Raw genomic sequence first — 71654 nt, 5'->3', positions numbered from 1 at the left:
TGGTCAGATTTGCCATTCATAAGTAAGCTATATTTTGGGCTTGTCATTTGTTGCTTCATGTTTTATAGTGCCTTTGTTTCCTTTTCTGTCATTCATTGGGGCAGGGTCTCAGTCACAAGTTGACCTTGGAACCATCTACAGACCAGAAATCTCAGCCTCCCAGTTGATAGGATTAAGGGTGTGGGGCAACACATATCCTTTGGGATTTTGACTTTGTTAGAGGATCTTTTGTCATAATGCCTACTCTTGCACAAATACTCTGTGCTGGTTTTCACTGAATGTATATATTGTACAGATAAATTTTAGAATTTGCCTATAATTTGTTCCACCCATTTTGCTAGAATACTCTCATAATAGACAAACCCAACACCTAGGGTCACTTTTGTGGTTACTATGGGAGTCTTTTAAGAGCCACACTTAGCACATTAAGTTCCTACCCTGAAGATATATATATAAAATGTCAAAATGATTGATACATCTAATAATACTTCAGATGATTAAAAAACCTAAGCATTAAATTAATCCAACATGCAAAAATCTCTACATTATAATACAAGAAACACAAAAAATCAAGACAATATAAATTCACCGAAAATTAAAAATCCATCAGAAATGACCTCCAGTAAGATTGATTTAGAGGAAACTCCTGAGAAAGATTTCAAAAGAGTGATTATAAATATGCTCAAACAAATCAAGGAAGAAATCAAAGGAATCAAAGAAGACACAGAAAACAATTTTATGAAATAAGGACATCAATGCAAGACACAAGAATTCAGAGTATAGTAGAAGGAGAAGAATTTTACCCCAATGGCATAGTAGACACTTTGAACAAAATCACAGAAGAAAACTTCCCTCATATTGGGAAAAAGATGCCAATGAAGATACAGGAAGTCTTTAGAACACCTAACAGATAAAACTTGGAAAGAACCTCTCCTCACCATATTATAATTAAACTACTAAGCACACAAACCAAAGAAATATATTGAAAGCAGTTAGAGAAAAATCAAGTCAAATACAAAGGCAAGTCCATCAGGATAACAGCAGATTATTCAACACAAACTTTAAAAACCAGAAAGGGTTGGGTGTGGTGTGCATGCCTTTAATCCTAGCACTTGGGAAGCTGAGGTAGAAGGATCACTGTGAGTTTGAGGCCACCTTGATACTACATAGTGAATTCCAGGTGAGCCTTGACTAGAGTAAAACCTACTTTGCAGGAGGGGGGAACAAGATGGGCCTGGAAAGATGTATTCCACGTTTGGAAAGATAACAATTGTCAGCAAAGGTTATTTTATCCTGCAAAGCTATCCATTCAAATAGTTGGAGAAATAAAGACATCCACAAGAAAAGCAGGCTAAAGGAATATTTGAAGACAAAACCAGCTCTACAGAAAATACTTGACAGGATCCTCCATGCTGAAGAGGAGGAAAAAAGCACACATATAGGGTACCTGGAAAAAACAAACCACTCTCAAATACTAGATAATACAAGAGAGCAAAGGTAAAACCAGATGAACAACATAACAAGAAAAATAGCAAAAATAAACACACACCTTTCATTAATAACTCTTAATACCCACGGCCTCAATGCCCCAACCAAAAGACACAGGTTTACAGACTGTATTAAAAAGTGGTTTCCTTCTATTTGGTGACTCCAAGAAACTCACCTTTCTACAAAATATGGTCACTATCTTAAGGTAAAAGGTTGGAAAATGGTGTTTCAAGCAAATGGGCCTAGAAAACAATCAGGAGTCACTATCCTAATATCTGACAGAGTAGACTTCAGACCAGCATTAGTTAGGAACGATAAGGAAGGTCACTTTATTTTGACTAAAGGAACACTCCAACAGGAGGATATGACAGTCCTAAATATACATGTGCCTAACATGGGGCTCCAAATTTCATCAAACGCTATTAGAACTAAGGTCACAGATAACACCAAACACAGTTGTAGTAGGTGACTTCAACACCCCACTGTCATTAATGGACAGGTCTTCCCAGCAAAAAATAAACATATATGCATCTGGATTAAATGAGGTCATAGAACAAATGGGCCAAACAGATATGTACATGACATTTCACCCAAATGGTGCAGAATATACATTCTTTTCAGCAGCACATGGAACATTCTCTTAAGTTGTATTTCTATAAGTATACTCCTTTTGTTGTGATAATATTTGAAGGTTTTCATGGTTTAAAAGATAATTTTATTTATTTATTTATTTTGAGAGAGAAAGATAGAAAGAGAGATAATGGGCATGCCAGGGTTTCTAGCCACTGCAAACATACTCCAGTCATGTGTTGCCTTTTGCATCTGATGTCTTATGTGGGTACTGGAGAATTGAACCTGGGTCTTTAGGCTTTACAAGCATGTACCTTAACCACTAAGCCATCTCTCCAGCCCAAAGACAGCATGAATAAGGCAGCTGTATCACCAAAAGGCTGACCACAATATAAGTTACCACTCATGGAGGGTACATCACTGGAGTTCAATGCATGACTCGCAGGCAGAGAAGGTCAGAAGGTCTCCCCTCAAGCAGATGTTTGTCCTTTATATAAGGTTAGGGAGGTATATTATTCAGGGTTCTCTAGAGTAACAGAACTGCTGGACTGAATTATATTCAAAAGGGAACTTATTGGATTAGTTTATGGTAATCCAACAGCAATTGCAGGCCTGACAATCAAGGAATCTGGTAGCTGCTCAGTCCACATAGCCAGATGCTTCAGCAGTCCCAATCAAGCACTGAAGGCCTGTAGGAGCTGCTGGTCTTCAATCTATGCAGGTCTTCACTTGACACTGGTCTTCATTCTGCACTGGCCTTCAGTCCCCACTGGAAAATAGCAAGCAGCTCTGGCAGCCAAGTGAAAGGAAGGGGGTTCTTTTCACCCAGAGCTTCCTTATATCAAGTTCCCATCTGAGAGGGGCTGCCCACTCTGGGGGAAGGGCTCACTTTGGGGGAAGGACTTCTTCCTTCAGTTAGTCCATCCTGAAAGTTGTTAGACATAGGCAGGGCCCTGGTTTAAAGCAAACCTAAGCTGTCTGACATGACTGCCCCAGGCTATGGAGAGGTCTCAGCAGCTTGAACTGTCAGTCATATCTTGAGGACCAGACCAACAGGAGAGCTCCTCCCCTCATTTTTAGGTGTTGCAATGAGTCAGGATTCTCTCCCCATTCTTGGGGGTTGCAGAGAGCCTGGACCCCAGACAAAATCTTGAACCCCAAGATCAGCAGGAAGTAAGACCATTCCTTCTCCAAGCATGGGATACCTGGACATTCAGATAGGACTTACGTTTTTACCATAGCCCTGTGATCTCTGCCCAGTTGCCAAGGAAACTCTTTATATGGTATCAGCCAGAAAGTTTTGCCCAGCTCATCCCCCTATACTAACTATATACCATTGCCTATGTGCTGGAATGTATGTCCCCATATACTAATTAGGCATCAGCAAGCAACCTTGTGCATCCAATCCCCTTAGGACCCTCAATTGCTTATAAACCCATTTCCCTATTGATTAAAGGGAGCTGTTCACAGAAACTGTCTCCTGAAAGTCTTTTCTTTTGTGCACTCAGCACCACAATTGCCTGGAAAACAGCAGCTGGGCCCTGGAAGACCCAGAGACCCACAGGAAGTAACCTCAAAGACCAACCCAAAAGGGATCTCTGTGGATTACTAAACAGATCAAGTTGACAACACCTTAACCACCACAAGTCCATCCCTTATCAACTTGACACAAAACCATATCTCCTTACATCATACTTAATTTCCAAATGAAAACAGTAACAAGCTCATAATTCTACCTAACATGGTATGTGGGTTCCTGGGTTCTTGGACTCACTGTGGTCACCCAAGGAGTCCAGGCAACCATGGAGACCAAGGTTTTGCATGCATGACGAAAGAAAAAAAAAATCGCTCTTGGGAGATAGTTTCAGTGAACAACTTGGTTTATTGCCAGAGAAATAAGTTTATAAGAAATTGAGGGTGGGAAGAGGGTCCTAAGGGGATTGGATGTACAAGATTGCTTTATGATGCCTAATTAGCGTATGGAGACACCTTAAAGGATCTGCTGCATTCCAGACATACTCTTCCTTACCTCCATTGTAGAGGAGCATTCTGATTTCCTCCTGGCAGTCTGTATCAATCACCCCTGCTAACACTGGAAGTCCTTTCTTAGACTGTTGACTGGAGGTTATCAGGAATACAAAGTAGCCAGGGGGCAGTCTTAGCATCCAGTTCAATGGAATGTTCTTTGTGCCTCCTGGCAAAAGCACTGACACCAAGACCTCTAGGCCAGCAGAGCTTAAGGTCGCAGAACAGGAAGCAAAAATTTGGCTAAATGGTCATTTGGGGTGATGGTAGGTGGGACCATTCCCATTTCTACTCCTTGATTCCTGGGCCTTTGGATCCAGGCTATAGGAGAAACAGCACCATATATGCTGATTCAGGGCATATACAGCCTGTTGGAGGATACTCCTCCAGCCCTCCAAGCTATTGGCACCTAGTTGTCACCATAACTGTATCTTTAAAAGGCCGTTCCAACATTACATCAAGCCAGCTGCTTCTGGGTGGTGGGACACATGTTAAGACAAGTGAATTCCATGATCATGAGCCCACTGCCGTACTTCCTCGGTTGTGAAGTGAGTTCCTTGGTCAGAAGCAATGCTGTGTGGAATACCATGATGGTGGATAAGGCATTCTGTAAGCCCACAGATGGTAGTTTTGGCAGAAGCACTATGTGCAGGAAAATCAAATGCATACCCAGAATAAGTGTCTATTCCAGCAAGGACAAAATGTTGGCTTTTCCATGATGGAAGTGGTCCAGTATAGTCAACCTGCCACCAAGTTGCTGGCTGGTCACTCTGAGGAATGCTACTATATCAGGAGCTCAGAGTTGGTCTCTGCTGCTGGCAAATTTGGCATTCAGCAGCAGCTGAAGCCAGGTCAGCCTTAGTTGAAGTCCATGTTGTTGGCACCATGCATTACCTTCATCCTTGCCACCATGGTCACTCTGTTCATGGGCACATTGGGCAATGAAAGGGATGGCTGAGGAAAGAGGTTGACCACTATCCACAAAACAGGTCAGCTTATCTACTTGATTATTAAAGTCATCCTCTGATAAGGTCACCTTCTGATGAGCATTAACATGGGACACTGGTATCTTTATATCCTTTGCCCATTCAGAGAGTTTTATCCACATACACCTTCTCCAAATGTCCTCCTCACCAATTTTGCAACTGTTATCCTTCTAAACCTGGACTATCCAGCCAACCATTGGCCACAGACCCATGAATCAGTGTATAACTGCACATCTGGCCATTTATCCTTCCAAGCAAAGTGCACAACCATGTGCACTTCCCAAAGTTCTGTCCATTGTGAAGACTTCCCTTCACACATTCCTTCAGAGTTGTCCCAGAAAGGGCTGTAATGCTGCAGCTGTCCACTTCTGGGAATCTCCCACATAACATGCTAAACCATCTGTAAACCATGCTCTAGTCCTCTCCTTCTCAGTCAAGTGATCATAGGGAACACATCATGATTCCATAGGTGCATGCCTGAAGACAGAAGGCATTGTAACAGTAGTAGAAACCATACACATCTGGGAAAATCCCTCGTGTAACTTACTTGTGCCTTCAGGGCCTGCTCAAGCCCGATCATGGATACACCACTTCCACTAGATGATGGACTGCTGCTGTGCACAACCAACTTGATGGCCTCCTGGGTCAGATAAGACCCAGCTCATAATGGGCAGCTCAGGTCTCATAGTAACTTGATGGCCCATTGTCAAATGTTCAGTTTCCACTAAGACCCAGTAGCAGGCCAAGAGCTGTCTCTCAAAGGGAGAATAATTTTGAAGAACCTTCTCTTGTTCTGTACCCCACTGAAAACTAGTAGCTTTCCAAGCCACTCGGTATATAGGATGGAATAAGACACCAAAATGAAGAATGTGCTGCCTCCAAAATCCAAATAGGCCCACTAGACATTGTGCTTCTTTCTTAGTGGTAGAAGGGGCCAGATGCAACAATTTATCCCTTACCTTAGAAGGAATATCTCTGCATGCTCCACACTACAGCAGTCCTAGAAATTTCACTGAGGTGGAAGGTCCTTGAATTTGGATGGATTTATTTCCCATTCCTGATGTGCATATGCTGTACCAGCAACTTCAGAGTGGTTTCCACCTCCTGCTCATTTGATTCAATAAGCAAAATGTCATTGATATAATGGACTATGTGATACTTTATGGAAGAGACAGCTATCCCGATCCCTGCGAACTAAGCTATGACACAGGGCTAGAGAGTTAATATAACCTCTAGGTAAAACAGTACAGGTGTTCTTCTGATCTTGCCAGCTGAAAACAAATTGCTTCTGGTGATTCTTATGGACAGGAATGGAGAAGACAGCATTCACAAGATCAATAGCTGCATACCAGGTACCAGGAGATGTATTAATCTGCCCAAGTAAAGAAACCACATCTGATACAGAAGCTGCAGTTGGAGTCACTACTTGATTAAGTTTCCAGTAATCCACTGTCATTCTCCAGGATCCATCTGTCTTCTGAACAGGTCAAATAGGAGAGCTAAAGGGAGACATGGTGGGACCTGCATCCTTCAAGTCCTTTATAGTGGCATTAATTTCTGCAGTCATTCCAGGGATGTGGTAGTGTTTTGGATTTATTGTTTTCCCATTTTGGGGAGCTTCATTGGCTTTCATTTGGCCTTTCCAACCATAATAGCCCTCACGCCACAAGTCATGGAACCAATGTGGGGGTTCTGCCAACTCCTAAGTATATCTATCCCAATTATGCATTCGGGGACTAGGGAAATAACCACAGGGTGAGTTTGGTGACCCACTGTCAGTCTAACATTTATCAAAACTCCATTGATCACCTGACCTCCTTAGACACCTACTTTAACTGGAGGGCCACAGTGCTGTTTGGGGTCTCCTATAATAAATAGCAATTCAGAGCCAGTGTTTAGTAGGCCCAGAAATGTCTGATTATTTCCTTTTCCCCAGTGTACAGTTGCCCTAGCAAAAGGCTGCAGGTCCCTTTGAGGAAGGATAGGAGTAAGCTTAATATTGAAACTTTTGGGGATTGTAGGATGGTCTTTCCTTGAGGGGACCTTGCCAGCCCTTCAAAGGGCTCAGGATCTGTAAACTGTCTCAAATGTGGAAAATGATTTAGAAGACTTGATTCTCTGTTGCTATAATTCAAACTGGCCCTTAGTTTCTTTGCTCTGGAACTTTCCTGCTTATACAGATCAAGCAGGAACTTAGTAGGTTTCTTATGTATTTTACTTTTGGGAACACCATGATTAATCAGCCAGTGCCAGAAGACCATATGAGTCATGCCTTTATGTGCATTGTTTTGCCTACACTGTCTATTATGATAAACATGCTCACCCACCTTTGGCAATTGAGCACTGCCACTTGGCTCTTGTTACCCTGAGATCCAGTTAGACCAATTGCATCTATCAACTGTTAGCCCAGAATATGTGGGAATAGCAACTACTGACCACAAATTATGGCATAATTGAAGCAAGCTTTTAATTGTGCACAATAGATCCAGTCTGGCGGCTTCCTCCCTAAGGCAGAAGTGTAGAGAGAAGCAAGTGTGGTGACAGTGGCAGACCAGCCATCAGAGTTAAACTACTTCCCAGAATGTTATGAATACACAATCTTGGGGACAATTTGTGGCTCCAGCTCAGACATAGAAACTTAGAGAAACAGAAACTTAACTTAGTCATTATATCAAAATGGCTCTTACTGTTAAAATGGAGTCAGGTTAGCTCCTTATTCCCCCCTTCTCTTACATATGCCTGTCAAATCTTTGATAGGGTATTTCTATTTCCATTGGCTGTATTGGTTGATAATGTTTACAAAGAGCAAGTATTTTAGTAATTTCCATCTGTCCAGATACAAAATTAGTAATGTCCTGGAGAATGCCTGACCCAATTATTAGGGCAAGTAAGAAAAGTAATAAAAAAAAGTAATAAAGGGCCCACTGCAGCTGAGATAAGAGTGAACCAGGGGGACCAACTGAACAAAGATTGATACTAGTTACCTCTTTGGGATTCCTTCAGCTACTAACAGAGATAAGTTCAGCTTCTTAGCAGTTAACACTTTTTTAAAACTTTTATTTATATTTATTTATTTGAGAGAGAGAGAGAGAGAAAGAAGCAGAGAGAGGGAGAGAGAAAGAGAGAGAGAGAGAATGGGTGCTCCAAGGCCTCCTGCCACTGCAAATGAACTCCAGACAAATGCACCCCTTGCGCATTTGGTTTATGTGGGTCCTGGGGAATTGAACAAAGGTCATGTGGCTTTGCAGGCAAACACCTTAGCTGCTAAGTCATCTCTCCAGCCCAGCAGTTAACTCTTATAATGACTTTACATTTCTCTTATCTTCCCAGTCACAATCCCTTGTATTCTAACATATAATTTTTTCAACCAGGCACAGTGTACATCATGTCCATTTTTTTAAATTTCATGTTGAATTCCTCTAGCTTCTGCCATGGATCAACTAGTCAGCTTCCAGAGTGACTAGAGTAGGGCTGTAGTCTCCTTGTCAGGGGCAGGTGTCCTCCAGAGCTTGACTTGGAGGGGACCCTCTGGGTTCCTGGTAATCTGTTAGTTGCTACAATCAGCTGAGGACATCACCCTCTTGACTCTGGTGTGACAAATCTGTACCTGTTGGCTGATGGGTATGGGCCCAATTTCCTGAGGGAATGTGGCCCCATGTGTTACAAATTTTAAGGGAGAACCATCGATGGTAGGCAAATCTGGTAACTCTATAAATCTGAGCAGAGACACCTTAAAACAACCAGCACCACCCACATTAGCAAGTACAAATAGCTAGAATTCTAAATTGCTTTTACGTGTTAGGATGGGGGTCTGAGATCTGTTCTTAGTGATATACCTCCTTTAATAAGACATATCAAGGATAGATTAAACTAATACAAATCAATAACTATCAGGTGAACATAACAAGTGAGGACAATTTTTGGAATTTTTATTTAAAGGCAACAGTGGCTGACTAATCAGGGACAGGCAGAGGCATAAGGCACGAGTTAGTGTTAGAGTTTAGTATGGTAAGCCAGCATCATACAGGGAGACTATTAGTCTGATTCTTTGTTTATTTCACAATACTTTGTACTTAGACTTTCTTACTGGGTGATTAAGACTAGGTAGACTGCCAAAGTCAACTGTGTATTTTGGAGGTCAATAATGGCACTCTAGGAGAGACTTAGAGACCTGTGAGGATTTCCATGACTCTCAGCATTGTCATCTGCTAGGATAAGTCAAGACCATGCTGACCAAGCTGGGAAGCTGGGAGGACTGATGTTCCTCTGATGTGATGTTCCTGTTGCAGATACACCAACTTTTAGTTCATCTCTGGGTCTCCATACCCTCTCTGATCAAGAAGACAGGTGATTTACCAGAGGCTAGAAGTTAGCAAGTTTCCCATCATCTCCTGTGGCCTTCTGACCTAGGAGCAGGAACCAAAATATTGGTTATCCTTTTAACCCTGATGTTTCCAATTGATTTTGGCTTCTATGTATGGTTATTATTCACTCAGGGAAACTATACATATCTGATTAGCAAAACAGATTTAGTTAAAAAGGTGCAGAACGTATCTGGTTAGCAAAGCAGATCATGACAGAGAATGACACAATAGTTTAAAATCATTTTGATTATTAGTTAAGTTTAATTGTCAGGTGACAGTGCAAGCTACATCTGGAAGATAGAAAATATATACATTTTATCTTTTAAGTACCTGTCAGGTATAAGTACAAGCAGAACATTTTAGTATCCCTGAAAGTAATATTTTATCAATTATTTTTATCAATGACTTTCAGCCAATTGATTTAACCTAGATATTATATGTCTGGAAAAGATAAGACAGTATAAAACTTGCCATCTGTGTTTAAAAACAACTTTTACTAAACTGTATACCTATGCAGGTACCAGTTACTTCCCAAACTGGAACAGAACAGCAGTTTAAGATTATTTTTCTGGGCTGCATAAATGGCTTAGTAGTTAAGGAGTTTGCCTGCAAAGCCAAAGGATCCCGGCACGACTCTCCAGGACCCACATAAGCCAGATACACAAGGGGGTGCATGCATCTAGAGTCCATTTGCAGTGGCTGGAGGCCTTACCATGCCCATTTTCTCCCTCCCTCCCTCCCTCTCTCCCTCCCTCTCTCTCTCTCTCTCTCTCTCTCTCTCTCTCTCTCCCTTTCTCTCAAGTAAATAAATAAAATATATATTAAAAAAGATTATTTTTCTAGGACAGGAAACATGTCTTCAGTATCAATATATCTGTAAGTGAATGAACTTGTTTAAATAAAACCTTGACTGAGATTGATTACACATAGCAGAAGAATAAAGTCAAGCCTGGTCATTGTTGAGTTAACCTAGCCTGATTTTAACATATATTAGAGACAATATGATAGACACAAAGTAATTTCTTAAATAAGTACCTTTTACCATTGAACAATTTTATGGCTTAATTAAAGAATTATTTATGACTGCTGTGTAAAGCTTAGACAAACTAGCCAGGCATGGTGGTGCACACCTTTAATCCTAGCACTTGGGAAGCAGAGGCAGGAGGATTGCTGTAAGTTTAGGGCCATCCTGAGAATACAAAGTGAATTCCAGGTTAGCCTGGGCAAGAGTGAGACCCTACCTTGAAAAAACAAACAACAAAAAGAAAAAGCTTAGACAAACTATATTAACATTGTATACAGCAGTTTTCTCTAGGATATGGGGAGATTTCTGTTTCCTAAAAACAAAATCACAATGACTACGCTACTTTTTTATAAGACTTAAATAATAACCTCAGTCATAACCATTCAACAAAACCAGCATGAACAAGACAGGAACCATCTTAAAATTGCAGAGTTTTAGCTAGGTGTAGTGGTGCATGACTTTAATCAGAGCATTTGGAAGGGAGAGGTAGGATCACTCTTAGCTTGAAGCCAGCCTACTACTACAGAGTGAGTTCCTGGTCATCCTGAGCTATAGTGAGACCCCCACCTCAAAAAAGTAAATAAACAGCTGAGTGTAGTGGCGCACACCTTTAATCCCAGCACTCAGGAGGCAGAGGTAGGAGGATCACCATGAATTCGAGGCCACGCTGAGACTACATAATGAATTCCAGGTCAGTCTGGGCTACAGTGAGACCCTACCTCAAAAAAACAAAACAAACAAAAAGTAAATAAATAAAAATTACCCTAGCCTTTAATTTTTTTTTAAGATAAAAAACACATTAAGAAAAATTTTAGTTAATTGTCAAGGTTTTTATTTTTTTCAATGACCTGGTTGGCCAAAAATAACATTAAGCAAATGAAATGTTATAAAAGTTTTTATTTTCTTTTATATTCTATTACTACTCATTGGTTCAGCTGAATAGTTTTGCTTATCAATAGCCAAACTTCATGGATTTTGCATAAGCCAGATTACAATATTCTGATATCTGGAGAAGTCTACAAAAAGTAGAATTCACATATTTAAGGCACATGAGGTTACAGAAAGTAAACTTATGAACAAAATATCTGCTAACAGAATTCCAAATAAACAAGAAATGTATCTTATGTAGTAGTATTTTTGGCTTAAATATGAAGACATGAAAAACTTTACAATTTTTTTTTTTAAATTTTTATTTATTAGTTTTCTTTTCAGCAAATACAGGCAGTTTGGTACCATTGTTTAGGCTCATCTATGATCTACCCCCTCCCATTGGACCTTCCTTGTTGATGTAAATGGGTCGTGCATTGTGGAGTTAGTCCCCAGTTATTGGTATGATAAATGTCTCTGCAAATCATGACCCAACATGTGACTCTGACATTCTTTCCGCCCCCTCTTCTGCAAAATTTCCCTGAGCCATGTTGGGTTCATTTTTGGTCTGCTTCAGTGCTGAGGTGTTGGGGGCCTCTGAGGCTCTGGCTCTGTGATTTGGTAGGAGTTGATTTTTCTCTGTGTCGTTCTCCTTCCCCTTTGTGCTGATATCCTGTTCACAGGAAAACATCACCCTTGCTTGTTTCACCAATTGTCCTTAGTTTCAGTTGGGCCCCTTTTGAGGTATGTTGGGGCAGCTCTCTCCATAGGATCTGCATCTATCTTTTTCTCCCTGGTATCTGGAGTGCAGCTAGGCGGTCGCCATCTTGGCCGGAAGTCCCCTCAAACTTTACAAGTTTTAAAATTCATCAGAAAGAGGACATCCTTCTCTCTAGATGATACATAGATAGATAGATAGATAGATAGATAGATAGATAGATAGATAGATAGATAGATAGATAGATATTAGGAGGAGATTTAGCACTTTTAAAAGCTAAATAAGGTGGGCTGGAGAGATGGCTTAGCGGTTAAGCGCTTACCTGTGAAGCCTAAGGACCCCGGTTCGAGGCTCGGTTCCCCAGGTCCCATGTTAGCCAGATGCACAAGGGGGCGTACGCATCTGGAGTTCATTTACAGAGGCTGGAGGCCCTGGCACGCGCATTCTCTCTCTCTTCCTCTATCTGTCTTTCTCTCTGTGTCTGTCGCTCTCAAATAAATAAATAAAAAATTTTAAAAAAAAGCTAAATAAGGTGTCCACACAATGTCTAAGTCAGTTTCTGAAGTTAATTCAGATATATTTAACATACACACCATAGAGGAACTGATCTAAACTGCTATGATCTAATTAAAAAAAGAGACCAGTCTCATGAAAAAGAGGGAATGGGCATGCCAGGGCCATTTGTCATTGCAATCTCCAAATGTATGCTCCACTATGTGTATCTGGCTTTGCAAACAAGCACCTTTAACTGCTGAGTCAGACAGAAGTATTTTTTTTTAAATATTTTATTTTTATTTACTTACTTGAGAGAGAGAAATGGGTGCACCAGAGCCTCCAACCACTGCAAATGAACTCCAGAAACATGTGCCACCTTGTGCATCTGGCTAATGCGGATTCTGCGGAATTGAACCTGCGTCCTTGGGCTTCCCAGGCAAAAGCCTTGACCATTAATCCAGCCCTGTAGTTTCTTCCTCTTTTTTTTTTTTTAATTTTTAAAAATTATTTATTTATTTATTTATTTGAGAGTGACAGACAGAGAGAGAAAGACAGATAGAGGGAGAGAGAGAGAATGGGCGCGCCAGGGCCTCCAGCCTCTGCAAACGAACTCCACACGCGTGCGCCCCCTTGTGCATCTGGCTAACGTGGGACCTGGGGAACCGAGCCTCGAACCGGGGTCCTTAGGCTTCACAGGCAAGCGCTTAACCACTAAGCCATCTCTCCAGCCCTTTTTTTTTTTTTAATTAAAAATTTTTTATTAACATTTTCCATGATTATAAAATATATCCCATGGTAATTCCCTCCCTCCCCACCCCCACACTTTCCCATTTGAAATTCCATTCTCCATCATATTACCTCCCCATTACAATCATTGTAATTACATATATACAATATCAACCTATTAAGTATCCTCCTCCCTTCCTTTCTCTACCCTTTATGTCTCCTTTTTACCTTACTGGCCTCTGCTACTAAGTATTTTCATTCTCACGCAGAAGCCCAATCATCTGTAGCTAGTATCCACATATGAGAGAGAACATGTGGCGCTTGGCTTTCTGGGCCTGGGTTACCTCACTTAGTATTATACTTTCCAGGTCCATCCATTTTTCTGCAAATTTCATAACTTCATTTTTCTTTACCGCTGAGTAGAACTCCATTGTATAAATATGCCACATCTTCATTATCCATTCATCTGTTGAGGGACATCTAGGCTGGTTCCATTTCCCAGCTATTATAAATTGAGCAGCAATAAACATGGCTGAGCATGTACTTCTAAGGAAATGAGATGAGTCCTTTGGATATATGCCTAGGAGCGCTATAGCTGGGTCATATGGTAGATCAATCTTTAGCTGTTTTAGGAACCTCCACACTGTTTTCCACAATGGCTGGACCAGATTGCATTCCCACCAGCAGTGTAGAAGGGTTCCTTTTTTTCCACATCCCCGCCAACATTTATGATCATTTGTTTTCATGATGGTGGCCAATCTGACAGGAGTGAGATGGAATCTCAGTGTACTTTTATTATGCATTTCCCTGATGACTAGTGACGTAGAACATTTTTTTAGATGCTTATATGCCATTCATATTTCTTCCTTTGAGAACTCTCTATTTAGCTCCATAGCCCATTTTTTGATTGGCTTGTTTGATTCCTTATTAGTTAACTTTTTGAGTTCTTTGTATATCCTAGATATTAATCCTCTATCAGATATATAGCTGGCGAAGATTTTTTCCCATTCTGTAGGTTGCCTCTTTGCTTTTTTCACTGTGTCCTTTGCAGTGCAAAATCTTTGTAATTTCATGAGGTCCCAGTGATTAATCTGTGGTTTTATTGCCTGAGCAATTGGAGTTGTATTCAGAAAGTCTTTGCCAAGACCAATATGTTGAAGGGTTTCCCCTACTTTTTCCTCTAGCAGTTTCAGAGTTTCAGGTCTGATGTTAAGGTCTTTAATCCATTTGGACTTAATTCTTGTGCATGGCGAGAGAGAAGAATCTATTTTCATCCTCCTGCAGATATATATCCAGTTTTCAAAACACCATTTGCTGAAGAGGCTGTCTCTTCTCCAATGAGTATTTTTGGCACAGAAAGAAGTATTTTTAATCTTCTCCAAATTAATTTTATAGAACTACAGTAAATTTAAATATACACAAAACTTTATGACACAATCTATAAGTATTTAAATCTTAATAAACTCTATAATTTTGCCTGCAGCACTTTGGTGAAGTTACTCCATAATGACATAAGTTAAATCTAAAGTATTAAGACTGTGATTGTTGGGAGAATTGAGGAATAGTTCCCCAGTGTATGATAGATAAATGCTGTTTGTTGTCTCCAAATGTGGTCTGTTTGCCTTATAAAATAGGAAAAGGGTAAATACTACCTCTGCAAGATTTCTTGTGGCAAAGTCTTAGAGATATAATAACCTTGGAAGAAAATTAAATATTAATGAGCCAATTTTAACCTTAAGATTTAGTTAAAAGGTGGACAAGTAGAGGAACCTAGCTAATTTAGTTGGGTACTCTAAAGTCAGTCTTTCACAACCATTATCATGACCAGATTAACATCAGTGAGTTGAAGTTTTATGTTTACAACCCATAGCCACTTGCCAAGATGTAGGACCATCCTTTGTTAATCTGATGTAAGTTCCAAGTTAATAGTCATTTTATATCTTGATAAATCTGTAAGTTTTCAAGTACTTTAAGATTTAATCAACTTTGTCTTTAATCTTCTGTTTAAGTTTAGTTATATCTTCATTTACATACTTTTACTCTACAATCTATGTAACCACTCTGTAACAATCTGTTTCATCAAACATTTAATATCTAACATGTAAAGTTTTCTCTCCAGTTTATTTCTTTAGTCAGTTTATCTTATAATTACCAACAAAAGCTTTTATTATCCTTATCATAAAACTGTTTATATGACCATTTAAGTTTTTTTTTTCCCATCAAAGGGCTGTTTGAATTAGCTCTTTATGGAAGTGTAGAACAAATTTGATTTATATTATTTACCCAGAATATCCTGAAACATATTTTTTTAAAAAATATGAAAGCAGATTTGAACATTAGTAGAAATTTTCTGACAAACTCATTATTGAGTACTTCTAAATTAAACTTAAATCTTGAGGCTGTTGTTTGTTACTGGTCCCATAGAAACATAGAGAGATAAAGTAAACTTAAAAACAGTTGCAAATTTCTTATAAGAAGTCCCCATCTGGGAGCCGGGCGTGGTGGCGCACACCTTTATTCCCAGCACTTCGGAGGCAGAGGTAGGAGGATCTCTGTGAGTTCAAGGCCATCCTGAGACTGCATAGTGAATTCCAGGTCAGCCAGGGCTAGAGTGAGACCCTACCTCGAAAAACCAAAAAAAAAAAAAAAAAAAAAATTCCCCATTTGGGGCTGGAGAGATGGCTTAAAGGTTAAGGTGTTTGCCTGCCAAGCCAAAGGATCCCAGTTTGATTCTCCAGGACCTACATAAGCCAGATGCACAAGGGGGTGCATGCATCTGTAGCTCATTTGCAGTGGCTGGAGGCCCTGGCATGTCCATTCTTTCCCTCTCTCAAATAAATAAATTAAATAACAGCCAAAAAAAAAGAAAAGCCAAAAAAAAAAAAAATTAAGAAAAAAAAAACAAAAAACAAAAACGAAGTCCCCATCTGTTTGTAGCAATTTGGGACTCACCCATCATCATACTGGGGCCAGGATCCTAAGATTCCCTGTCACCCCCCCACCACCACCACCACCACCATCTCTGCAAGGCAGGGAAGCTTAGAGCCATCAGAGATTCTCCTTGGAACAGCATAAACTCCAGAGAGGTCTGTGTCTTCTTGTCTTTCTGTCCAACATTGAAGCTTGTGGGTTAAGCTCCTCCTCTTATTCCCAGGGCCACCTGGCCATCTGTAGTTAAGCCCTTCAGGGGAAAGCATTAGGAGACACATTGCAGGTGCCTGTTCATGTGTAGTCCCCTAATTTAACTTTGTTATGGAGAACTGCCCCAGCCACAGCATGTGAGGGCAAGATAGTTTTCCCCAGGTTCTAGCATCTGCCTGAGATTGACCCAGAACTTACTTATTTTAATCTACCTTTTGCCCCTGAGGAACACAGCAGGACAGCATCATTTCCTCTCCTCCCTCCACCTCCCCCTTTTATTTCCTTTTCTTAAAATTCCAGGGATAATTTTGGACTACCCTCAGAGCTACAAGGCAGTTTTCTGATCCTGTCATGTTATAACATTTTAAGAGTTGGAGAATCTTGATTTTATTTTTCCTGCCTATGATTTTAATTATTTTCAGTGTTCCTTCTGGGGAACACTCAACAGTAAAAGTTGGCAATGCAGTCTAGGACAGTGAGCTTGGTGCAGAACATTCCCCACAATGAATTTACCATTATCATTTTGCAGCCTTAGGGCTGTGAGCCACACATACATTTGTATATATACAAATTAATTCCAAGTGCACTTTTTGTATAGACCCCAGACACATCCCTCCAAACACATTCCTTCATTCATTCAGAAGTTATGTATCCCCATTTTAAATTCTTATTCTATTTATAACTCTGGAGACCAAACCCTAACCTCAAAATTACTTCAAGTATAATTTCAGATATTATATTCAATTTTCCAAATCAAAAGATGATTAGTCTCAACTTCAATTTTTAATTGCAAAATTTTAATTTACCTGGGGTGTTCAGGGTGTCCAGGTCACCTAAGGACAACTTGTGACTTGAGATGCAGTTCCTAGAAGGATCCAAAAATGTTAAGCACAAAAGAACAAAACAAACATTAAACAGAAGAACAAGACACAAAAGAACAAATGAAAGACAGAAAAAAGGACAAATAACAATCAACAATCAAATGATATTTGGGCCCCCAAACCAAAACCAAGTAGACAGTCTTGCTATTGCCTAGAACCAGGACCAAGTGGACAATGGGGGTTCCGCAGTTGTCCTGAATAAGGTGGGCAGTGCAATGACTTGGAATTGCCCTGGACAGGAGTGTGAATGTGCCCTGTCATACATCCCTCTGTCCCCAGAAGGGATCCCACCAGAACCAGAACCAGATGTCATAGAAGGAAATGCCTTACTATAATTTACTCTTGGGGACCTCCCCAGACAGGTGCTTACTGGTTTTACTTTTGTGCAGCCATTCATTTCAGCTGTTTGTGGAGCAGAAAGCATGCCTTGGGGTCTTGGAACATCTTCAAGGTGCGCACCCCCTGGGAGCAACACTTCAGTCCTGGGGGCTCAGAGAGAAGGATATTGCTTTTGAATTTGGGTTGGGGTCTCCATCTCACTGGGGCTTCCACTATGTTAGCCCAGAATTCATGAGAATAAAGACCACTGACCACAAATTATGGCCAAATTGAAGGAAGCTTTTAATTGTGCACAATAGAGCCATTCTGGTGGCTGCCTCCCTATGGCAGGGATGTAGATAGCAGTCCAGAGTCAGCTTCTCAGGCTCTTTTTATAGGATGAAACCATAGAAATCACAGGGGAGGGGGCTTTCAGAGGCAAGCAAGTATGGTGACAGAGGCAGACCAGTTGTTTGAATAAACAATCCTTGGAACAGTAACCAGGGAACAATCTGTGACCCCAGCTCAGACATACAGCTCAGACCCTTATAGAAACAGAAACTTAATCTAGTCATTATATCAAAATGGCTCTTCCTGTTAAAATGGAGTCAGGTTGGCTTTTCAACCTAATGCAGCAACTGTGGCATCTTCTTTACATAAAAGACCAATGATTGGGCACTTTAAGTATGCTGATGCTCCTCTCACAAATCTGTTTCTTATAGTCTTAGTGAAGGGCACATCTTCTGGATGCTTCCATTGTGGAGGCAAAGATGAGTTTACATTGCAAATCCACTCCAGCATTCTAAACTCTGTGAAACTTTTAATCCCTTCATCATCATTATGGCTAAGGATATCAGGCAGCTTGAGCTCATTCACAGTAAGCCATCTTTGGATCCACACTTCAGCCAACCAATCAAATAAACTCTTGGCACCTCTTCCACCTGCACGAACTGTAGTGCTAAATCTAAAATCTCTGCTTAATGGGCCAATTTCAGTAAATTCAGCCTGATTTAATCTTATGTTCCTTCCTCCATCATCCAACACCCTTAAAATTCATTCCTGCACATATTCCCTAGGCTTCTACCTGTACAAGTTAGAAAACTCCTGAAGTTCTCTATGGGTATACCTCACCTCTTGTGACACACTTTCTATCACACCTTTAGTGCCCCGGCCAGCGGGGCTTCAACGGGAGCATGGACCCTAGAGAACCTGAAATGGAAGGGACAAGAGACACAAGGAACCGACATCAAGACAGGAGTCTGATCAAGCTGCAATTTTTATTTTTCTCAGGGCGCCTTTTATACAGCAGAACAGGGGAGTCTGTCAGTAGCTTAGGTATTGCTACAATTCTGTTTTGACAGGATAAGGTCATAGGCCCAAGGCCACAAGATTAACGACTTTAACAAACAGCTGCAGGCTTTGTGACTTTCCAGAACAGACAACTTATCACAAAATGGAGTCATTACTCAAGATAGAGGCACTTTTGGTTGCCTAGTGCCCAGAAGCCTGACCATAACCTGGCCTTTTGCAAAAGATAAGATTCTGTAAGCAGTCTGCTGACCAAGCAGGCCCAGGCAAAATGGAGAGGCTTTTGCTCTATGGCTCCTGACACTTTAGGGGCCTACCAAGCCTTACATCTGATTATAGGCCTAGATGCAAAGATGGTGGGTGCTGAAGAGCATCAGCACCTCCTGCTGATTCCTCAGACAAAGAAGGATTAATTCCCTCAGGCAAGGGTGGGGATGGAACAATTCAGGGTGTGGGGGTGGAGATACAGTTGCTGCTAAGAAAGGGGACATCAGGGCTGGAGAGATGGCTTAGTGGTTAAGTGCTTGCCTGTGAAGCCTGAGGACCCCGGTTCGAAGCTCGACTCCCCAGGACCCTTGTTAGCCATATGCACAAGGGGGTGCACATGTCTGGCGTTTGTTTGCAGTGGCTGGAAGCTCTGGTGCACCCATTCTCTCTATATATCTGCCCCCCCCTCTCTCTCTGTCACTTTCAAATAAATAAATAAAAACTAAAAAAAGAAAGGGGACATCACATTCTCATGCAAAACAACTTCTTCAGAATCTGAGAGTTCAATGTCCCCAAATTCTTCAGGGTTCCCACACATCAGCATCCCAAGTCATAGGGTCCCACTCTTTTCCAATCAGTGCCCTCACTTTAACTTCTGATTGCTGGTAAGGGTAGGATTTGAGCATACATTGCAAGTTAGCTAATCTTACAATGATCACTTGGGTTTGGTTTTCTGCAATTTGAGCCCTGTTCTGGCTAGAGAGGAGACTGTCTTCCAGGTTACCCTTAGGAACCTTCAGATCAAGCTGGGTGTTGTGGCACACACCTTTAATCCCAGCACTTGGGAGGCAGAGGTAGGAGGGTTGCCATGAGTTCAAGGCCACACTGAGAATACATAGTGAATTCCAGGTCAGCATTGGCTAGTGTGAGACCCTACCTCAAAAAAAGAAAGACAGAAAGAAAGCAACCTTCAGATCATGTATGTGGCTGATAAGCTTGGAATTTTCCTTTCTGAGCTTCTGTTGTTCCCTCAATAGTTTGTCCGAAGATGCTAGAAGCAATCAACCAACATCATCATTTGTCTTACTTTTCCACAAATATTCAAATATTTGAAATACAGAGTCATTAAACTTCTTGCTGTTTACAAGGCATGACTCAGAATCACCAAATGCATCTATCTCACAGAGTTCTTTAAACAATTCACACCATGGATTATTAGAGTCCTTCTTATTTTCAGTAAAAGTATTTTCTTTATTACCTTTAGTAGCACTGAAGTTGGAGAGCCAGCCTCAGATAGCAACAAGCCCACTAGAGAAATCCATCCTTACAAGTCTGTTTCTCTAGTACCACTCTTGGTACCACAATCTGTATTAGTCAGGGTTCTCTAGAGGAACAGAAACACTAGAATGAATTATATTTAAAAAGGGTATTTATTGGATTAGCTTACAATAGTCCAATAGCAGTTTGGGCCCAAGAATTTCATTTTTCCTGTGCCACATCTCTTTGCTCACACCAGTCCATTTCTACACAATGCAACCCTGCACAAACTCTCAGGACATGGGCATAGCAGCAAGCCTCTCACATAAACTGCTTCTAGCCCAGTCCAGGCAAAGCTTTCTTACTCTCATAAACCAAACCTCAGTCCTTACTTATCACATTGAAACTTTCTGTCTGAGCTTCCCAATTAACTAGGATAATAGGCCTAGCTCATTTTGTTTACCTCCCCCCCCCCCAAAGATCTTTAAAGTGATTCTTAACCAGTTTTAAAGGAGATTTTTCAACAGAATGATTTGGACCCATATCTTTAAAGATGAGGACCAGACAAATAAACACAACACCAAACACAAACATGCTAGCAATAATGGCTCTCCTGATGTTGCCATGTAGCTGCCAAACCAAAACTGAACCAGAAACAGACCTCCATTTGAAATCTCCAAATAGAGCCAGAGAGGCTCAAGGGGAATTAATGCTGCGTCTAGCTTCCCTCTTTGACTCAGAAAAGCATGCAAAACCAGAAAACTAGAAAAAAAGAAGAGTGGAAAAATCACCTCCAGAGTTTTCTTACCCAATAAAGGAGGGGGCTGGCAGTCCTTGGCAAAAGTTCCCCATCAACAGCTTGTTACCAACTCCAAAACCAGGAATATGCATCTGGTGGATGGATAAATTGGTCTCAGACCGAGCTTAGGGGTCTTTCCCCAGTTCAGTCACCCCAGAGTCAGGGAGGGAGGTCTTGAAATGTGGACCCAGGGCAAGCCCCCAAGATGTTATAGGGTCTGGTGTTGCACAAGTAAGACCATTGACTCATGGAATGTGAGGCAAAGAAAAAGAAGAATGTCTGGTATACCAGATCTGCACCCCAGAAGTCAGAATCTCAGAGTGCAGCCTTGAACTGTTGAGAGTGTCAACTTTTATTGGAAATAACCACATGATGTTTATAGAAAAACAAAATAGGATGGGGATTAAACCATAAATCACAATTCATATATGACAGTTACAGTCATAAAAGTAATTTCAGGGCTGGAGAAATGGCTTAGCGGTTAAGCACTTGCCTGTGATGCCTAAGGACCCCGGTTCGAGGCTTGGCTCCCCAGGACCCACGTTAGCCAGATGCACAAGGGGGCGCATGTGTCTGGAGTTTGTTAGCAGTGGCTGGAGGTCCTGACGTGCCCATTCTCTCCCTCCCCCCTCTCTCTCTCTCTCTCTCTCTCTCCCCCTCTTTCTCTCTCTGTCTGTCACTCTCAAATAAATAAATAAATTAATTAAATATTTTTTTAAAAAAAGTAATTTCAAACAGTGTGGGGAATTTGGTGCATCTTAGAAGATGATGGGGAAGAAAGAAAAAAAGCGCCTGGGGGCTCTGAGGTAGGACCAGGAGTCTCCAGCTTATCTGCCCTTAAGGAGTGTGCTCAACAATGCTGGCCCAGGGTAATGCTATTCCAACCAGTAAAGCCTCCTGTTTACCTGCCATTAGCAGAGCTTCCTGTTTATCTATCATCCCCATCTGCTTAAACAAGTGTTTCATCCCATAGCTCCTACAAGGAAATGACTTCTATTTTTCTCTAAGCTAGGTATAAAGGAATGTAGAGAAAGATAACATTTTTCTCACTTTACATTGACCAAATCTTTTAGAAACCACACTGGAGGTGGGTTTGTTCGTACTCTGGGCGGTTGCCAGAGTCCCTCAGAAGTAGCAAGGGAAGATGTTCAAACAGGATTTCAAAAGAGGAAAATCTGAATTTCAGGGTGTACAGTGCACTCTGAACAACACAAGCAGCAAGATTTATAGCCAAGTCAGGCCTATCTCCTGGCAATATTTAGCCAAGGCAGTTTTCAGGGTTCTGTTCATCCTTTCAACTGTACCTGAGGACTGGGGATGTTACCGTGTGTGTAGATCCCAAGTTAGTCCTACTGCCTTTGACATTTGCTGGACAATTCTGCTGACCAAAGCAGGACCATTATCTGATCCTATAGTCACTGGGACCCCAAAGCACAGAATGGTTTGTCTGGTTAGAGTGCATAACACTTCCTGGGCTTTCTCTGTATGAGTTGAGTTGTGAAAGATCCTACCCAGCCCGAGAAAGTGCAAGCTATGACCAGCAAGTATCTGTAGCACTTAGTAGGCTGAATGTCCATGAGACCCACTCCAAATGTTCAAATGGATAGGATCCCTGCTCCTGAGGCAGCAGTGGGGCTTGGGCCCTTGCTTTGGATTGTGCTGTGCACATTGCACATGTGCTCTTGTTGTACCAAGACCCCCGGTCACCCAGGAGTCACCCAGAAAACCACCACAGAAGCGGAGACACTTGAATGTAAAAGCACCAGGTTTCTTTATTGCAAGCCTAGGCCTGGGCTCCGTCCACACAGTCTGGCACAGCGGTAGTGAGGGAGAGAGCCCAGACCCTCAGAGGAAAGGGGTTTATAAAGGAAAGGTTACATCATATTGCGACTTTTAAAATGATTGTTTCTAAGAGGGTGTTCATGGGAACTTCAAAAAGGGTGCATGTGGGAACTCCAGCCTACTTACCTTAGGTAGTGACTTGTTTGCAGAACCTATTGCAAGAGCTGTTTGCAGAACTTATGTTTTACAAGAGGCCGGAGCCTCTGTGGCTAGGTATCTCTGGAATGTCCTTGAAGTGGAGGCTTCCCAGGAATGGGGGGAGGTCTAGCTAAGCAAGCATGGATACAGAAGCAAAACAGCACATTAGTCAGCTAGTTCCTCATCTGAGTCAAAATGGCTGTCTGATTTTAAATGGCAGCACCACTGTCCAGCCACTAAGCGAGGTCACAGAAGCCAGATGCAGCACATTACTTCTCCTTGGTCTCTCACTCTGCAAGCTTGTTTAGCTAGCATTGACAGCCCTTGGGACCACCATGTACCTCTGTAGCAGAGCCTTTAGGGCTGTTTTTCCCAGGTAGGGCCTGTGTGACTAAGCCAGATGCTTCTTGTATGTTCTGAGACTATGATACTATCATCTTGGGTGATCAGCCACTCCTCTGAATTTTCAGTTGCTCCTCCCTTCAAGACTTCCTTCTTCCCCTTGGGGCAGTATTTAGACTACTGCAGGAGGACTGGGAGGCCAAAGTACACCCTTTTTGGCCTCAAAGGACTGGGGCCATTACTCACTTTCTAAAGGAGGACTGCCTGCTCGGCTGTCTGGTCTGCAAGCCAGTTTCTTTGGCTCACTTTATATCGGTTTTAAGTGTGAGCTTGGTAGTGAAATGCTGCTATAGCCTTGGAGGCCCAGACTGCCTCTAGAAGCTGGAGGATGTGGACACTATTTTTAATGTCCTTTCCCCCTGAGGTTAATAGCTCTCTATCCTTGTAGATGGCCCCATGGATATGGAGCATGGCTAAAGCATACCTGAAGTCAGGGTAGATCATAGCTCATTTCCCTTCCATGAGCAGAAGGGCTCCGGTGAGTGCATGCCATCCAGCCTTTTGAGCTGACTAATCACTTGGGGAGTCCCTCCTCCTCCAAGATCTCATTAGTAGTAACTACTGCATACCCAGTGTAGTATTCTCCCTGTTGTAAACTTTGGCTTCCATCAGTGAAGAGTTCCAAGTCTGAGTTAGGGAGCAGCTCATCTTCCAAATCAGGCTGGGAAGAAAAGATTTCTTCCAATATCTCCTCACAGAAATGGAGAGGCTTCCCCTCCTCTTCTGGTGTGCACATTACTGGATTCAGGGTTTGCACTGCCTTGACTTGTACCCGGGGATTCTCTCCAGTGAAACTGATTCGACTACTTGCTTTTCAGTTATACAGTGGCTAGCTGTCCCATTGAGTATGGAAGTGACGTGGTAGGGAACTCTGACTGTAATAGCCTGTCCCAACATTAGTTTATCTGCTTCAAACCAGCACTATAGTCGCCCCTAGGAGGCAAGTATGTACATTGGGTTTTTTGTTAACCTGTGATGGCTTTTTTTTTTTTTACCAGTAGGTGGTGGCCTCAGTCTTTCAGTGGCCCTCTTATTTTTGAGGGCTACTATCATAATTTTCTTTCTTTTTTTTTTTTTGTTAGCTACCACCCTGGCTGTGATATCAATGAATTCATTGATATTCATTTTAGCAAAGCCTTCTGGCTTTTGCAGTTTTGGTGAACATCTGAAGTTCACTGCTGGACAAAGGCTGTGTTTACCATAGACTGGTGTTGTGGTACCTTAGGGAATGGTGTGAAGCATCTGTATGCCTCACAGTCTCTCACAGAACAGACTGGGCAGCTCGTTTAGCCTCTGAGTCACCTCACTCACTTTGGTCAAAGTGGCTCCCCATGCATCCACTCATTTTTCTACTACGATATTTTGTCTTATCCAGATGAGGGATTCCATTCTCTTGGGTGTTGGGGGGGGTCCCAGTTTGGGCATTTATTTGGGAGGGTAGTGCCTGTCAATCATTTAGGGTTTTTGGCATCTGGGGGGAAACTGGGTAATCAACCAGGCTTGGGCAGCTAGATAAATGTGCCACCTTTCATCAGAGGCAGAGAGGGGACACAGCAGCTGGCAGCAATCATCCCAAATTGACTGGCGACTATCCATGATAGTGGCCAAAAGATTTATCATGGCTTGGAGATGTTATGACAATGGCCGAGTATGGAGATACCAGTTCAGGAGATTGGTGGTGGTAAAGGGCTGATAGGTAAACTATATCAGGCCAGTCCCATAAGTTCCTGTCCTGGGATTTGTCACAGTGGACAGAGGAGCACTGGTTTTTCCCCAATTGTCAGGTGGCCTGTTTGGGGATCTACCCCATTTCTCAGCTAAAGGGGGTGCTACTGGCAGAGGGAGATGCTGGCTCTCTTCTTGCTGGGGGCAAGATAAATGGAGGTAGTGCACCTCTGGTTTCAGGAAGCAACGGGTTCATGGGTGGGAGATAAGAGAGAGGCTTAGCGTCTTGTTCAGGGGTCTGATGAATCAGGGGTTTCTCTTCTGTTTGGGTAGCTCCTGCAGTCAGCACTGTAGCTGAATTTTTTTTGTACGTGGACTCAGAGCTAGTCATGTGGGCGCAAAGCCAGCACATGCCAGCAATCAATGTATGGGAACTGATCTGAATAACTAGCTTCTCTCACTTGGCAGATGGCAGCCAGGTCTAGGGTGCCCTCTGGTGGCCATTCCACGCCAAAGGATGGCCAATAAATTTCACAGTAAGTCTTTAATTTTGATGGCTTCAACTTGATACTGTAATTTTCAGAATATCCTGCCTTGAATTATTTTTTTGGTTTTTTTTTTTTTGGTTTTTCGAGGTAGGGTCTCACTCTGGCCCAGACTGACCTGGAATTCACTATGGAGTCTCAGGGTGGCCTCGAACTCACGGCGATCCTCTGACCTCTGCTCCTGAGTGCTGGGATTAAAGGTGTGCACCACCACGCCCAGCATGCCTTGAATTTTTTAAGCATCGTCTGGTGCATTGTCTGGTGCTTCAACTGAGAGGAACCCATTTTATATACGCCTAGGGTGTATCTGGTGTGTACACAGGGAAGGGTGGCACTTCTGGCGACTCCCTCAGTCAGATACCTTCCTGGCCAGTCACCTCGCAGTGACTTAAGGGGTCTTACCAGTGAGGGCAGTACATATAAACCCTGCACCTGGCCAGAGCTCCCATTACAGGGAGATGAGTACCTGCTTCGGTGAAATGACCCCAATGGAACCACAAGTCAGGGCCCAATAAGACTCTGATGAGAGTGTGAGAATGTCAACTACAGAGAGAATTGAACTTAGACGCTCCGCTTATGAATTTTGTAAGGGGAAGGAAATACTGCAGAGGACTTTGTTGGAACCGGGCTACTGGCATAAGGGCTGGCTGCATTTTGCTGCCCATGCCCAGAGAGTTGATGAAGGTTAAATTTGTAATGGACTGTGTGTTTGGCTAAAAATATTTGACTGAGCAATTTAAGAGTTTAAGTTGGAAAACCTCAAGTAAGTTAAAAGTGCAGTTACTGAGACTGGTTTTAGGTTACTGAAGCTATTGCTATTGTCCACTGTTGTAATCAGGTTCGCATTGCTGACAGAAATCACCCAACCAAGAGCAGCTTGTGGAAAAAAAAAAGAGGTTTATTTTGGCTTACAGGCTCAAGGGGGAAGCCCCAGGATGGCAGGGAAAACGATGACATGAGCAGAGGGTGCACATGACCCCCTGGCCCACATAAGATGGCCAATACCAACAGGAGAGTGTGCCAAACACTGGCATGGGGAAACTGGCTATCATATCTATAAGCCCACCCTCCAACAATACACTCCCTCCAGGAAGCATTAATTCCCAAATCTCCATCAGCTGGGAACCTAGCATTCAGAACACCTAGGTTTATGGGGGACACCTGAATCAAACCACCACATTCCACCCTGACCCCCCATAAACTGATAATAATACATGATGTAAAATGCAATGCATTCATCTCATTTTAAAAGTCCCCATAGTTTTTATCTAACATACCACTTAAGAAGCTAGCTTTTTCTTTATGAAGCTTGCAGCTCTTAGGGACCTTAATCTAGCTTCTCCGTTTTAAGGAACATTATGCTGCTGTCTAGAGACTGAAACGAAGGTGAACAAGAGTAGACCAGGCCAGGAAGCCAGAGAGGAAACAAGTGAGTCGCAAGAAATAGGGCCACAGGGTTAAGACTGCCCAGGTGGCAAAACTTGGAAGTGGAACGAAAAGAATTTTCCTCCCCAGGTTTTCTAAGGGGTTTTAGCGTTTTCAGTTGGCACAAATAGCTTCCTTACCTTAAGGAAATGGGAGGACTAAAGATCACTATTTCCAGACGCCTCCCTACCCCCACCAGGGGCTGTCCGGTTTTAGAAACGGGAGCTCCCTCTTCCCAGTTCTGTGCGGTGGGGAAATGACTCCTTCTCTTAGCGAGTACACTCCTTTTGCTGGCTAAGTGGAAACTCAAGTATGAGGCTCCTGGTAAGTTTTAAGAAGATAAGCGCAACAGAGAAGTAAAGTTTTTGCTCCTGAGCAGGCTCAATGCAGGAAAAAAAAATCACTGGCTCTACGTGCACCACGCCCCGACGACGACTTCCCCAAACCCAGCGCCAGCGCGGCTGAGGGCTGGGCGCGCCGTCCCGGGGAGACTCGAGCCGGCGCCCCGCGCCCCGCGCCCCGCGCCCCGCGCCCCGCCGCTCCGACAGGCCGTTTCCCGGCCAACCGCCCCGCGCCTCCCGCGGCGCCGCCGTGGCCGAGCCCGCGCCGCCTCCGCTCAGGCCGGCGCGTCACTTCCGGGGCGGGCGGGCTCGGCGCAGGCTCGCGGCCGCCGCCGAGCCGAGCGCTTGACTATATATGGTCAAAGCTGGGGGCGAGCCGCGCCGGCCGCGCTTCCGGGTTCGGGCGTCCGCGGCGCAGCGCGCTGGGCAGGCGCGAGCCGGCCTGGAGCCCGGCTTCGGACCGCCCCCTCCGCGCCCCGCACGCCCGGCGCCGCCTCGCGCGCTGTCCCCGTCGGCCCGGCGAGGTTCCCGTTCGAGCGCGGCCGGCCCCAGGCTCTCGGCGAGCGCGGCGCGGTAACAAGTGGGCGAGGATGCCGTACGAGATCAGTGAGTGAGCGAGCGCGGCCCGGGCGGCGGGCGGGCGCGGCTGCCGTCCCCGGCCTGCGCGCGGAGCGGCGGCCCGCGGCGCTCGCAGCCTTCCGGGGTGGGGGTGGCGACCCCCAGCCCGGGGTCCCGAGTTCGGCGCCGCGGGAGGGCCCGGCGGAGCCCCGGCGCCCCCCAGGGGCCGGGCCCGGGGCTCGGACCTGCAAGTGGCTCGGGCCCTGCGCTCCGGAAAGTGGCGGCTACCTCTCCGCCAGAGGCAACAGGTGACCGGCCCAGACTGGTCGGGGGCCCCGGTCGCTCCCCGCCGGCCCTCCGCGTCCCGGTGAGCTGGGCCGGGGCCGCCCCTCAAGCCCGCTGCGTTTGTGTCTCCGCAGAGAAGGTGTTCGCCAGCCTCCCCCAGGTGGAGAGGGGCGTCTCCAAGATCCTCGGCGGCGACCCCAAAGGCAGTAATTTCCTGTATACCAATGGCAAGTGCGTCATCCTAAGGAACATCGACGTGAGTAGTCCTCTGGTCGCTTGGGCCTGGGTCTGCCCCTGCCTGTCTTAGGAGTACCGAAGTCTGGTCTCCCTCCACGGTCCTGTCCATTGGCCCGGGGAGGGGGAGGCGCCCCGCCCCTTCAGCCCAGGGAGCGGACGGTTCGTGTTTACCCAGCCCCCCACCTCCTTTGACTGGGAACTGAGGCCTGGTAGAGCAAGTGCTGTGGATTTGAAGCCTCAAAGGGACATGTCTGGTCAGCTGCTGTTTATGTTGGGATGGTTGGCGATTGGATTTCCCTGAGCCCAGTTTCCGCATTGAGAAAACTGAGATGGTGAGAGAACAGTCCTTCACTTGCCCCTGGCTTCCGGGGTCCTCTTGCCTGTGTGCTTGGCACAAATGGAGCCCTTGGTGCAGGGACTTCTGCTTAATCATCCTAATGGTCTTGGCTTCCCAGCATGCAGGGGCCCAGGCCAGCCCACCCAGTGGACCTGAGCCTCAGCAAAACAGGAACCGCTTTATTCTTAGGAGTCATCTTCTGCAGGTGTCCTCACGATGAAAATTCTTCTAGAGCCAGTTCTGTTTTTGAATTGTGCTTGCTGGAGTGAGCTGGCCTTCTTGCTTGTCCCTCCCTCTCCTTTGTCGCTTGGCAGCTTAAATCTTGCTTTCCCCCTCAGCCTACGGGTGGAAGCTGGATGTGCCAGCTTGGTGTTTGGGGCACTTTTATACTGTGCTTTCTGAGGGGCTGGTGGATAGTGGAGGCTTTGATTCCCTAGTTCATCAGTGAATGATGTCAGCTTTAGCTCCCATCTGCCTCAAGCACCCTTGCTGGGTTGGAGCTCACAGACACCCCTATACAGGAGCCTCACAGCTGGTTGGAGGCAGGCAGGGCACTATGGACCTCAGTTTTTGTGGAAGAGGCGAGGCTGCACACTGATCTAGGGTGCTCCTCGTTCTGTCCCTAGCTGGGAGAACTATGTGGAGTGCTTGCCTTTGCTGGTATTCTGCCATCCTGTTCCGTCCACAGTGGCCCGGTACTACCAGAGGAGCCATGCTCAAGAGATGAAGGTGGCTGATTCACCAGGGACATGCACCCTTGCCTGCTCTGCCTCTTTTCTGAAGTTTCATTGTTATCCCTCCCCGGGGCTTGCTATTCTCTTCTGCGGGTGTTCCTTCTTCCTTCCCACCCAGTTTAAGTTTCTGCTATGTCCTGACACCATGGTGTACTGACAGTGGATCCCTTCCTATCCTAGATGTCATTAGGCACTTACTTGCTGATGGGCCACTCACTGGTCCTTAAGTACAATTGGGTAAGAATTTTATTATACCAAGTATTCTTGGAGAAAGCAGGGTGTGAACTCTCATGAACATTCAGGGTAATGTGGTTAGAACCTAGAAAAAAGGCCTGAATGTCTTATTGGCATCTCACACCTTATGTATCCCAGATCACTTTTGGAACTCCTTGATGCCCCTCCCCCCCAAGTGCAACACTATGCTTGTTGTTGAGGCCCAAGAACCAGGACTCTGTCCTGGCCCCCCTTCTTCCTGCTGTGCCACGTTTGATTCCTAGAGTCCGGCTGACTCCATGTGAGAAGTTAATGCAACATCTTAACATATTTCCACCTAGCTGTTGAAATGGTTCTGTTCGGACAGGGAGGCTCAGTCACTCTGCAGCCTCACTGTCCAGCCCTCTCCCTCTGACCACTCTGGGCTAGGCTCACTTGCATGATGCCACATGTCCTTCATAGGACCTGCTGGGTGCCAGGGCCTACATGGGTCTCTCTTTCGATGCCACCTTCCTAGCCAGGCTGCCCCTAAATACATTGGCTGCCACCAGTAACTAGGGAGCAAGCTGGCCAGTGGACTAGGCTTGCTGAAAGTGTGTGGGCCTTTGTCTTTTGCCTCTGACTAGACTGCTTTGCATGCAGGGCTTTTCCTATGTTCACATGTCCTTGTCCAAGAACAGTGCCTGGCACATGGAGCTGCTAAAGAAGTAGTCAGTGTGAAGCTTGCTGCATTTAATTTTTTCCCCTGACACAGGTCCAGGCAGGCCTTGAACTCAAGTCAGCTGAGGCCTTAGTCCTAATGAGGTCTGTTTTTTGAACTCAGTGTGTTCTCACTAAGCTTCTACTGGGAGCTACTTGTCAGCTCGTTTGCTGCCTGGTACATGGCATTGTAAACCTGGCATGTAGAAAAGCCATAGGAAAAGGTTATATTACTATATTGTGTGTGTACATCTATATATACACAACACACATAATAAATTCTCCCCCGACAGTGCTTAGACTGGCCTTAAAATTAACCGTGTACTTTAGAATAACCATGAACTTCTGATCCTCCTGCCTGTATGTCCCAAATGTTAGGATTACATGTGTGCGCCACTATACTCAGTTTATGCAGTGCTGGGGATCAAACTCAGGCTTCATACATGCTAAGTAGGCACTCTCCCCACTGAGCCACTTCCCCAGCTTGGAAGAGGTTATTTCTTCCCTCTTACCACATCCTGTTTCCTCACTAGAAGAGAAAATTTTCTCCAGGGTTAAAGCCTGTGTGACAGAGGCCATTTGGAAGCTAGTTATGGAGTTTGACACCAGAGTTAAAGGCGCCTGGTTCCTGGACTGTGGAAGTAGTATACAGGGGCAATCTAGGTTTGTAGCATCTCACTTCAGAAAGTGCAGTGTGCAGCAGTTGGGCATCACTGCAAATCCAAGTGCAGTGTCACTGGACTTGGCTCTTCTGACTAAGTTGGGATACTGCCTCAACACTAGTTCTCACTTGGCTCCATGTGCTCCAAGCCACATTCACAAGGATCCTGGGTATATCCTAATGGGTGGTAGTGAGGCTGGGGTGCATTCCAAGATGGCTCTCAGCCTGTGTGGGTATAAGTAAGAGGGCCTGCCTGCATGGAGCTCACTGTCGTGGACGTGAAATGAGCTTTGTGCAGCAGAAGAGTGATGTACCTGATACCTGGACAGAAGCATGCATGGCAGGCCAGGGTCCAGAGCCAGGAACCGTGTGCAAGCGCACAGGGCAGTCCGTGCCTGTGGGACTAGGCTAGGATCTGTGGGCCCTGCCAGTTGAAGCTGGGATAGTAGCTGCAATAGCAAAAGCTGGATAAGGGAAGTGGAGGATACCAGGGCTGGGGGATCTCCACGTAATGGGTGTCAGTGTGGCTCAGGCTCCCCTGTAGCAACGCAGCCCTGTTCTAGAAGCATTTCAAGGCAGGTAAGTGACAAGATAACTCTGCCAGTACGTATACAGCTGTGGGTAGGGAAATGAACCAGTGGTAGAAATAAAACAAGTCTTGACCATGCCACTGCCAGGGTTTGACCTTGGTCACATTCTGTCACTCAGTGTCAGTGTGATTTATTGACCTATACCATATAGCCTGCCACAGTGAATGAAGGGGTGCCACTTTGTGGTGATCCATTTAATACTGAAGGCCTGTGGGGTACAGAAAGGATTTGTGGCACAAATGTGGGCACTGAGGTCTGAGCATGGTCACTTTGGTGAGGCGTTGGGGAAGGCTGCATGGAGGAGAGGGTCTTTTTTTTTAATTTTTAATTTTTGTTTATTTGCAATCAACAGAGAGAGTTAGAGAGAGAGAGAACATCAGGGCCTCCAGCCACTGCAAACGAACTCCAGACGCGTGCACCCTCTTGTGCATCTGGCTAACGTGGGTCCTGGGGAATTGAGCCTCGAACTGGGGTCCTTAGGCTTCACGGGCAAGCGCTTAACCACTAAGCCATCTCTCCAGCCCGAGGAGAGGGTCTTTGAGCTATCTATCCTAAATATAACTAAGAATGCCATTGCTGAAGGACAGTCAGCTGGAGGCAGAAGGAGAGTGTGAAGCAGTAATTGTAACTTTGCACCATGGAGGGCGGGGAGCTCATATGAGGAGCCGGGAAGATGATGACCTATGCCCACTGGACCAGTCATCTTGGCCTTCAGTTTTTGGAGCCTTGGCTTACCAGCCCAGCTTGTAAGGCATAGCCTGTATTCAGTACTGGACCTGGGACTGGTCAGGTGAGAGTGGTTCTGAGCGTGTGAGAATCTTACTTAAATTCTTTCAGAGTGGTATGGTTAGGCTTTAGCTTCTAGCTCCCAGGGTCGGCTCTGCTTGGGCATAGTTCTCTGGAAGTGGAAAGGGCTGTGCATTCCTTCGGAGCTAGGTTTCTGCAGCAACATGGGGTTATCCTTTTACCAGTGAGCATAAGTGCCCTGCACATGATGATTAACACAGGCCTCTTCACTGCAGAATCTGCTCTGAGCCCCTGCTGACTCCAGCCTGGGAGTATTCAGAATGCCTACCTGGAAGATTTGCCCACCTTGCCAGGTGGACAGTGTTAAAAGCCTTTGCAGGCCTGAAGCATTGGATTTAGAAGCCTCCCAACCTAGCATGTTCCACTAGGTTCTCTGTGGGATGTGGCCACTCCCACATCAGTGGCAGAGCGCAGCTGCGGGTCAGCACTGCATGCTGCTGCTCCCACGAGGTTCAGGAACGTAGCTCCCTATGAGAGTTTGTTTGCTAACCGTGGTACATGAAGTCCGTTCCCACACAGGACAGACTGCAGGCATTGAAGTTGTTCAGCTTCCTGTTAGACAGACCTTCCAGAAGAGGCCAGAGGCTGGTGGTCCCATCAGGCAGCCTGGGTGGAAGGATGTGTATAAGGATGATGATTTGATGGAATGTAGAAGAGTTGGCCAAGTGCTTGTCTTTGACCTTAGGAGGGACAGAAGGAACTGGATTGAAAATGTGGGTGGAAAGATGAGGTGGGTATAGGAGCTGATGAATGCTGGGCAAGCCCTGGTGGAGAGTCAGGCCTGCTTGGAGTGTGAAGAGTGATCCTAGCTCTTACACACACACACACACACACACACACACACACACACCCTCCCTCCCTCCCCTCCCCCCCCTCTCTCTCTCTCACTCTGGAGGAACAGGCTCTGCTAAAGCAGTATCTGTTACTGGTGCTCTTCATGGTGGTCCCAGAGCTCTTTCCTGTATAAGCTACTGGTCCCAACCCCTAAGACCCTGGGAGAGGGAGGAAGCCAAGGAGAAGGTGCTATGACGGGGTGGGGAGATCACTCCGGACTCAGTATGGACTGAGCCTTTCATAGACAGGCGAAGCCAACTGGAAGCAGAGCAGCCATCCCATCCTCCTGCCACTACTAGCGGCTCCTGCTGTGAGCTGAGGGTGGGGAGGAGGTGTGCTGAGTCAGATGTAAGTCATTATCTGTAATTTGGAGTCTCTCACCCCGCAGCTGACCCAGTTGTATTTATAATACAAACGAGGAGAGAGAGTGTGTGAGTTTGAATGATTCATCCAACCAGACAGGATTTGGTGCCCTTGGGGCCTTTACACACCCTGCCTGCAGCTCCCTGACCATTTAGGGGAAGGAATGTTGGGAGCAGAACCTCTCCCCTGCCCCCTGCCTCTTCCTCCTTCCTGTGATGCCCCTTCCCACCAACTTGCTTCTTGCTCTTGGAAGGCAGTGCAGCCTGAGAGATCACTTGTGAGGGCTTCACAGCCCTCAAGAGCTGTAGGTGGGATGGGTGTGTCCATGGTGGGGTTGGGGGGAGGGGTGCTCACTCTGAGCCAGCTCTGTTTTATCCTGACCTCCCTAGGTTAGTCAGGTGCTCTGAGGGAAATGCCAAAACATAAATTTGAACTAAGGTGAACGAACAGGAGGGGCTTTGCTGCAGCAAGGTGTGATTACAGGGTGGCTTGACAGATCCATCCAGTCTCATAGAAAGCAGTGCTGTCATTCCAGAAGGCCCCTGTTGACCCTGCCAGGCATGCTGTTCTCCCAGCCTAGCCCACAGCAGCTTCTGGGCAGCTTTCACAGGCGTTGCCTTTTCTAGAACTTGTGAGGAGAGTCACATAGTGTATGGCCTCTTCCTACTTCTCATAGTGCAGAGCTTCTAGAGCTTTGGAGGACTGTCTTGTTGAGTGTTACTACTGGCCAAGCAGTGCTGGAATGAGCGGGTGATGTGCATACATAGTTTTCTGCTCACCTGTTGGTGGCTATCCAGACTGTCTCCAATCTGAATCAGTTTTCACTGGTGCCACGTTCTGCGTATGTGCTTTCTCTTCTTTTGCAAAGTATTGAGGACAGGGATTGTTTCCCAGGTGTGTATTTAACTTCATAAGCAGTTGCCAAACTATTTTCCAACCACATCAGTTTTCATTTCAACCAGCATTATATGGACAGTCCAGTATCCATCCCCTCCCTCCTTGCTAACACTTGGCATCATTGGTCCTTCATCAGTTCTTGTATGTAGTGGTATGTGGTCATAGCTTTGATTCATGGTTTCCCAAAAGATGTGCTTACTCTCTTCACAGTATTCTCCAGATTCTTGATCACTCTAACTTCACTACAATGTTTATCCAGAAGTGTATTAATTTATGGTACACATGTAAAAATAATGTAAATCTTGGTAGTGACAGAGAAAGGGTGTCACTCTCTTACTCCTCAGGCCATTTATTGAGGTAACATTATTTGCAAAGTGCTGTGGTAGCTGAGGAGAGGTCATTAAGGAGGTCACAGTTTTATGTTGGAGGAGATAGGCAGGCACTTCAGAGGTTGCAGTTTACTGTGCAGCTTCAAGGACATGGTAAATTCATTGTAAACATAGCCACGGTAGACCTGCTTGGGAAGCTTCATAAGGAAGATGCTGCTTGCGAAGGGTGGTTGGTGTCACCAGGCAGGGAGATATACACATTGGCTGAGGGAACAGCCAATGCTCAGGAGTGCCAGAAGGTAGCTTGTCTGCAGGTTGCCTGCAAGTCAGGTAGCCTCAGTCTATGGAATGGGCGACATGGGATCCCATGACTAGAAGTATACAAACTCTTGAGTTCTTGGGAAAAGAGAAAGGTAGGTACAGCCCTCCCACACACCTACTGTATCTTTGGCCTTGATCTGAGAAGTTGCCTCTTCTGAAGCACACTGGTTTGTGGAAAGCTGATGACAGGAGTCTTTATTTCCTCCAGAAGGAAAGTTTGAGCCTAGAGACTGAGAGCTTATATCCCATGGGGGTGCTCTGGGATCTACTTTAGCAAATTCCATGTCCAAGCCTCACTACTGAGGAGTGGGCATGGTTTTAGGCCCAGCTCTGACCCTATTCTTTCTTCAAGGTTCTCCCAGCTTTTATCTGTACTCTGGAAGGAAATAGACAATCCCTTTTTCTCCTCTAGCCAGGATTTTTTTTAATTTTATTTTATTATTGACAGCTTCCATAATTATAGACAATAAATCATGGTAATTGCCCCCCCCCCCCCATATTCCCTTTTGCAACTCCACTCTCCATCATATCCCCTCCCCCTCTTAATTAGTCTCTCTCTCTTATTTTGATATCATTATCTTTCCCTCCTATTGTAATGGTCTTGTCTACGTAGTGCCAGGCACTGTGAGGTCATGGATATCCATGCCATTTGTGTCTGGAGGAGCACGTTGTGAGGAGTTCTACCCTTCCTTTGGCTCTTACATTCTTTCTGCTAGCCCTTCCGCAATGGACCCAGAGCCTTGGAAGGTGTGATAGAGATGTTTCAGTGCTGTGCACTCCTCTGTCACTTAGCACTGTGGTGCCTTTTGAGTCATCCCAGAGGTCACCACCATCTGAAAAGAAGTTTCTCGAACCAAAAGTGAGAATAGATGACATTATCTAGTCAGGATTTCTCATAGGAGGCCATGTTTGCTCTGCTTCTGCACCTTGACCAGGAGCTGTTCTGGTCCTAGGGGGCACCCGAATAGGATTGGCCCTGTATGGGGAAGATGGCTTTAGGAGTTACATGTGGCTGCCTAGGTGAATTTGGTGTCGGCTGTTAGATGACAGATTCCCACAGATAGAGGACAGGAGAATCTTTTCTAGTCAAAGTTTTGTTATGTAGTATTCCACAAATACATGTGTGTCATGAATTACAAAAACACAGGCAAGGAAAACATCTCAGATTCTGGCACCCTAAGAAACCAGCTGGGCAGCAGTGAAGTGGGCAGGTCTCACCCAGTCCAGGGTTGGAGAGCTGACAGCAGTTAATGTCTGCATTCTTTCTGATCATTCTACTCTCTTCTCCCTACAGAATCCTGCCATTGCTGACATCTACACAGAGCATGCCCATCAGGTGGTGGTGGCCAAGTATGCGCCCAGCGGATTCTATGTCGCCTCTGGAGGTACCTGTTATAAGCATGGCTCTTGGCCACACAACTAGCCATGCTTGGGAAGATGTGGGGAGGGAGGTTAGCTGAGGTTGAGGGGATCATTGTATAAGCCACCAAAGTACTTCACTGTAGGCCTGGCCCTCATTCTAGAAAGTACACTTGGTAATTTCCATTGTTCCAGTAACTTCTGCTGGGCTTGCCGGAGGCATCTGGATGTCTGTAGCACGTTTTTGGAGCTCAGTGTTCTTGCAAATCTCTGTATGTGTGTAGTACTGTTTTGTATGGTTATTTTCATTGCTTCTTCCAGCCTAGCACTGTGGGTGAGGACCGGCCTTTGCATCCTCCCACCAGTGGGGCTGGGTCCTGTAAAGGTCGGTGCATCTTTACATTTGCACTCTTTGAGGTAGAGTTTGGCTGTTGACAGATGAGAAGGGGAAGCAGAGCAGATAGAATGGTGCACCCTGTATCTCCTTCATATATTGGCTTATTCATTGATTTTCATACACCCCAACAAAGAATATATATTGCCTGTCTTGCTTGGCTCTGTTTGCAGTCTAGGAAGGGTCATGTGAATGAATGTCAACTGGGACTAAGTGCCAGAGAAGTAGCAGGATGAGGAGCGGGATTCTTGGTGCTGTGGCCATCTTTTATCTTCTCTGCCTTTTCATCCTGCATGACCTGATCGTTGGAGCCATGCATCTGGTACATAGGGAAATTCGGGTTGAGAGAGAGAGACTCCATCTTGTACCTTCATTTTCTGTAAAGTATGGTTACACGTCTATTCTCACAGGGGCCAGGGAGAGGAGGATCCAGTGAGACAGTAAGGGTACTATACTTAGTTGTACAAGTCCTGACCATGACCTCTATCACTGACATCAGGACACACTTGAGAGAGAAGAGAGAGTGCTGATGGAGCCTGGACACCAGGTGCACTGCTTCCGTTACAGTGAAGGGCTGGGCTGGCAGGATGACACACAGTAGGCACTTATTGGGCTTTGTATTTAAACACATTTAAGTTCATTGTAAAATTGAATTTAATTCTATGATTTTTTTTTCTTCTTTAACCCTGCTTGCCAGCAAAAATGTCTCTTGACTTAAGCCTCAGCATTTGGCCACAGTACTTTTGTGTTTAGTACAGAGCATGTGCTTACTCTGAGAGTGTCTTCTTGGAAGAGATTGCTGTTGAGGGCATACATCACAACTTAGCCAACCCCTTATGAGAGCCTGGGGGTCAGGCTTGGCTTCAGTGTCTCCAGCATTCTGTTGACAGGACAGAAATCCATAGTGTTTGGGTTCGATAGAATTCACGCAGAAGGTTGATATAAAGGCTGTGCACAGGAGTGTTGTACACCATCAGCGCTGTTTGTATAAACATGAACACACAACAGGCAAAATATGATTTAAGGAGGGTCAGAAGGTCCTTGGAGAGAGAACCTGGTACAGAATGTACTCACAGCTTTTGTTTAAGATTTATCAATAGAAACTATGGAGAGCTAGATCTGAATTGAAAGAATGTAATTACTGACAGGACAAATCACAAGTTGATTAACTTGTGTATGCCCTCAGACCACGAGTTGCTTGACTTGTGCTTATCAGGTCAGATCACATTTACGAGTTATTTGGTTCGTGATCATTTCATCAGGAAATCTTTGGAGAAGCTGTGAAGTGTCCTCCCTTTAAGATACTCCACCCAAGGTGTATAGCCTTCTATGTCCTCAGGCTTGGCTTGTACAAAGATTATCCTGTTGTGAATTAACTCAATGTCCACATCTCTCTGAATTAGAGGAGGCAGCATCAGGTTGGGTATGATGTTTTCTTAAAGAACCCTGGTTTGATGGAGGAACAGAGGGGGCCTGTGGTGGAGATCATGTTGCATGTGGATCTCTTTGAGTGGAGCATAGTGATTGTTATGGGTTGCATTTGCTGTGCTGATGAGGACCCTAAGCTAAAATTAGCCTGTGTGTTTGGTTTGAAGTGAGGAGGGGATGGGGAGCACAGGAAAGGCTATGCGGTCCAGGATGGGTACCTAGTACCTGATATATACTTGGCCATATTGGAATCCTAGAACCCTAGGAAGCCCACTTAAGAATCCGTAGATGTCTTTGTAACTGGCCAGCAGATCCGAAGGATAGAGCCCTCTGGCAGGGATACTAGGTGAGTATCTGGAGCTCACACCTCTGTGAGAAGGTCCTAGGGCACACGGCTCATTTCCAGGGCAGCCTCAGTTCTTTGCAGCCTCATCTTTCTTAGGTGATTTTTTTTAAAGATAATAGTTTATTCATTTGTTTATTTGTATGTATGTGCTTACACATGCATGAGGATCACTTGCCACTGCCAGCAAACTAGCTTTACATGGGTTTCAGGGAATTAAACTTGGGCCTTCATGCTTTGTAATCAAGTGCCATCACCCCTTCCTCAGGTGATTTTGATTTTCATCTACTCCCTCCATCCCCCTTGGCACTTGGAAGGGCTCTCAGCCCTTGGGTTGCAGCAGGGGCCATGAGGCAGGGCACCTGCTTTGACCCTATGCCCAGGGCATACTTCTAGAGGAAGTACTATCTGCCTGGTGGTGAAGGCAGAGAAGGCGCTGTGGCAAGGAGAGAGCAGGCTGCGGGTTCCAGTTGAGCTGGCTGTCCTTAGGGACGAAAAGCTATCATTGGCTTACCTCTGTCTCATCCCTCTGGCCCTTTCCCCCTAGACACACAGTGTTAACAGTTTATTGTGCATTTAGCATTGCATGTGTGGGGGCAACACATCAGAATACTCCATTGGTGTACTCCTAGTGTACTGTGGATAAGAGCTTGCCAGGAGGGAGCCCACCTCTGGCACTCTGACCTCTGCCCTGCAGAATTTTTCTTTCTTTTTCTATATATGGACTAACAGATCATCGAATCTATGATTTTCCCATTTACTCCTCTAAGCCCCTCCGTGGGACAACCTATTGTTCTGTTAGGTGACAGCTATATATCCCCAGCACCTTTAGCCAGTGTTTGATGACCTCTCAGGTCTCCCTGGATAGGTTGAGACCTTAATGTTGATCCCCAGTGTCCCTGTGTTTCTTTTCTGAAAAGAGAAGGAGGCTGCTGGTGTAATAGGGGAGGCAGTACATGAACAGCTGGATGCCAGTCCAGGAATGGAACCAGAGCTATGTGCAGATCACCATCTGGGTTCTTCCTGGCTGAAGGAGGGATGCCTCCCACCCTGTGCTTAGAACATTGTCTTTTTTCTTTAAAAATTTTGTTGTTGTTGTTTTTATTTATTTGAGAGCAACAGAGAGAGAAAGACAGATAGAGAGGATGAGTGTGCCAGGGCCTCCAACCACTGCAAACAAACTCCAGACGTGTGCGCCCCTTGTGCATCTGGCTAACGTGGGTCCTGGGTAATCAAACCTCAAACCGGGGTCCTTATGCTTCACAGGCAAGCACTTTAACTGCTAAGCCATCTCTCCAGTCCTCCTTTCTTTTTTGTTTATTTGAGAGTGACAAACAGAGACAGAAAGAAGGAGAAAGAGAAAAAGAGAATGGGAACATCAGGGCCTCCAGTCACTGCAAACAAACTGCAGATACATGTGCCACCTTGTGCATATGGCTTACAGAGGTATTGGGGAATAGAGCCTTGAACTGGGATCCTTAGGCTTCACAGGCAAGCACTTAACCACTAAGCCATCTCTCCAGCACAACATTGTTTGTTTTTCATGGTGCACTGAGGGTCCTGGACATACCTGAGCACTGTGGAGAAACCTTGCTGTGTGTGTGCTTGGGTTAGTGTGCATGTGCGTGCTCATGTATATGAAGATGTGTTTCTGTGTGTTTGTGTGGTTGCCTGATTGTGTTTGTGTATGGGTGCATGTGTAGGAAGTGTGTGTATATGCACGCGTGCCCTTTGGCACACACATAGCTCCTCATGCTGCTGGCCCCTGTTGACTGCCTCCTTTCCTTGCTGGCATGTTTCAAAGAAGCATGTGGCCCTGATGAGGCCCATGGAGTTCTTACAAGCAGAAGCTAGATTTGTACCCTGACACTGGCTCCAAAGACCTGGCTGCTAGCTGCTGGCCCAACACTGGCTCTACTTCTACCTTCTGGTTATGCTCAGCCCAGAACGTGAAGTTGTGTTTATCTAAAGTGGCCTGGTATTCTTAGAAGATATACTCTGCTTGCCTGCCTGCCTGCATGCCTGCTTGGAAGATAGGTGGAGTTTATAAGCCAAGCCTTAAGAATTAGGGTAAAGCACTCCCATTTCTTCCCACCTCACAGGCTCAGTACTAATGTGGGAAGGGGTGTGTTGGGCCAGGTACTTGGTTGCAGGTTTAGGGTGGGCCCCTAGTGTTGCTTTCTCTATAGTCTGCTGGTACAGCTTCAGTAGGAACAGCCAGCACCATGGTCTGTGTGTATTCTTCCTTTGCAATACCCACCTCATCGTCTCCCAGGAGCGTCTCGCTCAGCACGTGTGCATGGAGTGGCCTCTACAAGAATGCGACACATGAGGCTGCTGATCTGCCTGATGGCAGAAGCCAGTTCCACAGGGAGCCGATGGCTACAGGCCATCACGACATCACACATGCTGCCTGCTGTACCTGTGCCTGACCAGAGGTGCAGGCCCTGCCGCACTTGTCACACTTGACAAGGATTTCAGCCCCAGTTTTATAGAGGCTATGTGGACACTGTGAGCCACAAAGGAACTGCTTCCTGGCATTTGGGAATTGGGCCATCATGTATTCCTGGGCTTTTTCCCATGCGATGCAGAGTTTGCTAGCCACCTGGAAAGCGAAGGCACCACGTGGCAGCTGTGTGGAGCAGCAGCTTGTTTCTGGGAGCGGCTGAATGTTGTACCTGGACCAAAGGAAATGGAGCTCATATTGGAGGGGCTTTGGCCATCCCATCCTGGCCTGATGGTGAGATGTAAACCCCATCCTTGTGTCCCACAGATGTCTCTGGGAAGCTGAGGATTTGGGATACCACACAGAAGGAGCACCTTTTAAAATATGAGTACCAGCCTTTTGCTGGGAAAATCAAGGACATTGCCTGGACTGAAGACAGTAAGAGGATCGCTGTGGTCGGGGAAGGAAGGGAGAAGTGAGTTGTTCACCTCAGCCCCTCCCCCTGCCCTTCCCCTGTTGGGGGGGGTCTTCTGTCTGTCTGGTCTGTCAGCTTGGAATGTGGTTCTGTTCCTGATGGGCGGCAGCCCTCTTAACTGCCACCCCACGTGTGTGACCGACTGGAGCACTGGCCCCTTGCAGGATTGATTGGTTTAGCTGAGTATAAAGGAGGTGCCACATCACAGTGGTGCTTCCATCAACATCTTCATAGCTTCTTTCTCCTGTCTATGGTATCCTGAGCCCTTCACCTCCCAGAACACCAGCTGCTATGCCCACATCTCTGGCTGTAGGAAACGGTGAAGAAGATGGGCTGCTTATTTGGGAGCCCATCACCTGTGGTTCCCTGAGCATAGCAAAGGGGTGAACAGGTCCTCTTGGGGTTGTCCTATGTGGCTGGTGACCAGTAGGTCAGTGCTGTGGCCCAAGTTTTCTCATTTGGTGGTAAATAATAACTTCAGCCATACAGCTCAGAGCAAGGCATCTCCTTTCCAATAGGGATGGTAGGTAACCTGCGCGTGCTCTGGTCCCTCCCATCAAAACTGTTAAGAGAGGTGGTCCTAAACCGTAAAGCCCCCAGTGGCGGCTGCTTTGGGGCATCTTCCATGTGGGAGGCCCTTTGGTCCTGGGCCACATAAACATGAACATCCATTTCCATCCAGTCAGAGGGGCTTGGTTGCTCCTGCTTTCTTGGATTCCTTTGGACGTACAGCTTGAAAAACCAGAATCACAGGCCTTAGGGCTTGCATCTCTGGCATCCTGAGCTGGGCTATGCTAACATCCACTCCAGCCTTTGTGCTCTGACCACTCTGCTGTCACATTTCTCCTTGACCTGGGACTGGTTTTTGTTCCCTCCTCGGGTAAAGGTTTGGAGCTGTCTTCTTGTGGGACAGTGGTTCCTCTGTGGGCGAGATCACAGGACACAACAAGGTCATCAACAGTGTGGACATCAAGCAGAGCAGGCCCTACCGTCTGGCAACAGGGAGCGATGATAACTGTGCTGCTTTCTTCGAGGGGCCCCCATTCAAGTTCAAGTTTACAATTGGTGTAAGTAGACTTAATTGTCTTTGGGTGGTTCACACTTGTAGTTTATATGTGGTAGATGTGTTCAGAAGCCCATGCAGGAAGGTCACAGCACACAGTTTTCTGTTGTGTGGTAGAGGAAGTGGGGTTCAGTGCAGAGATAGGAGAGTGCCCATATACCCAATGCCCCCATTATCCTGGGTCCCAGGCACAGATGCCAGCGGGTAGGAACACTTTCCAGGACAAGGGGCAATGTATATGGTCTCTTAATGTATGAAATTCCAGGTCTCTGTCCTTGGCATTACCAGCCTCAAACCTGCTGGGCTGGCTCTGCTGAGCCACCAGACAAACAGAAGAGATGCCTCCAGGACTCCTGGATTGGTCTCAGGTAGCTCCCTGAAGTGGGAGTGCTCAGAGCTACTCCATCTGGAGACACATGCTCCTTGCTCCGTGGCTAAATGGCACGAGCGCCGCCCTGCACTTGTCAGTTGCCTTCTAGCTTGGGCCAGGTGCTAGCCTTCTTCGCCTTGCATTTCCCTTCACAGGTTCATGGTCTGGGATTTGTTGTGGTCTGAGGTGCAGAGCTGCTAAGTAGTACTCACTTCCGTGTCCTTGCTGCCACTGAAGCAGCTAGTGTGCACATGCGGTGGGGTCAAGTGGCTCTGCAGCCAGGTAGCACTGCAGTTCTGGACTTGCTGTGACTTTCCCAGAGGCTCCTGTGCACACAAAAAGACATGCCTTGTGTTCTTAGTAGATAGTTGGGTGTAGGGCTCAGGACTCATCCTTCAGAAACATCAGTGGTTGTAATGTCCAGGCCTCGTTGGAGATTAAGTGAGATAATGTTCTTAAAGTGAATCTCTGAAGAGGACTGCTTGTTTTCATGGCTTACCAAAGTGAGTCATCCCTGGAAAGGGCACAGGCAGGACTCATGCACTGGGAAGTCTCCAGACACAAGGCTTGGCTTTGAGCACCGAGGTCTATCCAGGGATTTTGTTTGTAGTGAAGCAGGCTCTGTTTCATCCCTGAGGAAGCTGAGTGAGGTCTGTGTGGATCCAAGGTCCTTCCGAACACTCTGTAGTTCTCAGATCCTATCTCCTGCGGCTGCTGCCTAATTGGTAGGTGGTAGAGGCATAGCTATTTTAGGAACTTGTTTGAAGGATGTGGCTCAAGATCAGTGTTTCTTAAGTGAGTAGATGCCCTGTATATGGGGTGAGTAATGCCAAGCCAGCCAGTCACCTGGCTCTAAAACTGGGGGAGGGGTGAGGTTTTTATGGTAGCTGGAGACCTGACTATTCACAGTGATGCTGTCCCCTCCCCCCCCCCCCACCCACATTTCTTTAGACTCTTTCAGTCTTAATCAGAGCTGTATGTAGGTAGGGCTGCATTCCCTGTTCCAGGAGAGGTGCTTTCCCTTGAAAATTTGGATTAAATATAGCACCAGGCAGCTAAAGGGAGGCTAGTGGATAGTGGAGCCAGGGTTAGTCCTAACAGGGGAGTAGCCTGAATCTATGCTCCAGTGCTTCTTGTGCATGCTCACTGGGGGCTCACCTGAAACCTCTTTCTCCTTACCTTTCTAACCTTGCTACACAGTGCTGACCCCACGGTGCAGTCAGCATGGGAGTGTTAGGTAGGGCTGCCCAGATATCATGCCCCTAGGTGGTCACCAAAGCCTATGCTGAAGTCCTTGGAGCCCATCCCCCCAGGTCCTGACTGGAAACCTAAGGGAGGCTGAAAGGCTGTGAGCCAAGGAGTACCTTCTGTAGCCTTCAGGCCAGGAATTCCTCTCCTGGGTTCTGATGGTTCTGATGGTGGTGGTGCCTCTGATATAGCCTAACAGCTGTAGAGAATGTCACATGTTCACCAAAGGTTGCTTTGGCTTCTAAAGGCTCAGCCAGCCTAGCAGAGAGGACCTTTTGCAACCCCATTGATTTGAGCTCTTACAACTAGTGTGTATCTGACCTAGGCGTGCTCTGCAAAAGTGGAGCTGCAGTTGTGGAGCCAGACGGTGGCATGTCTGCCTTCCTGTGGGCCTCCCTCATGCTGCCTTTCTTGACCATGCGGTGGAGTAAGGTAGGAAGGCTCTCTGATTTCTCCAACTAAGGGGCAAATTTACAGATAGGAGATGACAATAGGACATAGGACTGTGAGGCTTTGTTAAAAGACTTGAGCTTGGGCTGGAGAGATGGCCTAGCGGTTAAGCGCTTGCCTGTGAAGCCTAAGGACCCCGGTTCGAGGCTCGGTTCCCCAGGTCCCACATTAGCCAGATGCACAAGGGGGCGCACGCGTCTGGAGTTCCTTTGCAGAGGCTGGAAGCCCTGGCGCGCCCATTCTCTCTCTCTCCCTCTATCTGTATTTCTCTCTGTGTCTGTCGTTCTCAAATAAATAAATTAAAAAAAAAAAAAAGACTTGAGCTGAACATATGTTCTGATGTTGTCAAAAGCTGTAATGTGGAGGTTCACAGGAATTAATTGAGCCCTGCTATGGTGAAAGGTTTTAAAAATTAAAATGTGTAAGGAAAGTAGTTGCATTTATTGTGAAATCCAAGTAGTCGTCCATTCTTTCATTCTCAACCCAACAAATGCTGGGGGTCGGCTTGCCTTTACCTCCTCCCCATGTCTGCAGTCTTGCTGGAACCTTTCTCCAACTGAACAGCCCCCAGTCTGTTCCATCGTGTGGCCATCCATCTATTCCCACAGCAGCCCTCAGTCTGTCTAGGTAAGAGGGCTGCAGTCTACTTTGGGTGGATGATCCTGTGGCAGCTGTCTTAGACTACTGTGCAGGAGGACCCCACAGCATGCGGCTTTGAAAGGGAGGGGTGAATCAAGCTGCTGCCTCAAAAAAAAAGTGAGTTGCTTGCTTTTCCCATACTGTGTGTTCAGAGCAGCATGTGAGCAAACGAGGGGGATCCTAATCTAGTGCAGAAGTCATGGGCCACCTTCCATCTGGCCCACATTCAGAAAGCACAGAGCTTCCCATTGTTCAAAGCAGGGCATAGACTTGTGCTCCTCTGCACTGAACCTGGGGGGAACGCTTTCCATGTTTAAGAATGGAGTGGAGAAACCTTCCTGGAATAGGCTCAGACTCCATGCCACCTTTCCCTACCCATCTATGGTTTAGGTATAGTAGTTGACGTACCCTCTGGGGTCACAGAAGAGATGGGATGAGATGGGGGAGTGAGGTACAGCCCAAGCCCTCCAACTCCTTGCTCACATCTTTTCTACAGAAGCTTAGGGTCCCTCAGGAGTCCCAAAGGGGCATGAGACACAGAGTGGGACCATCTCCTTGCTGCTTGGCTTAGGGAAGTTTCATTCCAAGTACATCCTTCTGATAGATGCATCTGGGTGAGTGATCAAGCCTCCTCGGGGTTCCAGTTGTTTGGCCTGACTGAGGATGTGTGTCTGTGCCTCTGCAGCCTCCCAGTATCTCCTCTGTCAGGTGACCCTTTGGTTTCTAGGGATGACAGGGTCCTCATAGCTGCTTCTGTGACCTTCTCCAGGTGTGGTACTGGACAGAATAGTTCACCCAGCAGTGACTAACCAGCTAGAGCCTCAGTAGCATGTGACCTGGAGCCGCGGTGCCCCACCTTCAGACTAACCACATCTATGAGTCTGAGTTGAGCAGACATAAACCCATGGGTCTATAAAGACTATAAAGTTGCCTCAGGACAGCTTTTGTCTGTGAGCTGGTATACCTCATGGCAGCTTTGTGTGGGTGTCCCTACTGCCTGCCAGAGGAAAGAGCATGTGAAGGAGTTGTCAGTCTTGGCTGTTAGAAGTCTTTCCTGCAGCTCTGTGAGGCTTCCTGGATGGTGGTCATTGTTTTATTTTCTGATTCTTTTTTCTTTTACCTTCATGGCAGGACAGAAAGCAGACATATCGGTTCTTTAAGTGCTTTTGGTTGCTGGCTCTGTGCCCTGGGCCAGGTACATAGTGTGCCTTCCCTGGTCCTCCCATTGACTTCTGGAACCCAGGGCACAGAGCTGGCTGAATGTCCTAGGGTAGGCAGGTGTGACCAAGGAGGGCCAGAGTGAGCCTCTCCATTTACTTGGTTTTCTCTGGAGGAACTTATGTTCTGGGTGACTGAAGAGGCAGCCAGAGGTTCCTCCAGGCTGTCAAACAAGCTGTGGCAGGCAGAGAACATGGTGCTGCCCCTCCAGGTACTTCACAGGAGATTGAGGAGGGGGTGGGGAAGGGAGAACAGACATTTCCATTCCAGTGTAACCCCATCCAGTAACTAGCCATAGCATATGCTGGACTAGGGCATGAGGGCTGGGGGGTCACAGGTCATGGCAGGGTTAGTATTCCTATGTGCAGTGGTAGCTGAGACTAAGGGGAATTGAGGGTCATTCCTGGGGGAACACATTATCAGTGACCCACAAAGGATTTGGGAATTCTTGTCATTGACAGAATTGGTGAGAGGGGGATGGTGGGAGGAAAGAGGACAGTGGAGGAGTGTGGGGATGGAAGATGATGATTATGGAGAAGGTTCTTGGACTCAGTGACGCGTTCCACACCCTGGTTCAGTGATTGTTAGCTACAACAGGCCAGAAGAGTAGGGTAGGCCCTGGTACCTTAGGCTGGACCTTATGGTGTTGCTGTGTGACCCCTCTGGGTGCCTGGAGCAGACGCCAGGGTCTGGTCAGGAGTGGCAGGTAAAGCAAGCAGACCTACTGAGATGGTTTTCCAGATGCTCCTCCAAGCTGCAGCTGCCGGGCGTCTCCGTGGGAAGTGCTATTATTAGCTCTCATTTTCTTTGGCTAATGGGCTACTGGCTGGTCCCTGTTTAAACAGGGGCTATTTCAGGAACAGACATGTCTGTCTCCTGCCATGTAGACTTTTATTCCTGATAGAGTTGCAGGAAACAGTGGTGGGTTGAGGCATCAAAGCAAACAGACACGATGGGTTCATGTAGACCCTGTCACTCAAAGGATGTCGGCTTTGTCCAACCTTCACTTGACATGTGCTCTCGGACATGACATTGCTGCTGTCAGATTGTGTAGGAGAGGCCCACAGAGGTGGGCACTTTTGAGTTAGGACACAGGCCCTTGTTTGATTTGAGGTTGAGGCCTGGGTGTTTGGTTCTGCATCCCAGGAGTGTGGGTGTCTAACCTCACAGGACCAGTGATGACAGAATTAACTAGAATTGAACAGTGGCTATGTCCTCTTCCCTAATTTATGGCATGTTCCTTATGCATAGCAGAGTCAGTGCTCCCCTAGATGAGCACCTCCCAGTTACTGAGCACCCTGCCAGGCAGAGAGGTCAGCAATGAGCTGACTGCATTGTGGCTCCTTTGTCCCCTTTCTGTGGCACACGCAGGGCAGGGGTGTGAGGAGCCAATGCAAGGCCCAGGACACAAATCAGGTGTATGCTTGCTGGGGTGGGGTTAGCAGGGAGTGAGCTGGAGGTCCTGGTCCATCTATGGTTATATCATAGATCTGAGTTGTCTGACTTCAACGCAAAGGCAATGTACATTCCGTCTTGCCTCCATCTTGTGGTGCTATTTGTCTCTGAGACCCTCTTTCTGCCATCTTTGAGCCTTGAGGGTGATGGTGATAGGCACAGCACTTGGTGTGCAGCAAGCTCCTTTGCATCCAGAGGTGGATGAGAGCAGTGACAATTAGCCTGGGGAGCTAAGGATCTGAGCACTGAGGTAGCTCCAGCCAGAGCATGCCTAGACCTGCCAGTGTAAGCAAGACACTGCTGGATACAAAACTGGAGCCCTGATTTTCACAACTGGTACAGCTCCAGTTACCCAGCTTCTCTGGGCCTGGTTACCATGAAGGGTTTGCCTGAAAGCTAACAGCATCCTGTCATGGTAAAGTGACAGGTTGTGATAGTGGCAGAAGCAGTTAGGGCCTAAGAGATGCTGACTTAGAAAGTATACTTCCTGCAGGATGGTGGTTTGTGCCCACTCGGAGACTACATGTAAGCAGATGAAGACTGAAATAGGATAAAAGTGCAAAAAGAACTGTCGAGTTACCTTCTCATTGCCAGAAGTAGCTTTTGGGAGGAAGACATTTAGTTCAGCTTACAGTTTTGAGGGAAAGTTTCGTCATGGCAGGCCTGATAGCAGGAATCCTGGGTCACATCTGTTATCAACAGGGTGGACAGTATTCTTTCTATCTACTAGGCTTACAGTTGGCTATGTTATCCCAAAGCTCACGCCCAGAAAGCACACCTTCTCCAGCAAGCTCTACCTCCCAAAGGCCCCAAAACATTACCAAATTGCTACCAAACTAGGACCAAGTATTAAAACACATGAGCTTGAGCCGGGCATGGTGGTGCATGCCTTTAATTCTAGCACTCGGGAGGCAGAGGTAGGAGGATCGCCATGAGTTGGAGGCCACCCTATGACTCCATAGTGAGTTTCAGATCAGCCTGGACCATAGTGAGACCCTACCTCGGTGGGGGGGGGGGGGGTAGGGGACGACGACAAACATGAGCTTATTGTAAGGTCATTTTTATTTAAACAACCACAGGAAGCAAAATGCTGAATGTTAATGCAGGGAAGGGGATCTCTAACACAAGAGCCAGGGCCAGTGATGCCAGCACTATCTCCTAAAACTGGGTGCAACCCTGGGCATGCCTGGGTGCTGCAGCAGCTATAGGTTCATGTAAGCATCTCACCACAGGGTACTTCTCAGGCAGTTTAGATTCTTGGTACTAATGAAAGTCACAGACACAGCTTAATATCTTGTAAAAGTCAGTTATTCCTTCAGTGGACTGTCTCCCTTGGAGTGAGGGGGCCCTCAGGAAGGGGACCTCACAGGCCTAGTTATCACAGGTTCCCCATGTCTAGGGCTGAAGGTGTCTGGGCAGCCCAGAGGGAAGAGGAGAGGGTACATCAGGAGACATGTGACAAGGGGGCAGGCTTGGTTGGAGAGTGGCCTTGTAGACAGCACTCAACAAGCCAGCATATGAGTTTTCCCCTTGGGTGAGGTGATTGTCATGTGTGTTAATGCCAGAAGCAGGCTCTGTGATAGAGATTTTGACCACTGCCAAGTGTGTGACAGTCTCTCTCCTACAGGATCACAGCCGCTTTGTCAACTGTGTGCGGTTCTCTCCTGATGGGAACAGATTTGCCACAGCAAGTGCTGATGGCCAGGTAAGGGCTGGAGCAGTGGAGGGGGCTGTGGACAGGCAGGTTTATGGGAATGCTCTGCTCCCCAATTCTTGGGGTATCACCAAAGCCCAGCAGACATAAGACTCATTTGAAGGAGTGCTGGAGGCTCTGGATGTGAACCACAGTTGGTGGCAATGTTGGGCTAATGGGCGTTCACACCCCCATAACCAGTATCTGCATATGTTTGTTGTTTCTTGGAAGATATACATCTATGATGGGAAGACAGGAGAGAAAGTATGTGCACTCGGAGGAAGCAAAGCCCATGATGGAGGAATTTATGCTGTGAGTATGAATTTGTGCTTCCTGAACTCAGTTTTTATTTGACCATGTTTACAACTATCAAAGCTTATTTCCAGTTAACCAGTTAGGTAGTGGGAAAAGTCAGTGGCTAGAGCAGGAGCCTTGGAGGCTGGGCCCATCCTACCACCGGCCAGGTTTGCTTTTCTTTGTTGGGAAGTGGGGTTGAGGGCAGCTGCTTTCAGGGATTTTCCTGCTTTGAAACCATCTGACACGTGACTGCTTCATTGGAATAGATTAGTTGGAGTCCTGACAGCACCCATTTGCTTTCTGCTTCTGGAGACAAAACCTCTAAGATTTGGGATGTCAATGTGAACTCCATCATCAGCACGTTTCCCATGGGTTCCAGTGTTCTGGACCAGCAGCTGGGCTGCCTGTGGCAGAAGGACCACCTCCTCAGCATCTCCCTGTCTGGATACATTAACTACTTAGACAAGAACAACCCCAGCAAGCCCCTGCAGGTCATCAAGGTGAGCCTCGTTCTGGGCATAGCCTGCTAGAAGAGTGACAGGAGGGCTAGCTAGGTGGGAACAGAGCGATGCCATAGGCTTCCTTGGACCTTAGTGTTCTGAAGAAGGTTGAATTTATGGGCACTTTTGTTTGGTAGAAGTAGGAAGCCAAATGCACATCCCGTTGAATTATTGTGATTGCCACAGTGAGGTTCTGGAAGTTTTGGGACAGTCAATTGCTGTCTCCTGCTGGAGGTCATTGCTTCCTGAGGGGCTTGGTCCTCCCTGTGAGGCACTCACAGGCTAGCCCTCAGTGAGCTGCAAGGCAAAACAAACAACATTCTGAAAACTGGGACAGGGGATGGAGCTTCTGGGAGGATTGGAGTGGCAGGGAAGATAGACAGCCTTAAGGTCTGGGCCATGATAATGGTACAGTTTGAGGGGCACTCAGGGGTTCTCAACAATGGAGAACAGGAGCCAATGAAGTGGGAGCTACTGCCAGGGCCCAGGGCTAGCCTGGGCAGGACTCAATTGCAGATTATGAATGTGCCCTGGGAGGACCCACTCTCTCCATGTGCTGTAGGCCCCATTGTATTTCCCTGGCTGGTGAGCTCCTGCCTTCTCCCTCTGCTCCTGCCACTTTGTTCTCTCAGGAGACCTGTAGCCAGGTGGGGTAGTGGCCCCTCTTCTGTCTCAACCACATATCTGCTGGGAGCTCAGATTACCCTACACTGATGCCAGGTGATTTCCCCACCAAATGACTAAACGTGATTTCAAAGGAGGCTTTCCACAGTCAGGCTCCAGGCCTCACATCCATGCTGACAGCTAAGAATTTCTAGAGCTTTCATTATAATCTGCTCTGTTGGATGCACCATCACTTCTCCACCTCAGCCTGCTGCTGTGCAGAGGGCTCAACTTGTATGAAGGAAAAGGCTTCCATGATCCTCCAGCTGAGTGAGTTCTCACCTGCTCCAGCATGGTGCTGGCCTTGAGGACCAAAGGAATTGAAAGTCCCAGACTGAACTAATGCCTGGGAAACTAGTGCTTTCCAGAGAAAGAAGTTCCGCTGGACTCCTGGGTAGAATATGCCCATAAGATATTCAGGTCTAGCTTCCAGAGAGTACTTTGTGGTGAGTGGCCTCAACAGTGGGCACCAGGAGCATGGCCCCAGCTCTACCGTCTGTGGTTTTGCTGACTGCTGCCGATGACATTGAGCCCTAGTGCTGCTTGGCAAGGTCAACTCCTGGAATTCCATGGGCTTTAAGTTCTAAGAAAAACCTACATTCCAGACTCCATTCATAGCTAGGTGGGTTGTGTGGGATGGCTGCGGTACTGAGATGGAGGGTGCTGAGCTGCACAGGTATACAGGAGAAGCTTGGGTTTAGAATGTGGTTCCTAGCCCTGGTGCACATCAAGATTTCTTGTGATCTTTTAGCAAAAGGCTCCCTGATTGCCCCAAGGGAATTTATTCGGGGTCTCTGGTAGTGGCCTTTGGTGTGCTTACCCAGGCCTATATTTTGTAAGCTTGAGGATATAGGACAATTACCTTGAAGGACTAGCATGTTAAACAACCTAGCCTCAGAGGGACCATGTGGCTTTATAACTGCCGGCTGAGAGCTTGCCTGTTACGAGTTTCTAAGCAAGGATGTTACCCCAGGCAACAAGCAGACAGACATACAATCTCCTGAATCTGCTGAGCACAGATTCTGATTGAGCAGGGCAAACAGCCAGTGCAATAGTGAGGCCCATGCTGGATCCTGCTGAGGACCTCACTTTTGAGTAGCAGGATGGACAGAAAGCTATGTTGGAAGGCACAACCCCCAGCCAACGTGTCTTTTACGGGGTAACATTTCCATTCCAGATACAGAAATGACTGGTTCTTAGTTACACCAAGGACATTACTCCTGAGGATGAATGTTATGTTGTGGAAAGTTGCAGGGAGAAAGCCCTGAGCTGGAACATGCCAAGTGACTGTTGAGTGTTACTGGCAAAGGAAGACAAGACCAGCAGGGACCCAGGGAAGGATCTAATTAAACTCATCTGAGCTGTGCTCTGAGCCCCAGCATTTACATAGGAAGCAAGGAGCCCCTTTTAGAGTGTTGTCTGTGTGAACGTGCTTACATAAGGTCTCCTGTATCATCAGCTCTTGGGAAAAATGAAAAGGTATTGGGGAGAAAATGGGTACTCACAAAGGCTAAAGTGAGAAAGGTTACCTGTGCAAGCCCCAGAGCTTCCTGCATCTAATGCCATCCTGGCTGCCTCACTCCCTACAAGCAGGCCTTGATGATGTGCTCATACGTGACATCAGGGCAGCATTTCCCCTGCAGGCGGCTTGAGGGGGGTGGGTGCACATGTCTGCTCCATAGGTGCAGGGGTGCTGGGCTTTGCTGTAGACCCAGTTCTTGGCCCAGGTTGGGGTTAGGTGCTGGGGGCACAGCACAAAGGATGATGGAGTATCATCCCACAGGGGGATGTGGCTTGTCACTTGTTTGTGGGCAGTGCGGCTGCCACACGCTGAGGACCTTCTGTCTCTTCCCCTCTCTCCCAGATAGCAGCAGATGAGTAAAAGGACAGCCTGTGTGACCTCAGCTCACCCTGTCCCATTGTCTCCTTACAGGGTCACAGTAAATCTATTCAGTGTCTGACGGTGCACAGAAATGACGGCAAGTCCTACATCTACTCTGGGAGTCATGATGGGCATATTAATATCCTTTGACTCAGAGCTGACTCAAGCCATGGCAGCAGAGGAGACTTTCTTGTTCCCATTGTGGTGGAAGCGTCCCAGGTGGCACAGTCCCAGTTTCATGCACTGAGCAGCACTGACATAGCACTGCTTTGGCATCTCGGCGCTTGGGCTTCCTCTCTCTCTGCCCTGCTCCTATCACAGTTGAGCACTTGAGTCTTAGGATTCAGAAGCACCTAGGAACCCTTTAGCAGATGCCTTTTGTTTTAAAAACGGAGACATGGGAGCCCACGGAGCTGACGTGAGATGCCTTTCCCACAACCACATGGCCAGTGCACAGCAGAGCTGGGGCCTGAACTCATGAGCAGCTTCTCTGTAGTCAGCCACCTGGTGACTTGTGGTTCCTGGACTGTGAATGGCCTCTTCCTGCTGGTGGGGATTCTGCCATGCCTTCCCTATGTCACAGGGCCTGCAGCTCTACATGTCCACCTCACAGGACTGGCCGGGATGCAGGGCCCAGCCACTCACACATGTCATTGAGTGGCAAGGACTGTGTTTTTTGTGTCCTCCCCCCCCCCCCAGTGCACCTACTATGTGAGAGGCTGCCTTCTGCCTAGATATCCTATTGTCCATGATTGTCCCTGGAAGGCACTGTCCTGGACCACTCACATTCTCTCCCCCCCATCCATTTTGTCTTGAGTTTTCAGAAGGTCCAGGAAGTTTTCCCCAGGCTAGAGAGGAAGGCAGATGAGTCACCCTCTGCTCTGCTAGATATAAGCGTCCAGCTTATGTTTGAGCAGGCCCTAGGATCAGTCTCTCCTGCAGTTGGTCAGTCTTCAGTGAGCCTTGGGCACCATTGTCTCCTTGCATCACCCTGGCTCCTGTCCCAGTCTCACTGCATCCCTAGTTGAACTGTATCTGTCAGTGTTCATGGCTGGATTTTCCATCCCAGTGGCATGTCAGCCTTGGAATGCACATCAGTTACCCAAGGAAATAGGAATGTCATTTGAAATGAGACTTTCAATTGTTGTGTATGTAAACCACATTTTTCCCTGCCATCTCAGGCTCAGAATCCATACACCAGCCCTTGGGCTGTTAACGTACAGCACTTGGGCAGTAATCAGCTGATCAGTGGGCGCTCAGCTAGTCTCCTTGGGGATTGTTGTGGGCTCAGATGCTACTGCATGAAACGCAGAGGAACACTGCCTTACTTGCAGAGTCACATCAGATAGCCCCTTCATCTGTGGCTTCTTCCTGATTGTGGTGGTTTCTGATCAGCACAGGACCCACCTCAGCAGGGACTGTTCCAGAGGTGGTCAGTAGCATGACAGTGCATCTCTTAACTGAAATGCTAGGGGCCTGAAGTGTTGTGGGTTTAGACCAGAAATGGGTGTGGTCTCCCCAGAAGGGCAGGCATCACCCTCTTGAAGCCAGGCTTCTCCTTAACCACACTTCACATTACTGGGATTCAGACACAGGGGAAAATGACTCCTTCACTGGGAAGGGCCACACGAATCAGGTGTCCAGGATGACTGTGGACGAATCTGGGCAACTGGTTAGCTGTAGCATGGATGATACCGTGCGGTACACCAACCTCAAGCTGAGGGACTACAGGTGAGTGCTATCCATGGGTATAGTCTTGGGGTCTGGATGGGCCCAGAGTAAGTCACATGTGCCCTTTGTGAAGGGCCAGACTGTGAGCCCTGCTTGTTTGTGAGCATCACTTTGTTGTGAAGGTGCAAAGGATCAGGTATAGGTCCTACTCCAGAGCACATAGCAGAGCTTCAATCACCACAAGCTTACTGGGTCTTTTTTCTCACTAGAGATGGTGACAGCAGAGCCTTAGACTGTTGAAGATCAAGTGAGGCTCTTGGAGGTATCTGGAAAAGTGGGCAAGAGGGAGTAGAGGGAGCACTCCACATCCTTGGCTGGGAAAGCAAGACTTTAACCCTTGACTGAGTACACTCCACTGTACTCAGAGGACTGACTCTCTCTTACCATTTATTCCTTCTTGGTAGACTTCTGCCATGGCCCCATCATAGCTCCTATCCTCTTGCCAAGGATCTGCCTTACCTTGGGGAGAATGAGCTACCATGGGGCATCTTTGTGACCTGGGACATGGTGCTCAGCGTGCATCAGACCTGTGAGTCCGGCATGGGCCTCACTTTCCTGACTGATAGAATGCCTGAGAGTCAAGGCATCCAGGTGCCCAGGCATCCATTTTCTGTTGCCTTGTGACCCTGCTTCTTAATACATACCCTGTGATGGTCATAGCCACATGCTGTGAGAGGACCAGAGGCATTCATGAAGCCAGCCATGTCCTGGTAACTTGAGTGGTGCTCCATTTAAGGAGCCCATTGTGCTCTACTCAGCCCAACTATATGGAAGCTTGCTTTTTGCTTGCTATAGATTCATGAAGTGTGCCGGTAGAGTTATGCTAACAACTACTCAGCCAAGACAAAGGTACGCTGGATCTTTGTTAAAGGCAGTGGATTCTTGGAAAGGAGTGGCTGTGACTGGCAGAAGGATCAGAGCTCAGTTTTGTGGTATCCAGGAAAGAAGGTGTGAGAACAGAAGTTGTGGTGGGGCACTTAAGGTAGATGAACAAGAGTAGCTGTACCCTGTGATGCTTCTTGCCACCTTATTTACCACTCCCCAGTCTCCCATCATGAGGCAACCTCCTTGCCCCAAAGACGTGGGCCAGTTTGTTAACCCTTCCATGTTTCAGCAGATTGCTCTTTGGGGTAGATTATACTATTCCCTTCACAGAAAAACCAGCTGTGGTTTTTGCAATAAGTATATTGATAGCCATGCTGACTGATCCCCTTAAACATGGATTTAATGCATTATCTCTCCAACAGTGGACAAGGAGTTGTGAAACTGGATGTTCAACCGAAGTGCGTGGCTGTTGGTCCTGGCGGTTACACTGTGGTAGTGTGCATCGGGCAGGTACGAGTCCATTGAAATTCAGCCAGAAGACGTGGAATAAGGGATGTGTGTGGTCTAGTGTCTAAATTGTACTGTGGTCTACTTGACAGTAGTTGTAACCAGCATTTTGTTTTTCTCTGATTCGGCTGTGCTGCCATGGTTTTGTCTCTGTTTGCTCACGTATGTAGTCTTCCCCACAGTCCTACCAGTGAGGCAGAGCATTGCCTGTAAATACAGGCACAGGCGATAAATGCTGCCCACGGATGCTGGTGAACGGGCAGAGCTAGTATCTGTCTCTAAGCATTAGACCTCACTGCAGGCCCACTGGTCTGTGAGGTCTGAGGGACTCCCGGTGATTCTGTCTTCATTATGGTGGAATCTGTGTCTTCAAGCACCACTTCTGCCTGAGCTATAGTATTGTCCTATAACTGATGCACACAGTGATTATGAGGAGACAGGCTCCTCACATATCTTAAGTTCCTTTTAAGATAGAAAAACTTGAGCTGGAGATATGGCTCATCAGCTAGAGACACCTGCTTGCAAAGCCTCATGGTTTTGGTACACTTTCCTAGTGCCCATGTAATGCTGGATGCAAAAGCAGAGCATGTGTCTGGAGTTTATTTGCAGCAGCCTGAGGCCCTGTCACACCCATACTCGCCCTGTTTTCTCTTCTCCTAGATATAGATATATTTATTTGTGTATTTTTAAGCTTTATTTTATCACTCTTATCCAACACATATCAGAAAGCATATTGACAGTGCATCTTATGGGAAGTCAGTTTACAACAAAACTGAACAAGGCAATTGTGTTTACAGAAAATATTTCCAGCAAAAAGTACACAATACAGTCCATTGAAATGCAGTGTTCATACATTTCAGGTACATTATGTATGTATGTATGTATTTTTGGTTTTTCAAGGTAGGGTTTCACTGTAACCCAGGCTGACCTGGAATTCACTTTGTAGTCTCAGGGTGGCCTTGAACTCTCGGCAATCCTCCTACCTCTGCCTCTCAAGTGCTGGGATAAGGGCATGTGCCACCATGCCCGGCTTAAGTATTTATTTTTAAGATGGGAAAACTGAAGGTTAGAACTGTCTGGTGACATTGCCAAGGCCACACTAGGGCAGAATGATACCCATGCTAAGGTCACCTGCTCACCTTTTCTTCTGGAATGTCTGGAACAGATTACCCTTGACTTAAATCCATGCCAGATCTGCTTGGTACAGAATGCTGCTCTGCCACTCTCCCATCTGTCCACGTGCCTAGCATCCTGGCATGTAACAGGGACAGTAGCTGACTGGGGTCCAGTTGGCGTGTGTGTCAGACCTACTGGAGAAAGCAATCATGCAGGATCCACCCCTCCCTTATCTATGAACCTAATTGCTTAAGGGAAAGTGGATTCTGTGTCCTAGATAATGAAACATCCTGCCAAGTAATTAATGCATTCAGCCTAGATGGCTGTAGGGTGCTTCTCCACTGCAGATCTCTCAGCTTCCTAACTGATTACCTGGCCCTTTTGAGCTGCGGGTGAGGATTTGGGAGTAGCTGCCTCTGTGGCAGGGCCTCGGATAGGATAGACAGCTCCCTCCCTGTTCCAGACCTCAGATTTTTTTCCTCTGTGAGATTGGTGGGCATAGACTTACCTGCCACTGAGGCTGGTAGAGATTATACAAGAAGGGTGCAAGCAAGGGCTTAGCCCTCCTGTCAATGAAGGAGGTGCTGGTGAGTGCTCATGCAGTGTCCTATAAGGGCAGCTCCTAGATAGAAGGGTCCTGTGTGTCTGCTGCTTGTCAAGGGCAGGTGTAGTAGACAGTCTTAGGTAACTGAGGTGAACTTTTAGACCAGGCACAGTTAAGGAGGAATGGATTTATTGAAGATAGAGGGGAAGTTTTATAGTGGCAGAAAAAGTTGGCCTGTTTTTACATGTCCATGCTGAAAGAAAAGCCCTAATCCATCATCAGCACTAAAAACAAGCACTCTGTAGGAACTCCAGGCAGAATTTAGGTACTTTGTATGTCTTTAGATTGGAATTTTAAATCTACCCCTACACCATAGAGTTGGATCCTAGGTTCCATTTGGTGACATTTCCTCCAGCCAGATGACTATAGATCTAAACTAAAAACTTTAATAAATTCTTGAACATGTTGGGAACCATCTATTTAAGCTACCACATTTTGTCCTTGGCCTCCATGGATTTGTAACCATCTTATATTGTATATTGTCAAATTTAAAGGTCTCCCACAGTCTTTATGAACTTAAGATAGTTTCAAAATCATAAGTCTTACCTAAAATTTAAGATTGTCTCTTAGCTGTGAGTCCTGTAAAATCAAACAAGTTACATATACATGTATATATTTTTAAATTTTATTTTTCTCTATTTATTTGAGAGAGAGAAAAATAGGCACAGAGGAGAGAGAATGGGTGTGCTAGGTCTCCAGCGGCTGCAAAGGAACTCCAGATGTGTGCGCCCCCTTGTGCATCTGGCTTACATGGGTCCTGGGGAATTGAACCTTTGGCTTTGCAGGCAAGCTCCTTAACCACTAAGCCTTTTCTTCAGCCCCAAGTTATATATTTTAACATAGAGGCACAGAGTAAACATTTTTAACTGCTGTCAGGCATAGCAACAAGAGACTGGAACAATGCAAACTCAATAACCATCAAGCAAAAATTAAACATCTATAGTTCAAGTATGATACCATAATCAGTGACCAGTGAAGAGTCTCTGGATTTTTTTAATTCCCTCCAGCAGGGCTGAATAGCCAGGGAAATCTTTGATCCCAGGCCAACAGCCTCCATGGTAGTCTTAGCACACACAGTCCTGGTATATCCAAAACACCTTTGGTCTTCATGTAAACCAATGGTCTACCTTCCAATGGCTTTGTCAGCCTTTCAAGGGCATTGTGCCCTGCCTTATGTCATGTATCAGCAGTGGCTTCTGGGATTGTGTGCACTTTATGACCATGCCATTTATTTCTTTAATGTTATTAAAACCAGTATCAGGTGTGCAGGACACAGCCATATTTTAGTTTAGGGATAAAATAAATTATAACCTTGAAGAGCAGGTTCCTTTTTTCAGTCAGGTCTTTTCAAAAGAATTTGTATTTTATAATATTACAGCCTTTTTGTATGCATCTTTTCCATTGTTTAAATGTAAAGCAGTTGGTTCATCTTCTCTAAGATTGTTAATGTGTTCCTCAATAGCAGCTTCAGTAGTCTAAAACCAGTCTCAGTGCCAGTACTTTTAACTTTTTTTTTTTTTTCAACTTAAAAAATCTTAAATTTCTCAGTCTAGTGTCTTTGGCCAACCACATCAATCTTTTACAAATTTAACCTTGATCAAATTGTCTGGGCAGCAGAATGCAACTAGCCCTTATGCCAGTAGCCCAGTTCCAACAAGGTTTTTCTGCTGTCTTTCCTTTCCCTTAGAAAGTTCATAAGTCATGTCTCCTGGTTTATCCTGCACTTAGCATTCTCAGACTATCATCAGAATATTCCATAAAACTTGGCTTATTGTTCCAAAAGGTGCCTTCAGTTGCAAGCACTAAGTCCATGCCCATTCCTCCAAAATAAAAGTTCCAAAAGACCAAAATTCACATGGTCAGATTCATCTCCATCCCCTCCTGCCAGTTCTATAGTAGACAGCCTCAGGTTGCTGAGGTGAACTTACAGACCAGGCACAGTTATGGAGGAAGGGAGATGGGAAGTTCCAACATGGCAGAAAATGCTAGCCTGCCTTTAGGGATCTATGCTGGGAGAGAAAAGCCCCAAGCTACCACCAGCACCACAAACAAGCACACTTCAGGAACTTAGACTGGAATTACAAATCTACCCCCACACCTTAGGGCTGGACCCTAGGATCTGTCTAGTGACACTTCAGCCAGCCAGGTGGCTAAAGATCTAAATCATAAATTTTAACAAAATCTTGACTATATTGGGGGCTGTTTAAACTATCACAGCAGGTGACCTGAGCTTCTTGAACATGAAACTGAAGCTGTGTACTCTAGCTTCTCCTGTATGAAATAAGAAGCCAACTCATGCTGCCTCCTGGGCCTAGAGCCCTCCTGTACAGCGCTCAGTGGGCTTGAGCTTCCTGGTTGGCTTGCTCTTCCTGCTTTTTTTTTTTTTTTCAAGGTAGGGTTTCACTCTAGCTTGGGCTGACCTGGAATTCACTATGTAGTCTCAGGGTGGCCTTGAACTCACTGCGATCCTCCTACCTCTGCTTCCCCAGTGCTGGGATTAAGGGCGTGTGCCACCACACCCGGCCTCCTACAACTTTTCTTTTAAACTTTTTGTTTTATTTATTATTTTGTTTATTTATTTGAGAGCAACAGAGAGAGAAAGAGAGAGAGAGAATGGGTGCCCCAGGGCCTCCAGCCACTGTAAACAAACTCCAGATGTGTGTGCCTCCTTGTGCATCTGGAAATGTGGGTGCTGGGGGATTGAGACTTGAACTGGGGTACTTAGGCTTCACAGGCAAGTGCTTAACCACTAAGCCATCTCTCCACCCCGATTTTTTTTTTTAATCCCAAATTACATCTTCGTGAGGCCTAGGCCCCTGGGAATAGGTCAAGGTCGCATTTGTGAATTCTTCCCCCAGCCAGTAAGTAGCTGGGCCCAAAGCAGGGTACCACTTACCTCCGGGGCCTCATTTAGTAACACATGGAAGTATGGCCCCTCGGATCAGTGTACTTGGGCTCAGTATGGCATAGCCCTCCCCAAGCATAGCCTTTCACCCCTTCTGAGAGAGGATGGGACCTCAGAGATTTCTCAGGTGAGAGCAACTTGTGCTGTGCACTCTCTTTTTCCTCCTCCCTACAGCTGGGATGCTTGGGGTGGAGCCCAAAGCTCACTGCTGACCTGCAGGCCTAAGTAGACATTCAGCACTTGCTGTCCAGTGACACTGTCTCCCAGGCTGCCCGACAGCATGCACTAGCAGGCCTTAGCTGTTTCTTGTGACCTAAGGAACCACCGCTTGGGTCCTTGTGATCGTGCCTTTGTCCCTTTTGGTTAAAACTCAGCTCCTTTCTGATGTTTCTGCCCTCTGGAGACCACTGCTGGGCAGAGTTAAGCTCCTGCACCCATTGCCTGCAGTAGTGCAGTCCAGATGAGAGTGCTGTATTCTGCTTGAATGATGGAGGAGGAAACAGATGGGTCGGGATATTGGGGCTGACCCAGGGTGGGGGTTGGAGCCCAGGGCCCTAACCAGGACTTGCCTCTGTGGCTGTTGAGTGGCATCTCAGGGCCTGCTGCTCTGTTTCCTCTGCGTCTCACAGGTCGTCCTCCTGAAGGACCAGAAGAAATGTTTCAGCATTGACAACCCTGGTTATGAGCCCGAAGTTGTGGCAGTGCACCCTGGGGGAGACACAGTGGCTATTGGAGGCTCCGTAAGTTGTGTGTCCCCACCCCCTTTTTTTTTTTTTTTTTTTCAGTGTCCTGTGACCTTAGTGTCTGAGCAGTTTAGGGCCCAAGGAAGGCCAGAGAAAAAATAGAAGTCCCGAGGTGTGAAGACTGTACTCTGGAGTTCAACACCTCCCTCATAGTCTGGGTATACCCTTTGTGGGCTCCTAGTTTGGTGGGCTTCATGTAGCACTTGCTTAACAGTGGTCAGCTGTCCTAGCTTAAAGTATCTAGGCAAGGTAAAAGATGGGGGGGGGGGCAATTGAATCAAGGTATTCCTTTGGCAGACCCTTAGTGTGCTCTTCTATGAACTGAGACCTTGCTGCAGCACATAGTGACTAAGGCACCCTAATCCTGAGGGAGTCCCCTGGTACTGATGGTGGGCATGCCGTGACAGGGAGTACCCAGGAGAGCACAGGTTGGCCTCAGAGAAGAGCCAGCTTTGCAAGTAGTTGGTAAACTCAAGAGGGCAGCATGTCCAGCAAGGACAACATACCCCAGAAAGACAGTGAGAGGAATTTTCTTTGCACCTTCTGGGTATAATACTAACCTGATGGTTTCATGGTTTTCCCAGAGTTCTGGTTTCTGGAGTCCTTGGCATAATCTGACCTTTAATAGCCAGCCACACGTTGTGTGCACAGAGCAGTGTGTCTGCCAGCCAAGTCCAAGTGCTTCACAAACTGCTCACTTCATGGTCCCCAGCTCTAGGAAGGCAGAGCATCTGATTACTAGGTTTGGATCTATAAAGTACAAACCTTGAACTCCTAGTAGCCATTCCATGCAGGATGGTGCTGGGGAGCCAGGCTATAGGACCTGCCTGCCTGCCCAGCAAAGCCAGCCCAGGCCTTAGGAAGCCTCCTATGCAGAGACTCCAGTGGCTGTTCTCACAGAGCTGTCAGGGTTCAAGGGCTAACCTGTGAAAAGTGCTTTGCCCAGTGTGTGCAAGTGTGAAGTAACACTGGCTGTGTTTGCATTGTCCAACCCCGTCTGACCACCAAACATCTCCACCTCGGCCCCACATGCTGTTTTGGAGTCTATAGAGTATTGGAGCCCCAGGATCCAGGAGTAGGATGATGTCTCCTTGAAGGCCTGTGAAGGTACCCTCAGCAATCATCCTTGGCCTGTAGCCCATGTCTCCCAGAGAAGGACCTTGTCCATATGGCCAGATTAAACCTACTATTAATGGGTTTCCAGGGTGACAAAAAAGTCTTTTCTGTGACCAGTTTAATGGCCAAAGTAGTTAGCATTTTTGTGGCCACACCCTCTGTCCTGTTCCCAAGCCTCGGGCCCTTCCCTGGAGACTCCTTGGCTCTGGTCATCAGTGCTGCCAGCTCCCAAGGGGCCTGTTCTACACTACTCTGTCTCGTCCCACAGGGTAAGGTTGCTTTCCCGTCCCTCTGCTGTGTGCTTCCAGTGACCTCACAGCCTGTGCTTCTGTGCGACTCCTGGGCCTGTCTCCAGCCCAGCCTCTAGCATGTTTGCCTGTTGGGATACACAACCAGCCTGGTGTCCCACTTGTATGCCCATGTTACCACATGCTCGTTATTTCCTCATTTCCCATTCAAGTGAAAGAGAGAACCCTTAAGCAGTAGTATTGGAAGAAGCTGAGGCAGGTGACAAGCCCTCATTCAGGGCTTCTGTACCAGAAGCCATCAGCAGTTTTCACTTTCCCTGGTGTCTTCCACTCTGGGCCTGTGTGTCCTCAGCAATAGCGCTAGCCAGTATTGATTTCATGACCTGTGACCGTCCTGTAAAGAGATGTCCACAGCTCTTTGGCTCATGTCACATGTTGGGTGGTGGATTTCTGTTGTCTCACAGGTGTTCTGGGGCAGCATGGGCCTTGTGAGCATGGGCACGGCTGTTCTTAATTGGATGCTTTCTCGGTGGGGGACGTCAGTGTTTTCTTCGTGTGTGAACATCAAGAGAGCCTGTAAGAGCCACTGTTTACGAGGCCAGAGCCTTAACCGGGCCCTCCTGGAAAGCTACAGTGTTTATGGAGGGCTGGGGTCCAGTCATTCTGCCCATGTGGGAGAAAAGCCCAGAGCTCTGCTGAAGCATTTAGTGGAGTGTGGGGGAAGTATAAGCCACCTTTTGGCAGCGAGAGTGCTTGCTGGTGCACACACAGTGATGGCAGATCACTTCCTTGCTAAAACCCAGACCTCTTCCAAGAGAAAGGGGCCACATATTGTACTTGTGCTAGGAAGTGACTCTTTATGTCCCCACCTGCAGGATGGCAATGTACGGGTGTACTCCATCCTGGGCACCACGCTGAAGGATGAGGGCAAGCTGCTAGAGGCCAAAGGTCCTGTGACAGACCTAGCCTTTTCCAATGATGGCGCCTTCCTCGCCGTGTGTGATGCCAGCAAGGTGGTCACGGTGTTCAGCGTGGCTGACGGCTACTCGGTGAGTGGGCACAGCGCCCTCTGTTCTGCACTGGGCAGTACAGGTGCAGCTGGGCAGATCCTGGCTTGAGGCTTTTGCAAAGAGGCTGGTGGGCTCTGAGGATAGCCAGGCTTAGAGCAGTACTCAAGAACTAAAGTCTTTTCCTTGTCATTGAGAGGACACCTGGTAACTGGCCTGATTCCTAATTCTCCACCTGTTTTCACCCTACTAGGAGAACAATGTATTTTATGGACACCATGCTAAGATCGTGTGCCTGGCCTGGTCACCAGACAATGAACACTTTGCCTCTGGTGGCATGGACATGATGGTGTATGTTTGGACCCTGAGTGACCCCGAGACCAAAGTCAAGATCCAAGGTGACTCTCACCCCTATGCCCTGCGTGCCATGCTTCCCTTCAGCAGATATCAGGGGCTGTATGCACAGGGATTCTGAGGTGCTTATCCCCACAGAAACTCAGGGTTTTCGTGAGTGGGACAGTACTATGGAAGGGCTGCTCTCATTATCTCTCTCCCTACTCCATTCACACATTTCAACCATGACTGTAGTGGCCTCCACAGGAAAATGGGGAGCCATGCTAGGCCAGAATACCCATGCTGGTAGCTTCATACTGGGCTCCCCAGTCACACATGCTTGGTGGCTTCATATCTGTAACCTAGTTCCCTCTTCTACTTGCTACAAAAAGCCTTTTGTGTTGAATAGAACTTACTTAAAAGTGACCCAAGGCCAGGAGTGGTAGCACACACCTTGGGTCCCAGCACCTGGGAGGCTAAGGTAGGAGGATTCCTATCAGTGTGAGGCCACCCTGGGGCTGCAGTGAGTTTCAGGTCAACCTAGGCTAGAATGAGGCTATGCCTCAAAAAATCTGAAAAAAAAAAAGTGTAAGTGACCTTGAAGCCACCCGTGGAGGTACTGTCTTGTGATATCCTGTATTCCTGATGGTCAGTCCAGTGGGGAGGTTGTCCACGTGGGGTTGGGGAGGCTAGGAAACACGAAACAGCATCCCAGGAGCCATTCTGGTCCATAAGAAACTCCAGTGTTCTGTAATCTGAAAGTTCATGAATGGCAGGGCTAGTGGCATGGAGAATGGGGTCGGGACATGAATATGCCATAGTCACAAGTTGCCACACACAAGCTGACATCCCAGCTGGGCTCTTAGGCACACAGATGGACAGACTCTACTCAAGACTTAAGTGTATGGGGGTGACAACACAGAGTCTGAGCCTTGCCCTGAAATGAAGAACATGCTGGTTCATGGAGCTGCCAGGCACCAGCACCCATATACTGCTCACGCTGGGGCTCCTGGGTTGAGGCCCAGGATGTCCAACCTACCAGGACCACATCTTCCCCCTCCAGATGGGTTACAGGCTGAACCTGGGTACCACCTGGATCTGAGGAGCAAAGAAGCAACAGGCATCTGAAACCAGGAGGCCCCTTTAGGTCTAGCCAAGGGAACCACTGGGGTGCCAGCATCTCATCACTGGAGTGAGGAATGGTAGAGAAGAGGTGGCTGTTGGAGTCCTGTCACTCCAGTGTGAATTGCAGGATAGAGCACCAAACTGGTCCTCGATCCTATGTTTCTGGGCTTTTTACTAGCATCGTATTTAATTTAATGCCTTGTGGTAGCATGACCTCAGATACCAGATTGTAAGGAACAACATTCCATTGACTTGTGTACATCTTCACATACGCTTCACACTGTCTGGATTACCCAATACCTAAGACTGTCTATGTAAACACTTGCCATGCTGTGTTCAGAGTGACATGTTGAGTGCAGTCAGAGCCGTCTTCATCCAGTTTTCCACGCGTGGTGGTTTGAATTTGCCCAGGCAGACTCATAGATGCAGGGGCCTGTGTGTGTGTCTGCTGTGCCTTGTCTGAATGTGTGGCTTTCTGCATTCATAGAGATGAGAAGGGGGGACATTAAGCATTGGGACTTCAAGGGGAGCCACTGGCCTGGGTGGGTAGAAGCTAGGGATGCTGCTGGTCCCCAGAGTCAGCACGGGTGTTTGCCTTCCCTCCTCCCAGTCCTCCCTTATGGAATTGGTCCTGTAGTCCAGGATTAGTTTCTGAGGTCTCTTAACATGTTTGCCTGGGTTCCTCTTCCTAACAGAGGTAGGTGGAGGCAGAGGGGCTATGTCATGTTTCTTTAAACTGCAGCTGCTCCCTTTCTTCCCAGATGCTCACCGGCTGCACCACGTCAGCAGCCTGGCCTGGCTGGATGAGCACACATTGGTCACCACCTCCCATGATGCCTCTGTGAAGGAGTGGACAATCACCTACTGAAGACACCTGCCACTCCACAGACCAAATCAGGGACTAGAGTTCAACTGCCGCGGAACATCTTTTCTCTAACTATTCCTGTACTGTGCCCCTTGCTCACCCCAGGAGGGAGCAGGGCCTATGACTACCCTTGCCTCTGCAGGGTGTTCTTGTCTGTATGCGTCCTTCTGAAAGCTTTAGACAGTAACAGTTTGCACAAGAAAAATAAAGCAAGCACTTAAACAACGTGTGGAGCGTAACTAAAAACCCACAGCTCACCAGACCTTGAGAGTGTAGAACATTCCAGAGGCAGCAGCCTCAAAGCACAGAGGCCCCAGCCCCTCCCCCATGCCTTTTACTGTGTGAGGAGGCTGTTGGGAAGTGGGCCATGTCCCCCTTTCCTCATGCAGGATGCCTCTGCACTGGAGAGCAGGGTCCGCATTACAGACCACCATGTCAGCATTGTGCAGAGCAGGTGCCTCTTCCTCGGTGAATCGGTGACATGGCTGCCTCTGGGGAGTCACCCTTGGGTCACACAGGAACATGTAAACCTTAATGTATCTCATTGTCGAATTTTGTGCTTGGTTTTAAGAATAGAATCATGGGTGGTTGGTTTTTCTTTTTTCTTTTTTAATGTATCTTAAGTGTTATCTGTCATGTTCCTGAGCTGGCACATGGACAGCACCATGTCCAGGTGTGTAGAGCCTTGTTAGCCACACTGAGGTGTCCTGGTCACAATCCTCATGCTTCAATGTTTTCCTGTCTCTCTCCTTGGGCCTCAAGAGCAAAGATAATGGGCAAAGATAATGTCACTGTAACTTGTCATCTTTTTGACCTTTCAGTGCAGAAATTAAAAGTATAAAGCACGGTGATTTGGAGTTTCTTTGTGTGTCGGAATCACTGGTAAATGTTGGCTGAGAACAATCCCTCTACATTGCACTTGTGAAAACACTTTGAGCGCTTTAAGAGATTAGACTGAGAAATAATTAAATATCTTTTCTCTTGATTGGATCACTGGCTCTGTGTGGTGGTGCATGTTGACAGGGTGGGGAAGCTTTGGGGACCTTCGTGGCTTTTGGTGTCTTAGCCTACAGCTCTAGCAGGGAATGGTCAAGAACCCACATTGCTACGCTTGTCGCATGATGGACAGCCACAGAAAAGAAGCTTCGGCTCTTGGGTCCTGCTCCCACACATCCCTGCCCACCTCCTTCCATGGTAATGTCACTCAGGCTTGTGGTCAGTAGTAGTCAGTCTGGGTATTCACAAAGCTTCCCAAGCATCTACAGAAACTCAGTGAAAGGTCCTGTTCTTTGGTGGAAAAGCATCAAAATTGTATATAAATTTATTTTCCCAGAGCATTTCTCCTCTTCTAAGACTCTGACCTACTGCTTCTAAAGTCCAGAAAAAGAAGTTTCTGTATGTATGCAGTCCAGACCTTACCAGAGCAAGGTCAGGACAAGGTGATTTTTTTGTACTCAGGGAGAAACTGGGTAAATGGTATAGATGAAATTGGGCAACAGCCTGAAGAAGGGTTGCTTGGTCCTTATAGAATGTTTATTACATTTTGATCAAAGTGGAGAGAGCTGACATGTCAAGTGGATCCCTTTGCTGTGTAGGAATAGAGCATGGGAGAGTCCAGTGTTTTAAAAAAAGAAAAAGTTCTTTAAAAAGAAAAACAGTGATGACATTGGCTGTGGAGTTTTTTTTTGGGGGGGGGGTTGTTTTTTAAAGGTAGGGTCTATCCCAGGCTGACCTAGAATTCACTATGGAATTCAGGCCTTGAACTCAGTGATCCTTCTGCCCCTGCTTGGGATTAAAGGCATGCACCTCCACCACACCCTGCAACTGTTGGCCTTGTCTTAAGTTAAAATCCTGCTTGGATGCTGTTTCTACTCATGTATACATTTGTAACGTGTTTGAGCAATGGTGGTTCATTTATTTAAACATCAGAAAGCCACATTTTTTTTTCATGTCACCATTGTTTATTAGAAGTATATGTTAGGATAATTCTGATTATCAACTTGACAGTCCACGTTTGGAAAAAAAATCACTAGAGTCAATATGGCATTTGACATAAAAAGCATGTATCAGACCTCAGGACATAAAGTATGTTTGACATTTATTTGAGACAGAGAGAATGGGTCTCTAGCCATTGCAAACAGTCCAGGTGGATGTGACCAGGTGCATCTAGCTTACATGGGTTCTGGGGAGTCCAAGCTGGGTCCTTAGCCTTCACAGGCAAACTCCTTAACAGCTAAGCCTTCTCTCCAACCCCCTTGACAACTATTTTAATACGCTGGGTTTTGTTTTTTAGTAAAAGATTAGAAGCCAAGTCACAAACTAATGCTTACAGTGCAAGTAAACTTCTTTGTGTAGAAGTGCCACCAGTTTGGTTTCGTGGTTTTCTCATTTTTTATGCAACAAAACTAGAGGCTTCTTAAAATCTTACACCCATTTCACAAAGAACAGATTGTACATAAACTTCAAAAGGTCTGATATACAGAGACATTTATACCAATAACTGGGCTAACCCCACAATGCACGACCCATATACCTCAACAAGGAAGGGCCGATGGGGAGGGGGTAGGACATGGATGAGTCTAATAATGGTACCAAACTGCCTGTACTTGCAGAATAGAAAACTAATAAAAAAATAATTTAAAAAAAAGGTAAAGCTAAAGAGCAGGATATAAGCTACACTGGAGAGAAGATGCAGATGGCATGTGTGAGCCAGCAGTTTGCTGGCTCAGATGGTCACAGGCACTGGGTAAGGGAACTGCCCTTTGGCTCCATTTAAGGCATGGCTGATGGCCCTGTACATGCCAAGAACGCTTAGCAGGACAGTTTTGGAATAGTAAGGCTAAATAGTAATAGTAATAGTAAGATCGGCCTCTGACAGAGATCTGCACTTGGGGGAGGGACATTGGTGCGCACACACCCCGTCCTCTGACAGAGATCTGCACTTGGGGGAGGGACGTTGGTGCACACACACCCCGTCCTCTGACAGAGATCTGCACTTGGGGGAGGGACGTTGGTGCGCACACACCCCGTCCTCTGACAGAGATCTGCACTTGGGGGAGGGACGTTGGTGCGCACACACCCCGTCCTCTGACAGAGATCTGCACTTGGGGGAGGGACGTTGGTGTGCACACAGCCCGTCCAGTTCACCTTGTTGGAATCGGCACATGCAGGCCTGGTCCTCTCTGGAGGAGCCTGTGTGGTACAAAAGCTAGACGAAGTCAAGGGGCCATGGGTTCCTTGCACGCTGACCTCTTGCTTAGTAAGATAAAGCCTAACTAGAAGGGTGCACACTTCTGTGGGCCTCTGGTATGCATCACAAAGCCTATCTGCATTAGCACTGCCCTTCCTGGGTGCATGGCTGCCATGCACTTAGCACCAGCAATTCTGCCATTATATATGGTGCAGAGTAGAACCCAGGGTGTCCCATGGTAGGCAGGTAACTCCCAGTGAGCTATCCTGACTGGGTGTGGTGGCACAAGCTAATCTCAAGAGGCAGAGGTAGGAGAATCGCTGTGAGTTCCTCTCAGCCAGAGACTACAGTGAGGTCCATGCCAGCCTGGGCTAGAGTGAGATCTTACCTTGAAAAAGAAACAATTTTTTATTAGCATGCAAAGTTTTAAGTATCTTGCAGTCAGGCTCACGATTGCTGGCAGAAAACACCCGACCCAACAGCAGCTTGTGGGGAAAGGGGGTTCATTTTAGCTTACAGACTAGAGAGGACACTCCATGATGGCAAGGAAAACGACAGCATGAGCAGAGGCTGGACATCACTTCCTGGCCAACATCAGGTGGACGACAGGAACAGGAGAGTGTGGCTAAACAATGGCAAGGGGAAAATGGCTATAATACTCATAAGCATGCCCCCAACAATACACCGCCTCCAGGAGGCATTCCCAAATCTCCATCAGCTGGGAACATAGCTTCAGAACACCTAAGTTTATGGGGGGCACCTGAATCAAACCACCAAACATGGTATTTTCAAATCCAGTTTGTTTAGTTGTTCTCCCTTATCTCCCTACCTCCTGCCCCCTCTTTGTATCTTCTCTCCTGTTTACATGTCACGTGTATTCTTGCATCCTTCTCCCATCTCCTTCCTTATCATTATCCACTCTGGGTTACCATTCTAACTTTTTAGGTTTTACTCAGATTTGCCCACTTTTGTACACACACACATACCGGTATCACGGGTTAGGCTCAGTATATCAGATAAAAATGCAATTTGGCGTTTTTCAAGTTTAGGTCATCTTAATATAATGCTGTTTGGCTTCATTGTTCTGCAAGTTTCATTTTTCCTTAATGCTGAGGAAATTCTATTGTTTATATGTACATTTTCATTATCCGTTCATCTGTTGGTCAATTTTTCTATTTTAATTTAATTTATTTATTTCAAGGAGAAAGAGAATGGACACGCCAGGGCCTCCATGCATGTGCATTTTATGCATTTTATGCATCTGGCTTTATGTAGGTACTGGGGTATCGAAACTGGGTGGTTAGGCTTTGCAGGGAAGCACCTTGATCTCTGAGTCATCTCTCCAGTCCCTGTTGATCAATTCTTAAAGTGTGCATGTGGGTATGTGTGTAAGCTAAACAAAAGGATCTGCCAGAAGGAATCCCCTTACCAATGTTCCCTGTGTGCAGCTGCTCACTGCATTGGCACAATGGTGTTGATCACTAGACAGCTAAACAGGCATTAAAAAGTAGTTTTAAGACTCTTTCTGGATTTAGCTTTGTGTACATTTGCCTAGTTAGTGACCCAAGTCTGTTAAAGCCTAATGTTTCCAGTGTGAACCCCAAAGCTTGATGTCTCTTTGTGGTGTAGATACTCTTGGCAAATCATTGAAGATTCCAAGAGGCTGTGATAATATGGAGATGTATCATGCCAAAAGTCAAAAAGCCAAGCAGAATTATATATCAGTGAAGGAAAAATAGAAGAGAAGTATTTTTATAGGCAATCAGACAAGGACCAAGGAGAATAAGATGACACCTTACCTGTCCTGGCCGAACCAGACCCGAAATGAACTGGTCTCATCCAAAATGGCTGCAAGCAACACTCCCTGGCAGCAGCTTCCTGCTTCTTCCTCAGCTTGGCACAGCCTGTGTGGGCTGCCCCTCCTGAGGCAGCCTCTTGAGTTCACCAACCAAATCTCTCCCTTATACGCTTGAGTCTGATGACAAGGCTCATCCTAATTGGATGTTTAAAAGGAACTTA

At 46.7% G+C, this 71654-nt stretch overlaps 1 protein-coding gene across 1 annotated transcript; it reads left to right on the top strand.

Moving 5' to 3' along the window:
* Positions 1–28030: 28030 nt before the first annotated feature.
* Wdr1 (WD repeat domain 1) lies at positions 28031–67296 on the top strand. Its single transcript, XM_045133603.1, has 15 exons — positions 28031–28138; positions 28510–28631; positions 36692–36782; positions 41695–41842; positions 42729–42909; positions 49913–49990; positions 50210–50290; positions 50542–50775; positions 53372–53459; positions 54895–55051; positions 56299–56386; positions 61638–61748; positions 63991–64164; positions 64376–64520; positions 66342–67296. The coding sequence occupies exons 1-15, from the start codon at positions 28123–28125 to the stop codon at positions 66446–66448; spliced, it is 1821 nt and encodes a 606-aa protein (XP_044989538.1). The 5' UTR covers positions 28031–28122; the 3' UTR covers positions 66449–67296.
* The last annotated feature ends 4358 nt before the right edge of the window (positions 67297–71654 follow it).

Source organism: Jaculus jaculus, chromosome 14, assembly GCF_020740685.1.
Source record: "Jaculus jaculus isolate mJacJac1 chromosome 14, mJacJac1.mat.Y.cur, whole genome shotgun sequence".
Taxonomy (NCBI): Eukaryota; Metazoa; Chordata; class Mammalia; order Rodentia; family Dipodidae; genus Jaculus; species Jaculus jaculus.
The sequence above is the reverse complement of the archived record's forward strand: the minus strand, read 5'-3'. Positions and strand labels throughout refer to the sequence as shown.

Excerpts from the sequence above, each read along its gene's own strand:
- Wdr1 (XM_045133603.1), top strand. Across the intron at positions 56,387-61,637 it reads TGGTAGTGTGCATCGGGCAG|GTCGTCCTCCTGAAGGACCA; the intron begins GTACGAGTCCAT and ends TGCGTCTCACAG. Across the intron at positions 64,165-64,375 it reads GCGTGGCTGACGGCTACTCG|GAGAACAATGTATTTTATGG; the intron begins GTGAGTGGGCAC and ends TCACCCTACTAG.